Genomic DNA, 72,089 nt, shown 5'->3' on the forward strand with positions numbered 1-72,089 from the left:
CCTTCCCCAAAACAAACCAACCTATACTGTGATCATCAGGCACTTTCATTCTTACTGACATCTAAACTATCGCACAAAAGATTAGTCAGATGATGTCTTCGTCTGCAAGAGGTAGATTTTGAGGTAATTTATATCTAAAGGTGGACAGAATAGTTTGCAGATTCCCTGTGTAGACTTCCATAAGGATTAAATGAATATGCAGCATTAACTGAACAATTCCAATTTAGGGTACGTGAGTCAGCTTCAAGAGGAAGATACTTGATGTAACATGGCAATGCAACAGTGAATAAGTACTGATGGAGCAGAGTAGAGAAAACATTACAAGTTACATGATGGAGTTTTGTTTTATCGTCAAATGCCTCAATCTGGTAAATGGTATGTTTGTTTACCTGAAGTACATGTAAACAGTCTTATCAGGTAAGCACGTAGCTCAAGGGGTCTGTATAGTGTAGCCAAGTGTGCTCAGAAAATGTGTCATACTGCTATTTTCCTAACATTAGCTGTCGAATACAAAAGGCCATCAAGAAATGTGCAATCTATCATGTGCATGAATTGGTTTAATTTTTACCATATAATACATAGTTTGATTATACTGTCCAGTTAGTTGTGGAAGAATACCTAATCACTTGCTAGATCCTCGAAGATTAAAACACATCACTTCCATATTTGGTTTTTTTATCATTGTTTTCAGACATTTCACAATACTCGTTTACATGTGGAAGATGTCAAGTATTGGTGTATTTCATGCTACTCCATTACCGCCTTGAAATATCTGCTATGAAACTTGCCTCCATGATCAGTCTGAAGATTGTCTGGGCAACAGTTCGTACCTGTCTTCAACAATTGTGCCTACACTTATGTAACTTTCTTCCCTGTTTTTGTTTTTAGCAGTAATGACGAGGTGAATTTGGAATACATATCAATAATCATCAGAATACTTTTCAAACCTTTATTCCTTCTTGAATATTGCTTCAAATCTACAATATTCTCTTGGCGTAAGTCATCCAAGCCTCATATTATAACATGTCTATGCAGAAATGGCGAGCACCCCGGTTTGTAGAATTCCCAAATTACCAAACCTATGTTAACGCGATGGCAGGAGACACAGGCATAGAAGACATATTTTTGGTATAGATTTCTTAAGGGGGAAGTGTGTCTGAACTGACGTAGAGTTGGGTAAATATGTCTTTGTTTTGATGAGAAGGAAGTTGCTGTGAATTTAACCAAAATTCCTAAGCGACATGATAAGTATTATTAACAAATTCGATTACAACTTGTAGAATGAGACCGTTATTGGTTGATGATTCATTTCATCATAATATTTTGAGTTACGAAAGTGAAAAAATTACTTCAGGAAAATTTTATGAATACTGCATGGATGTGACACCACATGAAAGTTTTTGTAAAAACATCTGTTCAATTCCGTGGTCTAAGAGAGAGGTAGTGATTCATGCAATACAACACATTTTTGAGTAGGGGGTCATTGAGCCCCTCTTTCTCCCCTTACTGCAGTCCGCTTCTTGCAGTGGCTAAGACTGGTGTGAAAATACACCTAGCACTCGAGACAATGGAAATAAATTGCATAATTGTCCAAGTACAAATGCATCCCGAAAACTTGGAGGAGCAACTACCGAAGTTTTTCTGTGTTAGGAATTTATCTAGCATCAGCATCCGATCTTCATACTGGCAGATATTTCTCTGAGACAACTCCAGGAAGTATACTGCATTTACCTGTGCTAGAAGATCTTACCAACACCAGGTGTTGCCTCTTGGATTGAAAATTAGTTCATGGGTCTTTATAGCTGTACTTAGCACAGTGCTTGGGCGAGAATTATTAGATCAAATAGCTATGTATGTGTATGACATCCTAACTGCCATTCCTACCTGGAACAACACAATGAATTGTTAGAAGGAACATTGTAGAAATTTTTATCAACTGGAGTTACTGCAGATTTATCAAAATCCAAGTTTGTAAAATGTAAAGTCAAATTCCCGGGTCATGTAATTTCATCTGTGGGCAAAACAACCAATCTTGTGAAACTGAGTGCTCTTAAGAACTTTCCATTTCCAAGGGAGAAAAAAACCTAAAAGCTTTTATAGGCTTTGTTCATTTCTTAGGCTATTTGGGCCACATCAGTCGTTGAATAGCAATTATTAGGGCTTTCAAAGAAGAATAATCAGTTGAGTCCCATAGTGCTCAGAGCCATTTGAACCATTTTTGAAGAAGAATAATCTGTGGCAATGGAGAGAGTTTTTCAAGGAGGGCTTTGAGGCAATACATTACTCCACCCCAGTGTATTATAAGGAGGTTGTTTGTGTTGTTACCCCCGGATGATAATTACATGAAATACTTGTTGGATTCGTAAGCAGTGGGTCCTTGAGGTACAGAATATGTGAACACCAAGAAGTAAGATTAAAGAGTTTATTAATAAAAGACTGATTATAAAACACATGCACTACGTGTACCCATCGTCACTGTGTCTGACATCCTAACACTGACTAATTACAGTAGTATTGAAAGGCTCCATGGTGAGCTAAGAAAAGAGACATATTCGCACCGGAGGCCACGCTAGTTATGCCGGCGCACTGCCGACGGCGGCCAGTCGCTTACTCTTGTGGCGCACTGCGGATGGATGCACGTCTACTGACCAAGCAAATTATCAGCATTCCAAGATAGGTCGGCTGGAGAGCACTGTTACGTACTGTACAACTATGTGCAAACCTGTAGACCTTTACATCACTCTCCCCAGAGAAAAAGAGCAACCATAGGTGGCTCAAAACGACCTCCTGGGCGTTATGAATCTACTTCGTCATTTGTGGCATCAGAAGGCATTGCAACATGTATTTCATTTGCAGACACATTAACGTTTGGTACAGAGAACCGAGCTTTCAAGGTGACAATTTCAGACATCACAAATGCTTTTGGCAAAAGACAAATTAATAAAAGCAATAAAACACAATATCGACAATCAAGTATGCATTAACAAAACTGGATGAATCGAAGGACTTAATTCTATTTGCTGCTTCAATGAAGTTTAACTCATTATTGGAAGAAATTACATTTTCATAGATATCTTTAATTAAATCATTGTCTTCAGAAAAACTTGATAAGGAATCCTTTCCATATGTTAATATGTGTGAACCATTGTAATAAACAGATAACATTCTCATTAATGGCAAATGACCAGTTGCATGAAATTTAGTTGGAAATGCATTAGACATATCAAATAGTTCACATGATAAATCACAATGTGTGGCACTCAAGATTAATCCACTATTATTCAATTTGAGTGTAAAGGGTAGCTCAGGTCTAGCATAATTTTTACATGTAAATGTGACATCAAGGGTGTAGTTAAATGAGAAAATTATACCTTCAGAACATCGTTTAAGAAATGGATGATAAAGATGCATTAAAATTGTAGGGCAATCACCTCTTGGGGGATGATTCATAACAATTCTTTCTCACAGCTGTACACTCTACTATCTAAGAATACTTCCTATTCAGGGCAAATTAACTTATGACTTCAATTTACAATTACACATATGCAAATCCTTTTCATTTAGGGACCCAAAATATCTTCGATCCTTGCTGATCAGTAGATAATCATTTAGTACGTACTTTACACGAATATCTGCCTGCCTCTGTTTCACAGGGTAAGTACAAAACTTATACATTTCAAAATTATGCTTTGAGCTAGCAATGGGTATAGAAACAGGGGGGGGGGGGCTTTTTTTTGGGCGCACGACAGCAGGGTCTTCAGTGCTGTATAGAAACAATAACAGTTAATTCATCTTCAATCATTGAAGAGAGTGTGGTGGTTAACTTGTAGTAAGCATATAAATTGTAAGCGTTAACAGGGTAAATCATAGCATATATTGCATCTAGTTTTGGTTCATTTGATAGTAGGATCTGTAAAAATTGTTCTTTATTTAGTAGTACATTGTTCAAACAATCATTTGAACTACTTTCTAAGGCTATTCTTTAAGTTAAGGGCATCAATTCTAGCATTTGATAAACTATCAGTAATCCTTAACAAAAAAGTGTTTAAATCTAAGTGTGCATTCACAGCATTTAATCCTTGGAATAGTTTTTGGATATTTGTGTTCGTTTCATTGCGAAGTAGGTGGAAATGTGAGATAAATTGCTTTACAATCTGTTCAATGAAAACTGCGTGGTTATTAATGGTTCTTTGCATATTCTTTAATACGATAATTTCATTAGAGAGGTTAGTTGAATCTGTATGGGACTGTTGTTCAAGAGCTAATATTTTCACTTTAACTTCAAGAAGATCTCGACTAGTTAAAGTACCAAATACAGTACAAAGGATACTCCCTCCAAAATCAAACCAGGCATGCTGACGCCTAATTAAAGTTTTGTGTGGCAAACGCCTTAAAAACAGTAACTGTTATTCATAATTAGCAAACGTAGATTCTACATGCATTTTGGCTGTGATATAGTTATTATACCAAGATGCATGCATTTCCAAAATTGTATCATTACCCTTAACAGAACGAATTAGATCAATTTGCTTCTTTACAGAACTGAACTGTTGCTGGATTTCACTCAGATTCTACTTGAGTACAAGTTTTGCATTACTTGTTGAAACTACCATGTCTCATAGTGGTTCAAACAAAACACCTGTACTCTGTGGTACTATTACTACGGCATTGGTAGAATACGATATCATAGCAAACAGTAGAATAAAAATGAACATGGTTAATCAGTTCTAAATACTAGAGTTAACAGTCAACAGAAATAAATGAGTTACTTGTGGTAACCTGGGGAATAAAAGCTTTAGTTTCACTTGTGCACTTGTGTAATAGCTTCAATACTAAATTTTCAAAACACATGCACATAAGGACATGGCTAAAATAAACGCATGCATTGCACTCTCATACACTACACACGTTTACCCCTATTGTAGGGTGTCTGGAACAGGGTCACTTGGAACATGTTGATGCCTCAGCCTCAAAGTCTGGACTGCGACCTCGTGATTCTTGCTTCCTGGGTTTGAGGACAGCAGGTCTGCCTCTCGGTCGGTCCTCGTCGTCTTGTGATGCTACAGGAATTCTACCGAGAAATGGCTTTACACGACTGACATGAACGACAATCGAACGGAAGGCCAGTTGGAGCTTAAGAGTGACTGGCAACAACACCTCCAAGATTGGATATGGTCCCTTCCAATACTTCTTAAACTTTTTGACTACACTCTTCTTCAACACCACGTTACTCACATACACAAGATCTTCAACTCGATACTGTGGCACTGCTGTTTGGCGGTTGTGTTGTCTTGCTTGCCGAAGGAAGGACTGATTATTTCGCTGTTTCACTCCCCTCATGCTTCCTTTAGTTTGTGTGCTAGATCCCTTGCGTGTTCATTGCTGATTCTGGCAGTCGATTGTGCAAAGTCCGAGAGTGAATGCATTCTTCTTCCATAGACGATCTCATGTGTACTTAGGCCAGTTGAGCTGTGCATTTTGGCATTGTAACAATTTACCAAGTACAGTAAACAGACATCCCAATTGTAGTGTTTGCTGCTCACGTAATGGCTCACCATTTTAATAATTGTTCTGTGGACTCGCTTGACTCTTCCATTTCCTTCAGGGTGTGCTACTGTAGGCCTTAACTGAGTTATTTGTATGAGCTTACAAGACTGTTTAAGTAATTCATTCATAAAATTCGTTCCTTGATCACTAATTATACTTAATGGTGATCCAAATTTAAGAATACATTAATTTACAAAAACTTTAGCTGTAGTCTCAGCACCCTGATCAGGTATGGGTATCATGATGAGAAGGTATCTAGAGAAATGATCTAACATAGTCAGTATGTATTTGTGTCCATCTTTAGTCTTAGGCAATGGTTCTACGACATGTAGTCCTACTCTTTCAAATAGTTCACTAGTCTCCGGCAGTTCTTGCAATGGTGCTTTACTTTTTCCTACATTATTCCATCAGTTACAGGAATCACATTGTGAAACAAACACGAAAATGTCAGCTTTGTGGGTCGGCCACGAAAACATTTGAGCTATTTTAATGTTTGTTGCTTTTTTTATTGCAATATACTGATAATAAGGAATCGTGTTGTTCTCTCATTATTTGCTCTTTCATGCTTTCTGGAATAAATAGGCGGTTTCCTTTACTAGTGATTTTGCACAATAATCCATCTATTTCATGTTGATCATTTTTCCATATTTTGCATTGTGGATCTTCTTCTTGAGCTGCCTTTAATTCTTCTTCATGACTTATCGTAACACAAACATTGACTTTTCGACTCATCGCATCAGCATTCACATGTTACCTGGTCGGTGAATATCTTTAAATTGGTACTCATTCAGACTTAATGCTTATCTTGTTCACCTGGAACTTGGATCCTTTAAGCTCAATAACCATTTAAGTGCGGCATGATCTGTAATAACTGTAAATTCTATTCTTGTTAAGAAACATCTGTTATGTATTATACCAAAAACCAAAGCACAAGGCTCCTTCTCAGTAGTAGAATAATTAAATTCTGCTTTGTTTAATTGTCTGGAAGCAAATGAGATTGGGTGTTCATGACCATCAACTTCCTGAGACAAAATTGCACGTATAGCAAAATTGGATGCATCTGTTGAAAGAATAAAAAGCTTACTGAAATCTGGATAGGCTAACACTGGGGCTGTGGTTAGAGCAGTTTTAAGTTCTTCCATTGCCTTTTTGCATTCTGTTGACCAATTACATGTAGCTCCTTTCTTCAGTAGCTTTGTTATTGGATGTGCTATATTCGCATAACCAGCTATAAATTGTCTGTATAAATTTGACAATCCAAAGCATGATTGTAGTTTCTTAAAATTCTGTGGTTCAGGAAAATTCTTTACATCTTCAATTAATTTTGGATCAGGTCGAACACCTTCACCAGTTATAACATGACCAAGGTACTTAACTTTACTTTGTGCAAAATGACATTTGTCTATTGACAAAGACAGGTTTGCACTTCTTATACGCTCAAATACAGCTTGTAGTCCCTCAGTATGCTGCTTCACATTTTCACCAAAAATTATTACATCAAGATAAACAAGTGCTTGTGTTAGGGTGAGCCCTCATAAAACTGAATCCATCAGGCATTGAAATATAGCTGGAGCATTACGAAGTCCAAATGGGATACGATGATACTTGTATACTTCTGTTGGTGTTACAAATGAAGTTTTTGCTTGATCATCTGGATGCTTGGCGATAACCTCTTGTTAAATTACATACTGAAAAAATTCGACATCTGCCCAAGTAATCCAAGGTTTCCACTAAATGTAAGTAGTAAATGTCGGCTGTGGTCACAGCATTCAAAGATTGGTAATCAACACAAAAGCGGAATCGTGGTTTTCCAGAAATTGATTTACAGTTACAACAGATGAACACCGTGGTGGGTCTGAAGCATCTCTTGCTTTTGTAATTCTGGCTTCTGATTGTTCTTTAACCATGTCTTCTACCAACTCTCTTTGACTGAATGGTATTCGGTAATGTTTCTATGTAATTGGGGCTGCATTCCCTGTGTGAATAGAATGCTGAACTAAATGAGTGACAGGTAAATTTGTACGTTCTCCCGATAAATCTGCATAATCCAACAAAACAGGCGCCAAAATCTTCTGTTCGATGACAAATATTTTATCTTCTTGCAAATCTTGTGCTTCAGTTCATTATTAACTTCATCTCCTCATTGCAGTTTTGTGGTACTGTTACCAAAATCTGTGTTTATAGCTGTAGCGTTTGTTACCTCATCTGGAATCTGTATTACGTCACTTTTCCTTACACTCTACACTTCAGCAACTTTCGTTCCTTGTGGCGAAACAACATCCTCATTGCTCATATTCATTATTGTAACTGGGACTTTTGCGATATTCTGTCTCACAATTGTAGCAACACCTACACTTCCAACAACATAATAATGCATTGTATCCAGTAACTCACTTTTCTCGGATTGCTCAATTAGTAATAAAGTTCCTTCCTCGTATCGAGGTGACTTAACTTCAATGTACATTGTCTTTCCTGCTCCCTTGGGAATTTGCTGAGGCTGATCAATCTGAACATCGACTCAGACGGTTTGAACTGATACATCGTTTGGGTGGTCCATTCCCACGGCGTCAGTATTGGTACTCCTTTGCTACTCTTTGCTTACTTCCTCTCCTTACGACCCATGAATAAATGTGTCCAAGGCTCTCTGGTCTGCATTGAACAACTGAATGCGATTTTCATTTTCTACTATTTCGTACATTTGCGCGTTGATGTTTCAAATTCTATCGGCAAACTGCTCAATATATTCGTCTCGTCGCATTCGCAAGTGTAAAGCTGCTCTCTGTAAAATCTGATCGTGTTTTTACGTTTAAATCTTCATTATAAACTCATTGTAATGTTGTGTTTTCACGCAAGTAGGTTCCGCACTAATGAAATCTTGTATTGCTCCTTGAATTCTTAATTTGGTAACCACTAGCTTATCGGAATCTGTCCATGATCCTACCAGGGCGGCACCTTCAAGTTTACGAAAAAACATTTTCACCTCATCTTCGAGTTTCCTGCAAAACACTCGTACTGATGGCAATTCTTTATTGTAGTTGTACTTGTACTGCATGAACTATCATTTGGCAAGTCTTTCAGAATGTTATGCTCGCTTCTTTCTGCTTTTAAGTTCTGAATCTCTTCTTGCAGTTCATTAATAACAGTTTGTAGATCGACGACGTTACTCTGACTGGATTGCGGCATTTCATCTAATGTAACACCAATGAGTCACTTAAGTGTAAAGTAAAAATCCATCACTGCCTTATGTATTCCATCCAAATTGGAGTGTACAACCTGAATTCCACCGTTGAATGTCCCCACGTATTCGGAAGATGTTCCTGTCGCTGCTGCTGCTCGAAGTTCACGTTGTGCTGCACCTCTTCAGGACTGTAGGTTTGCCATGATTATCCACTTGCTGACACCACTTCTATAAGGAATTTGTTTGTGTTGTTGCCCCAGGATGATAATTTACACAAAATATTTATCAGAATTTGTAAGCAGTAGGTCCTAGAGGTACAGAATGCACGAGCACCTAGAAGTAAGTTTAAACAGTTCATTAACAAAAGATTGATTATGAAACATGCACTCTACGTGCACCCATCACCACTGTGTCAGAGACCCTAGCGCCAGCTAATTAGGGTCGTATTGAAAGGCTCCATGGTGAGCTAAGAAAAGAGACATATTCGTGCCCAAGGCCACACTAGTTATGCACGGGCGCTGCCGACAGTGGCTAGTCGCTTACTCTTGTGGTGCACTGCAGCCAGACGCACATCTACTGACCAAGCAAATTGTCAGCATTCCAAGATAGGTCGGCTGGCGAGCGCATGTTATGTACTGTATGGCTACATGCAAACCTGTAGACCCTTACATAGTGGATTGGTTACAGATGTTAGATCTTGGCGAACTCAGTTGGTGTCTTGACATGAGAATAAAACAACACAGAAAACAAAGGACGATTAGCACTGGTCAAAGCAAATATGCAGCAAATATACTCAAGAAATTTGTTATTGGAGGACTGCAATCCGATCGCACATCCACGCAAACATGGTTTGATGCTTCAAAAATGTGAATAAAAGTTGACATATAAGGAGGAACTTGTGTTTCATCACATTCCTTATCAGCAAGCAGTTGTGTCACTCCTATATTTTGCTCAAGCCACAAGACCTGACACTGCATATGCTGGTGGGGTTGTAAATAGATTCACTCTCATTTTCGAAAAATTCTCTGGGTAGCAGACAAATGAATTATGAAATACGTCAAGGGAACAGTTATTGTAGGACTAACTTTCAGAAGCAGTGGAACTACCGAAATTGTAGGCTTCTGTGATACTGATTATTCGTCATATCTCAATCAAAGGCAATCAGTGACTGGCTTTCTTTTTAATGTAGTTGTTGCAACAGTTTCATGGAATTCAAAAAGACAATGAACAATTGCTCTATCAACTGTAGAAGGTATATACATGGCCCTATCAGCAGCAGGACAAGAAGCAATATACTTTCAAGGATTGCTCGGTGAATTGTGCATTAAATACAAGATGCTGTTGCACTGAGTTGCAATGGTGTGCATCAGACTTGAACAAAACACACTGATGTGTGGTATCTCTATATTTGTGAGCTAGTTATTCCAGGAAAGTTCAGTGTCAAGTCATTCGGTATTGACAAGCAACTAGCTGATTGTCTGATGAAGGCACTTCCAAAGGATAATTATCAGTGTCACTGCCAAACAGTGGGACTTCCAAAGTTCATGAATTAACGTCTTGAGAACACATTTGGGTGTTGGAAACAATTATGTTTTTCCTTTGCTGAGACCTTGTGCAGTAGTAATTTCTTGTTTTTCATCTTAATGTCTTGTGATAACCACAGAATAATTTTGATGATCTGTGTTCATGGCAATATGATGTACATTAAACTCATTCATTACTATATCAGCTTTATAATACCTTAAAAATTGATTGAGTACTGTGAACCAGTTCGATAGCTTGTTGTCATTTGCCTTCTTAAGAACCAAAAACCACTGTGTTGAGAATGAGATCCATAAGGTATAATAAAGGGAGACGGCGCTACAGATTTAACGCCTGTATGTTGTTGGTTTGAGGTCAGTGCCCATAATAGACGCCCCAAAACATTAGCAGACTTCTTCTTAATTTCTGCCATGTGCTCGCAACAGTTGTTTTAAATAGTAACTCCTATTGTCGTTTTGTGAACAACACATTGTTTTTAGGATTTTTTCAGACTATTTCTGGCCTTAAACGCATTTATGATACAGTAAAACGACTTATTTTGCCTCGTTAATGTAACTTCTTTTTGTTCTACGTTTCAAACAAACAAGAGGAGAAGTATGTAGTGGGAAAAGGGTGCTTTCGTAATCCAGTATTTTCATTAATATGGACTTATGAAACTGATATTTAGTCTGCACCCTCTTACCAAAAATGATAACTTATTTTCGTATGTTTGGTCAGTTTCCAATCTTCCCTTCTCACACTGTTCAGCCAAAGAGCTTTTCAAGTTGGGTCAACAAGAAATCTAAAGTCAAATGAGAGAAATAAAATCTCTACAGTAAAAGTAAACAGTGCAACCAAAAATCATTTATATAAAGGAAAATATCACCACTATGAATGAAATGTAATTGCTTTACACGTTAGACTTCAATAAAAACTATTTGTACGCCTGTAAATGGCACAAGCTGGCATTTTTGATCAAAGTACTTCCACCAGAAGCTAATTTTTGAGACAACTAATATGGCGGATGTAGGATTCAGGATAGTGATGTCGTGCTGATTTCCCCATTATTAAGTCAGCTCTATAATCTTTTAAAGGTCTGATTGGAGACAATACCTAATATTATTGTGAACCAGTTCGACAGTTATTGCCATTTGTCTTCCTGATAATGAAGAATGTCCACACTAAAGGGCCCCACACATGAGCAATGGCTTGCAGTGATTTATTGCTTGGGCATGCGATTTCTTCATAGACTGCACATGTGTGGCAAATTGCAATGATTGGTTGCTGATCGCATGAAATTCCTGGTAAGTCTGATGACTAACATTCGATGTGTAGCAATACAGCAGTCTCATTGCAACTCATTTTATTATTTATTAAACATGGTTGTGTTGTATTTTTGTTTCACTCTGCCCAAATTGAGTAAGAACTTCATGTTTAAATTTACAATTAGTCAAGGACCACAAACCACAATGAGAAGTGAAGTTGAGCGCAGAGATGCCATTTATATTAAGAAATAACATGATATATACACTCTGACTTTTCAGAGTATACTGTAAAAATAGAACAGATGGGAAATATTAATCAAGATAAACTATTATTAATATTTATTAAGCATTCATTTTGTCATATATGACTACATGGAATTTGTCTTGTGTTAATAAAGAAAAGATGAATAAAAGTATATTATGTAATAGTATCAATGAATAAATGTTAAAAGCCAAATATATAAACCAAAAAATTAAAGTCTGCATGATATAAATTTTCAATGATACGGTAACATAATTAAATAGAGTACTACATGTCTGTGTGTGTGTGTTTGTGTGTGTGTGAGTGTGCGCATGTGTGTGTGTGTGTGTCTTTGTGGAGCAAAACTAGAAACAATTAATTATGTAATATTTTGTAATGACAGTTTAATTAATTTGTATGTGTACCACAACAATAACATATTGATGAGTACTTTATGCTGAAAATTACATATCATTAGCAGAGCCTTACACAAAACTTGATGATAACAACGCTACTTGTAACAACCAACTTCAGTAGCAACTCAGAGCATCACACAGTAAGTATACCCAGTGACACATGGTGTACTGAAATTCTGAAAATTCATTTCTTCTTTAACACTGTGAAATTTTCACTTATTAACATTTTATGCCTATTTTTAGAACAACACAGCTTAGGTATCCTTTTAATCCTTAAGGGAAGAGCACTAAAAAGAATTTTGGGTTATACATTGCACTCCTGTGATACTGTGGCTTCTTATGTACAGGGTTCCCATTTGATGGATTTGGGTTGTTTATGAATCAGTTACACAGATTATTAAAGTTTTTATCTTTTAAGCAAATGATGGATAATAATATTAAGTGAATATTTTAATTTAAATGTTCAGCACAAATCTGTTATATTGCTATGTAGAAGTCCATTGTCACTCTTCCTCACACAGTTTATAACAAGAACTGTGATAATAAGCACTACTACTGTTCGCAACGTTTCTACTCAGGTTGAAACTGTAAAACAAATTATGGAAATACTGCAGTTAACCTATATGCCTCATGAATGACAGATGAATTGAGGACGAAAAACGATTTGTATTAGCACACTGCAAAGATCTACACAACCCACTTACAGTCACTGAAAAATGTAATATGTAAGCTACGGTTCCCAAGAAAAAATTTTCAAAAGAAGTTTAATAAATAAAACTTCCCTTTATTTTATTTATTTCTGGCCAGTATCCTCTAGGACTCAACGACTGCCTGCAACTGCTGCTAAAAACAGCAGTTTATTTTCAATTACGCAACTTACTGGAGAGTGACGTTCGTAGTACTGGTTGTGATTGCTTGGCAAATTGCTCGCATGTGACGGGGACGAAGAGGAAACGTTAGCGACAGCCCGGATATCGCACAAGCACCGTCGCTGACGTTACGAGGGACGAAGCAACTGATGCGTATCCGGTGTGTAGAGTCCTTGAGTACCAAGAACTGAGAGATAAAATCTATGGCCGCCATGGAGGTAAGAATATTCTTACCTCCATGACGGCTGCACTCAACCAAGTAGGTCATAACCTCCCACAGACATGTACGTGGAACTATTTGTACCATGGAGGTAAGAATTACCTCCATGATTTGTACCATAGACCATAGATAATATAGACCGCGCACGCACCATTCTCTCCTGTGTCGACGTTTGAAAGCAAAATCTAAGTTACGTGACTCGGACCAGCAAGCTAAACTCGTTGTAGCAAGCCGAATCTCTATCATTGCGAAGTAGAGCTGACAGTTTTTCTCATTCAAATCTAAACTCATGCATTCATTTTAACAATAAAATGATTTGTATTGCTACTATATGCAATGTACTAGTATAGTTAATTCAGTGTTTCCGAAATTCCTAATGTTAATGGGATGGTTATCGTTGTTACACGTGACCATTTGAAAAGTATTGACAGTTCTTTTCATAAAACACAGAACTATAGTTATATGGTGACTGCCTGTTTATGTTACACTGTCAGTCTTAATTCACTGCGTCCACAGGATTAGAAGACGAACTATCGGCTTGACAGGCAGCATTAATTTTCTGATGATTCTTCAACAATATGTATGAAATGTTTCATTGCGGTTTTATAAGAAATGAAAATCTTTTATATCCATAATGTCCGTCTTTCCACATAACAAGCGATTATACGTTATGACTCCCGCTTAATCCAGTGCAGATACCGAAACAATGGACATAATATGTTAGAAAATATTGTTGAGAATTCCTGTAGTGAGTTTGATATTAACGTTCTGCCATTTTAAAACGTTACTCTTTCATTGAGTTTTATAGCCAACGATCAACATACATTCTAACTTTCAGCTCATGGAAATATCTCTGCAAGTGTTGTAGTTCACTTTCACAACTGAGATTTCCGTCAGTTTACGACTTACGTAATCACCAGGATACAAAACAAGACTTAGCCAAGCATATGTGGAGGTCAATACTTCTGGTTCTACTAAACAGCACAACATATGATTTGGAACAAAAACGTCATATATTTTGCACTATAAATGCATAATGACATAGTCGCCTTCGTGCCTCGAGTCACGTGATTTAGATTTTGGTTTCAGTTTTCAGTCGAGGTCCACGAGATACGTCGGCCACGGTTTCAGTAAAGTCACAGTCTAATATATTAGACTGTGGTAAAGTGTCGTCATGCGCAGTCTATTTTATCTGTGGTCTGTGCGTTGATTTCATCTTTGTTTCGAAGATATTCTTGATCAAGCAGTAACATCTCTGATGAAGCTTACGAAGCAAGTTGTGATTGTTTGCATAGAAGTGTAAAATTTGCGTCTCGTACGACAGCTGTGTGAGGGATATCCCGCAGGTTCCCTGCCTCGCGGGAGGATAGGTTTTACGCTTCAAACTACATCGTGTGAGTGCTTTTTCCAATATGTGTGAAATGTATGAAATGCAACCGAGAGCAGCCTGTTAAATTTCTAAATCATTTAATTTTAGGAATGCCTTGTGTACATTGCAACAGTGATTTTATGAAGAAGGAGATGTAAATAATGATCTGCTTATATTTGTTTGTGTGTCTAAAGCTCTTGCAAGGAATGTTTACGTTTCAAAGCCTCTCATCATGTTTGAGTTTAGACTTCGTTACAGTTGATGTGTTGATAAGAAATATTTGGAAGCTTAATTTTGAATCGCGGAGGTTTCGTGTAGTAACAAAACGTTTTAAAGTTTTAATCTTGTTCGAGAAGGAAACGTTAGTTAAATTATTTTTGAAAACATATACCCGCGATCCAATAATAATTATATTCTTCATTACAGTGTTCTGCTTTGAAGATAGCCGTTGAATCGTTTTATAGGCGTTGAATCGTTTTATACGCCAACCTAGCCCAACAAACCATACATGAAATGTCACATTTCGGACAGATATTTAATGCGGTGTATCACGGAAACTATTTTTTTTTTTTTATTTCATAATGCGTCATTATAACTATTTATGCGAAAAACCAACAAAAAATACCGTAGTGTAACGATTTGTTGTGATACGAAGTTGAGTGGTTAGTTGTAGGTAAAGAAGGTGAGAGACTTCAGTTCGCTGGCAGGATACGTGAAAATTGTGTCGATGTACAAAGCATATTACGCGGAAAATAGACCGTACTTTCGCAACTCATTCTAGAATATACCAAGTGTGGGAGAACCATACAAAACAGGACTAACTGCAGAGTGCTGAACATCCATAAATAGGGGCAACACAAGTAGTGAGTGATTTGTCTAACTCACAGGCAAGCACCAGTGGACGGTCGAGAAACTCGAACGTACAGGCGCTTGAAGACCTACATACAAATTTTCCAGAACCAGTAATGAGTGAGGAATCTTTCATCACAGTTCGTACATTTCATTCCCATAGGGGACTTGAAGACAATATTAGACTTAATAGTAGCATAGTCACACTGATGCAATTGTTCTTTCCGCAATTCATACTTAAGTGTAATGGAAAGAAACACTAATAACCAGAACAATGATAAGCACACTGTGCCACAAAGTTCGCAGTGATTTACCCAGTATAGTAAGAGATGTAGAAATGATGGCCAAGTCTAAAAATGCTACTGACTTTTTTTTTGGCAGAATTGATCAAAGTATGTGTTAGTAATAATATTACGAAATGTGGATATTATGTAATTTCTGTTTATAGGTTGACTAGGCCTAATATTAGTAAATAGTGTAGACACTTTGTGTTTTGATGAAGCAACCTGCAGTAGAATAGTAACTATTGTAAATAAGTAAAAATCTTGTGCAAAATACATGAGTATTCCCTGATTTGTTTTTCTGACATGATTCTTGTAGTTGGCATTGATTTGGGCAGCAAACAAAGATTGTGGCGTACCGACTAAACAATGACATTTCAGCAAAGCAAACCACAACCAGCCAACAACAAATGTGACAGCTCAAAGTTACACAGTGAACAAAAATTAGAATAATACATTTTAGTGTAGCCTAACAGAAAATGATGAACAGTGTGTCACAAGTTGAAAGTGGGTGCTGAGCTGGGAATCATAGTCAAACGGATTTTGCAGCTTTAAATCAATGAATGAACTACCTGGGCATAACTGATGATACAGTTTGAGAGATTCAATTTGGCGTACACTCACCTCCTTTACTTTGGAACTGAGATTGTGCTTAAATGCAGCAAACAGTCGCTGTAACACTTGCAAACGACAAGTGAGGTTCAAGCCTGACATACATGCAGTTTGTGATACACCAAATTAAAGATCTCCCCCAAATGCATTATTTTTAGTGCACTTTGTTGTGTTAAAAAGCACTGGGAAATGCTACATCTGTGTGCAAAACCTTTACTTAATTTTGTTTCATTTAAATTATAGTCATAAGACACTATTTTTGAATTTTATGAACTGTGCAATTTTAAATTTATGAACATTTAAACAAGTTATCTGTATTTGTGAGCATTTGGCCTCTGACAGCATTTACATATATGTCAACCATTTCTCCATGTTTTGTGAGAGAGCTTTTGATAAGATTCTGCGCTGGTAGTTATTCAGGACTTCACCATGTTCTTCTCACACTCAAGTTTATTCCATTCAACATCTCTCTAATGATAGTTGCATACTTTTACATTTATTGTGCAATAGCCACTGTTCAGAAGCTTATTCAGAGAGACTGTAGACTTAGAGGGACCCCCAATTATGAAATGTCCTGCTAGATACATATCTATCAACTAGAGCCAGATTTCCTCTAAAATTTCCTGCCCATAAATAAAAGTTCTGTTTCCTCTTTTTCACTCTGTATTAATGTCATCAGAGGTCAGGTCGGCTAAAATGCACTTAGAATTAACAGGCTCTTCTGCTGCATATTGTTGTTGGCAGTTTGTTTCCTTTGGTCATAGCCAATCAGATGACAGAATTTGGTACCCAACGAGGATCACTGAATCTGATTTTTTTTGGCAGAAAATATGAGCCAGAAGAAAACTAGACTTGCCAATTAGACTGATCTGTAGTGTAGCCAGAGACCAAGGTTGAAATATGGTCATCTGATTGTGAGTTGATGAAGTCAGCATGAAAATAGACTGTCATCATAAAGTAATGTATAGGTTAACCCGAGATATACGTTCATCATTACAGTAATCACTTGTTCTTATTTCCGATATTGCCAAAAATTCTGATCATGTGGTTAAATTCCAACCTAATGGAACAAACTACTAGCTAAATTTATTTACGAACCATATGAAGTTACAGATAAACATTCCAATTGGCTGTTCGCAACCAACACACAATTTGTCGTTTTTACTTCCCATCATTCCCAATTAACAGCAACAGCATCACCATTGAAAGAGATGTGGTACATTGTAAGTGTGCTTCACTGCAATTCACAAAAAACATTTACTATTATTTTGTATGTCTTGTCATGCCCAACACTTAAAATCACAAGTGATTGCTGGATGATTAAAGTCTCCTCCAGTCATGATAATATGATTGGGGAGCATATGTATAGGCATAATCCATATCACTTCTGGCAGGGCATTTACCTTCATAGTCTTGGATGTTATTGAATTTAACATATGTTAAAATTCAGGAGTAAGTAAGAAAAACATACATTCCCCCTCCCCCTTCCCCCTCAAAAAAAATTCTTGCCCCAGGATAAAGGCCTCCAAAGGTGACACTGTGAATACCGCTTTGAAGATGCAGATTTTGGAAAAAAAATTTAAAATGCTGTATCTCTGTAACAGTTCTAGATATTTTTTTTTATTATTATTATTTGAAAGATAATTGCTTTATGATTGCAATAATATCTTCCATATGGACATATTGTCAAAGTTCTTTTACTGTCACCTTTTGAATTTTTTTATAATTTACAGAGAGAATTTTTTTCAAAAGTGCCAATGCAGAAAAGTTAAATTTTTTTCTGTTGATTAGTAGCACATAGTACTATATTCTCTGTAAAGGAGAGCTTCCACTTTGAAGTTGGACAGGTTTTATTTTTAAAAAAATCTAAACGTATGTCTTCACTGAAGTTTTTGAAACTAATTCTTTTGTTACAATGTTTATTTCTATTGTCATTGTTGCAGTTGTTTTTTTTATCACTTTTTTGTTGCAGTTATTTCTTTTCAGTTTCTTTGTCGTGGTTGTTAATTGCAGGTTTCTGTCTTGTAGTTGTTCAGCATTAATGTGTATACTTGAAGAGGCTTCTAAGAAATCTGAGACCACCCAGTGAGTTCTGTGTGTTTGCGAGGTGACACAGTTGCAGTGTGTTTTCTGAAAAGGACTGTTTGAAATGTTTTTTTAACTGGGACCACAGGAAAGTGAAGTATGCTCACTTTTTGCATATCCAAAAAAGAGTGATATATAAGACAAACAAAAAAACACTTTGTTCAGGTTGGGAATAAGTGTTCTCATTCGAAGACCCTGTTTCAAAGTGAATGTGTTTCCAGTGACGACTTCTTGTGTTCTAAATGTTTTGGCAGAATAACTAAAATGATAGTATCTGAAGAAGGTGAAGCCTCACAATGCGCAGATTTTGCATCAATAGGGGAAGAATTAAATACCCTGAATCAGTCAACTACAGAGGTAGGTGTTAGTCCTGTTAAGAAACTGTGATCAGTGAAGTTGAGTCATAAGCTCTGTGCATCAAGAAAGCGCAGAGAAATTACTAGAGCTATGGATAAATACACTACAGCAAAACTAACCACCATATTCCAAGTAGAAATTCCATCTTCAGAAGAAAATGAACCAAAGCAATCCTGCACCTCTTGCCAGGAATTTTTCACAAATACCAATTCAGCTGTCGAATATTGTGCATCCTACAGTGAAAAGGTGCAAGTTTTAACTATTATTCCAGAGATGTTTGCAAAGAAAACAATTTTGAACCATGTTCCATCAGTATCAAAGTACATGGTAGACAAACCAAGAAATGTGAGGTCTGTAAAAGGAGGCTTTGGAAGACCAGATCCCTACTATGGCCATCCTGTAGGAGCAGCTCAAGTTGAAATAGTGCAGTCATTTTATCTGGCGGATAAATGGGACTGTTCTCGCCAGAGTGCCAACAAAAGACACTATAACTGTAATAGTTGAAGGTCAAAAAGTTGTGAAAGTGAAGAGGTACTTGACTCGCAGTATTAAAGAAACTTTTGCCATTTGTAAGAGCAACTATACAACTCCACATATTGGAAGATCAAAATTTTATGCATTACAACGAAAGTGGGTAGTTCCACACCCACCTAGAGATGTCTGTTTATGTGTATACTGCCGGGTCATTCCATGTCAAGTCACCCAGGCCTTGACACCAACCATGTCAGATTTTGATGAAACTTGGTGCAATTAGTTCTTTTATCATCCTGGAAGCACTTGTAAATTTTTTTGCTCTATCTCTTGTAGTTTTTTTTTATAAATTTTTAAAGTTTTTAGATTTGGCGTTGTTTCAGCAGTCGGAAATCGTAACTTAAACGTGTCCTCACAATTAAAAAAATTTGTATATTAAAGAATACTCAAGATATCAGTATGAAATTTTGGAATAAGTTTGTGTATTATATCTAAATGTTAAAAAAAAATTACCATAAAGATATACTAAAATCTTCCAAATGAAAAAAAAATTACAAGTTTTTTTTTGGCTAACGGATGTTTAGTTTTACAAAAACTGCAATATCTAGAGTCTCAGACCTGCTAGAAAGCTCAAATTTGTTTTAAAATACTCTTGATTGTATAGGCTATTAGATAAAAGAAAAATTATGTTGGATTTTTAACCTTTTTAATAGTTATCTAATTTTTAAAATAATAACAATTATATTTAAAAAATAAAAAGTACGAAGTAACTTAGACACCGAAAATAAGTTTTTGTCTTCTTGGAGTAACAATGTACGCTTGGATTTTGTTTTGTTACTCATGTGTTTTGAAGTAAAACATTATTACAGTGTTAAATAGTGCTTGGATAGTATCTTATTAAGTTTATTCGAACTTTCAGTAAGTACTGTTACTTAGTTTACAGAGATTCTTTTCCGATATCCTATAAAAGTAACCAGAACAGTAATCAGACCAAAAGTGAAATCAGTATGTCAGATATTCAAACCTGTAGCGTAGGGTTATTTAAAAGATCTGACTGTTTCCAAACAACCTACACACCTTCAAAAAAGTCACAACCGGTATCTGAATTGAGTGAGGAAGAAAAAGATTTGATCCACTTACGATCTGGAATTAATCTGTGTGAATTTAAGAATATATGTTCACACCACAGCTACTACTTTTTAAATGTTTTTGAAAAGTATCAAACAACATGTGTAGACCCACTAAAAAAACACAAAAAGCCCATCAAAAAATCGTTGAGAAGTGTAGGCTTGAATCTTTCTAAACAATTACAAAAAATATTAGCATAAAACCTGGACAAAAGCTTTGCTCAAAATGCTGTAACTTTAGTGAGGAAAAATTAAGAGTTGAAGTCAATGAAAGTGAAACAGATGATGAAGTCATGGTTTAATTAGAATCATTGGAATCCAGAAATGAATCCCTCGTACAAACAAACATTGCTCTTGATAAATTAGGTTTAACACCGATAAAGCTTCATGGCTTGTCAGGACAAAGTAAAGGGTCTTATTTTAAAAGGAAGGTTAGCAGTATTGAAAAGACTGCAAAAAAGATGGTTTCAAAAGCATTAAAATATGATGCACCAAGTTCTGACGATGACGAAGAAGATACAAGTGTGGTTGAGAAAGCAAAGGATTTTGATGTAATGATTTCTCTTATGAAAGAGAAGATTTCATCTGTTGGGAGGTCTAGAAAAATCCAGATTCTGACCTTGGCTCCAGATTCTTGGAGTCAAAATAAAGTGATGAAAGAATGTAATGTAAGTGAGTACGTGGTGCGACAAGCTAGAAAGCTAAAATCTGAAAAGGGTATTTTGGAAACTCCTGGTCCAAAAAAAGGTAAAATTCTTTCTGAAAATACAGTAAGACTTGTAACAGATTTTTATGAAAGTTCCAGAGTGCTACCTGGAACAAAAGACTAAGTAAGTGTGCAAAATAATGTGTACATGCAAAAAAGACTCATTTTGTGTAACTTGAGAGAACTATTGTTCTTTCAAATGGGAGAATCCCGAGGTAGAAGTAGGATTTTCAAAATTTTGTTTCTTGAGACCTAAATGGTGTATCCTTGCTGGTGCTGCAGGCACACACACACTGTATGTGTATGCAGTATCCACCAGAATGCTAAACTATTACTGGATGCTGTGAAAATTGAAGAATCTTATCAAGATCTAATTAAGATGCTTGTGTGCAACACGGAAAACCAAAGCTGCGTGCTACATCATTGCAACAGCTGTCATGCAAATACTGCATAACTAAAAAACTAAGTGAAGATTATGGTTTAGAAGAAGAAATTGTAGTCAGTCAGTGGGTTAACACAGACGGGGCAGAAATGATCAAACAGTCTATCAGTGTTGAAGACTACATTTCTTTATTGGTTAGGTCATTGGAAAAGCTCACCCTGCACTCGTTTAAAGCAAAATCCCAATCAGCAGCCTTTAAAAGATTGAAAGAAGACCAACCACCCAAAACAGCAATTATTGTGATGGATTTCAGTGAAAATTATTCCTTTGTTATACAAAATGAGATCCAAAGTTACCACTGGAATAGAGGTGGTTGTATTCTACACCCAATTGGAGTTTTCCTAAGAAATGAGGAAAACAATGTTTTTGTTTCCAACTGTTTTATTAGTGATGGCCAAGAACATGACACTGGTTTTGTTAACTTTGTACAAAAAGAGATTACAAAGTGGCTGTCATTACATCATACTGACATTGACTCAGTTCACTACTTTACAGATGGTTGTGCTGGGCAGTACAAAAATAGAAACAGTTTTAAAAATTTAACTGAACACTTGAGAGGCTTTAATTTGAAGGCCCAACACTCTTTTTTTGCAACAAGTCATGGGAAGTCAATTTGTGATGGCCTAGGAGGAACTATTAAAAGAATTTTAAGGAAAGCCAGTCTACAGCTTTCAGACGAAGAACAAATAACGACAGCGATCGATGTGTACAAGTTTTGTGAAAAAAATATTGAAAACATTCATTTTCACTTTATTGACAAAAAAGAAGCTGATTTGCTACGGTTAAAACTAGAAAAACGTTTTTCAGCAACCCGAACCATTCCTGGAACAAGAAGTTTTCATAACTTCAAACCACTTCCGACAAACAGCCTTGAAATTGGAAGGACTACAGATAGTGTAAAACCCTCCTTAGTCTTTTCTTTCCATTCTTCGTCTGATTGGGTTCGTGTTGAACCATCCATAAATAGCTATGTGGCTGCAAATTATGATGGTAACTGGTACTTTGGACTGGTAAAAACAATATTCAATGATGAAGAAGATGCAGAAATTCTGTTTCTACATCCTTCAGGACCAGCTGCATCATTTTATTGGCCTGAAAGAGAAGATTCTTTGGAGCACATAGTCTGTGTAGTAGACGCACCTCAATCAAGCGGCACTGGAAGAATGTATTACTTCAAAAAAGACTGTATCAAAAGAACTGAAAGCTCTTGGATGAAGTGGAAAAACAGTTTGAATCAGCATTAATGTTTATTAAAAAGACAAAATTACTCAAAAAATTCAATGTTTCAAGCAATCAGTTGGGTTATACATAAGTGTCGTAAGTACACTATCTTTGTACATAATTCTAATGTAATCTACTATAATTAATAAACATGTTAAAAAGCCATCATTATTTTTGTTTTATCAAGTAGCCTATATGTTTAAGAGTAAATTAAAACAAATTTGAGCATGCTATCAGGTCTGAGACTCTAGATATTGCTATTCTTATAAAACAAAATGTCCGTTTAAAAAAAAAGAAAAAAATACGTATATTTTTTTTCATAGAAAATATTAATATATTTTAATAGTATAATTTGTATCTTCAAATATGTATAATAAATAAACTTGCTGCAAAAATTCATGATGTTATCGAAAAGAGTTTTTAAGATAAGCAATTTTAACATTTTTTGACTCAAAATATGGGCAAACTCATATTACACGCACTTCAAAGAGCGAGAAAGAAGAAATTCCATTGGTTTGACCAGAAACAGCAGGATAATATTCAGATTCACAACATGACAAGGGGGATGTTTGTGGCATGACTGCGACTGGTGGATTGCAGAGATTATAGACACCAGTTATGAGTTAAACGAAATTGTATTGAACTTTATGCTACCACATGGACCAGCTGCTGGATATAGGTTTCCAGCTGAAAGACTGGAACACCACCACCAGTGCTCACTTCCTGTTCACAATGTTTTGAAGATTGTAAGTGATCCAGTTCCTATTGGTTCAACAGGAAGGCATGTAACTATATCAAAGGAAAATACTGAAGCAATGGAACACATTTTTAGTTCATTGACTGGGTAATTTCAGTACAAAACAGAGGGCACAGACGCTGTATAAATTGAAACCTTTAAGTCTTTGGGCCTTTCACATACATTTTCAGACCATTTAAAATGCTTGAAATATGAGTCTCTTACTCATTTTTCAAAAATAAAATTATGTTAAAAAAGGCTGGGTTTTGATTTTTATGAGCCTGTTATGTGACAATGTGGTAATAAAACAGGTTTGGTGGGGGATGTATGGCAAAAACTTCAGTTGTTTATAAAACCTGTTCAACCTACAAGTGGAAGCTCTCCTTTTCAGGGAATGTAGAACTATATGGTATTAATCAACAGAAAAAAAATAAAAATTTTATGGATAGGCATTTTTGAAAAAAAAAATTCCATAGATTATAAAAAATCTGAACACTATAGTAAAAGAACTTTGACAGATAAGTCCAAATGGAGGATTTCTTTGTAATCATAAATCAGTTATCTTTCATGTTAAAAAAACAACAAAATATCTAGAACTGTTCCAGAGATACAGCATTTTAAAATTTTTTCCAAAATTCGCATCTTCAAAATAGTATGCACATTGTCATATTTGGAGGGCTGTATCTTGGTCCAGAAATTTTTTTACCTATATAAAACAAGAAAATGTGTGTTCCTTACTTAGTCCTTCATTTTAACATAGGCCACATTCAATAACATCAAAGACTATGAAAGTAAGATTTTTTCCTAGCCTGCCTAAATTGAAATGGACTATGCCATTAGTGAAGTAAGGCTGTTTCAAAAGCTTTTGGTTGTATCTTGGTGTGAAACTGGTGGTCAATAGGATGACTCCACTCATAGGTGTATCCTCACCCCTTATACAGAGCTTAGTCCTAAGGATGTAGTGTGTAACTTCAATTTTTATCTCTAGATTTGGGTGTCAGGTCTGCTATGACTATTACACGTACTCTGTTATTCAGTAGCTTTTCCTTTCGATATGGACTCATATTTAACACCAAAAACTGTACTGCTATCAATTTCAGTTAATAACTAGTTTCTAAACCTCATATTATACAAATTTCAATGCTTTTTAGAAGAACTGCAGACTCTGATACTTTGTTATGGACGTTTCTGTAGTTGATTGCTGGAATTTTGTTTCCACTGGGGCCTGGGAGCAATTATTTGTGTCTTACACTAATGTATAGTTTCCTGTGACTGTGATTATGTAAACTAGATTGAGAGTCCTCTCATCATAACAGGCTTTGTTTACACTACACACCAGCCAATTGTGTGTAGGGCATCCCTGCTTCATTTGTGGGGTCCCTATAGTCCTCAACCTTGGGGCGTATCTGTTACAAAGTGTTACACATGGTAGAACCATGGGCCCACAATCGTTTCTGGAGACAAGGCAGCAGATAATGAGCTTTGTTAAAATTCTGAGAGCATATATGGTCTTCTCAGTGTTTCCTGCCTGTCACTGGACTGAACCATCCAAAGGGCCTTTGCTTGGACACTTTCCCATTAATTCCAATTGTCTCTTGCGATATGCAAGTTGTGCAATTCCCATAGTACCTCAGTTCACCCTGACAGAGAATTCTACTTGAGTAGCCAGCACTCAAACATTGTTGCACATCCCAATTTTTAGAACTCCTCTATGATAAAAAGATGACATAGCTGCCACTGAACACCAGCCGCATGTGACAGCATAATGCTCTCTGCTTCCACCCCAACCCGCCTTGCCACGTGTATCACATTACTCTCCTCTGCATCTACCAGTCCTTGGTCATGTTTCAACTAGTCTATGGTGAAGCGGCACCCTTGGCTTTGAAATCATTGTATCCGGTGCATCATCAGCATCATTGTGGAATATGACTGGCCACAGTGCCATCCGGACTTGTCCTGTAGAGGGTCTCCATATCGAAGCAGGGATCTTACTTCTTCAGTTCTGGTGATATCAACTCTTGCTGGCTTATACAATCATTGTACAATTTACTAATGATCCAACTTAGTGAATTATTTTTTCATACAGGAATTGTCTGCCCTCTAACACTTTCTGTTGGGTGGGTATCCCAGTTGAAATTTCTCTTAAAGACCCTATGCTGGAGCCTCTGCCAATCTCCCCCCTTCCCCCTCCCCCTCCCCGCTTCCCATAGATTGTGTTCCGCATGTAGTCTTGTTGTGCATGCCTCCTTGACCTATAAGCAGACCATGAATTAGAATCTATCTATTTCCGCGACATGAAGTTTGTCAACCACATGACCAACCTTTCAGCATCTGCCTTCTTAGTTCTTCAGGAGTATAAAGATGCTGCTGTCAATTACAGTCACGGCATGGATAGGATGGGGTATGCTTTTACATCTCCCACCAGTTGGAACAACCATCATTGACAGGAATAGGTACTGTTTTGTTATGGCAAAACCAGTAGTCATTAAGAACCCTTAGAGAGACATCCCTCAGCTTGTTTTATTTTGTAGTGACCCAGTGAGCAACCTCCAGTCTATCGATTGATGGTAATCTTGTCAGTCTGTAATATTCCTTATTAATGTTGTTCTCTCTACCCTGTCAAAGTACCTGCTGGATTGTCTTTCTCTGGGTCCCAAGTCGTATAGGTATCACAGGGGATGAACTGACAGACTGTTTGGCTGGATGAGTGATTATTCACCCAGCATTTGCTTTGATGATCCTGGGTGCAGATTTTTATTTGTAAATAATACCTCTACTAACTCAGAATGGAACGTCTGGTGGGCTGCTGCCCACTACTGGTGAACTAAGCATGGTCAAGACCGCTGTATTGCACTACTACTTCCATTTCCTTACAGAGCGAGGTGGCGCAATGGTTAGCACACTGGATTCACATTCAGGACGAAGACGGTTCAATCCCACGGCCATCCTGATTTAATTTTTCCGTGATTTCCCTAAATCGCTTCAGGCAAATGCTGGGATGGCTCCTTTGAAAGGGCACGACAGAATTCCTTCCCTGTCCTTCCCTAATCTGATGATACGGATGACTTCACTGTTTAGTATATTCCCCCACACAATCTAACCCAACCCAATCCTTCCATTTCCCTCAGAAGGAACCCACCAACCTATGTCACATCGATGTTGGCCATAATAGATTAACCTGTAGTTTTGGATCTTACTGAACAACCCCCATGTTATGGTTGTGGAATCTTAGAGACAGTAGGTCCTAGCCTGGTGGAATACTCCCTCCATCTGGCTCTCCATGCCGAGGACGGCTTTAAGGATTCGGTGTCTCTGATGTTGGCAGATGACTTACGGACTGTTGAACTAGTTATTCATTTCCTCGGAGGAAGTTGTTTTTCTTCTCAGACCTAATATTTTGAACTGCTTTTGGGGTTGAATAGTTTGTGGTTCAACTGCTCCTGCTGCATTCTGGGCCCAGAGACCCTGTGTCATATCTCCTCTGCTAGTCTGCGTGGTCATGCCCCGTGTAATTTATCTTTAGTTACTGTTGGATGTGTGGTTGTCCCTTTTTTTTCTGCACTGTGTCGTGTTTTACTGTTTGAGGAGTGTCCCTTCATATAGCACTCCAGTGGAAACAAAGCCTTAAGCACTTCTTAATCTTGGTAAGAGCCGATGATGAAAAATCAGTTTCTCAGGGTTTTATGCTTCCTCAAAGATGGTAGATTCTATTCCCATCTCGACCATAAAAGATGATTTTTAAGTGATGCCTGACATGTGTACTCCATAAACCTGTAACACTAAAGGTACACGCAAATAAGATTAATCTTAGTCAAAGATGATCATATAGTACAATGACACTAGCATAAACTGTTTGTTCACTCCAAGCCGACTTATGGTGAAGTGATTAATATGTCAGACTGAATCAGTAGAAGTCAGCATATGTTGACTGGTAGCTATCAACTTTATTAGCAGACAGCATTGCTTAATTCGTCTAAAATGGCAATAAATAAGAGGATTTCAAACTCGGTCATACACAAAATTTAATTTCGCAATTGTTAATTCTGCATATCACTTCAGGTTTCCAATTACTCACTGTAAACACGTTGTTGCCTACTTTCATATTGGTAACAGTCAGAAAGCTATCAATACTGGAACTTTTAGGTTTCCTCGTCATGATTGATTAATAGTGAGCTTGTGATTTTTCTGCCAAGTTGTTGTTATGTCCATTTTCTTCACAATATTTTGACGACCAACCCAGCCATTTATTTCAGGTTCTGCGAGTTTTGCTGTTATGTGTACTCACTGTCTGGCCTCAAATCAGACTCTGAACTGTTGTTGGTCTCATGTCCCTCTCAACATCTTTGTTAGATAGCTCATTGTTTGAGAAGTTGACATTTCATCCATCCTGAGAGATAACGTCATTTCATTCTTGAGGTGAGATGATGTTCCGTAATACATAAGTAGGATAAGTGCCGCCAAAAGAAAGGTAGACCCCTCAGTACGTTGAACTTCCAACAAGGTGCTAATAGTGATATGAGATGAACAATAGTTCAGTCTGGTTGGAGTCCAGGCAGCGAGTACACATAACAGCAAAACTCTTAGCGCCTGTGCAGAAAATGGAAACAGCAACGTGGCAGAACACCCAGAAATTCATTACTATCAGTAGCTGTGAAGTCATTTGATTTCTATAGATTCAGCAACTCCAGTCAGTCACTGTCCCAGAGGTCTTATTGGAGGGCCCAAGTAGTAATATAGCACCAAGTAGTAATATAGCACATATAAAAACAGATGTTCAGGATGTATCACATATTTTAATAATCTGCTTTATCCTTTTCCTAAGATGGTTTATGCCCCAATACCATCTGAAAATTTTGTGTAGAACATTGTCAAGTCACATGTTTTGGCAAAGGTTATTCACACACACAAGAAAAAAATTAACTTCATTCACCAAATAAAAATGACAAACAATGGTAATTTATTGTAACGGAATTTTGAGCTATTTCCATGCTTGCAGAAATAATGTCTCAAAGAGGATTTGCCTTCTTGCAAGAAGACATTAAACTAAAGGGAAATTGTGTTCTTGCGAGAAGGTGAACCCTTTTAACTCATTTTTAACACAATTTCTGTGAATGTCCAAGACGAGAAAATTCATAATTTCAAGAATGAAAATTTTCATTCCATTATTTCGAAGTACTCCAATCATTGAGAATCATTGTGTGCAAGTAAATGTTTTGCATTCAGCAATGTTTGTGTAAAACTTAATTTCTGTGTTGATAATTTGCTCAAAAGGCAGTTGGGCCATATTATTAAATCTTGATTTGTGCTATTTGAATGTAAAAGAAAAGTTTCAATTTAAAGTTTTAGTCAAATAGGCCCTATTTATGATCTATCATTGTACAATTAGGATGAACATACTAAGACAGTAGAAATATTGATTTTGAGCAATTCCAATCTTTGTTACAGATTTTTGAACATACTATAAAAGAAAAACATGGTGGCTCTGGCAGAACAGTCAGCTGATGTTGAAATGAAGAATGCAGACAGCCCTTCTGGTGAGGGAGATGCTGGAGATGCGAAGAAAGATGGTGATGTTGTGAGCATTCAGGATATCAGAGAACATGCCAGGCAGATTGAAAAGGCGGTACAAAATAAGGAACCTCGATTTATATTGAGAGTACTGCGATCTCTCCCAAATACACGAAGAAAACTGAATTCTGTTGTCCTTAGAGGAATTATTACTGGTTTCTACACACACTCTGCAACTGAGAAAGATGCATTGTTAAACTTTGTGGAGGAGCCAATGGAAACAGAAGGTTCGACATCCCAGCGAATGCGTAGCGGAAAAAGTTCAACTGCTCCTTTACTGCCTGAGGTTGATGCATACATACATCTACTGGTCCTTCTGAAGTTGATTGATGGACGTAAGTATGAAGATGCAGTTACATGTTCTGACCTCCTTATGCAAAAAGTGACAGCACAGAATAGAAGAACTCTTGATCTTGTAACTGCCAAGTGCTATTTTTATCATTCACGAAGCTATGAACTTACCAATCAGTTAGAAAAAATTAGAGGATTTCTTCATTCTAGACTACGCACTGCAACTTTGCGGAATGACTATGAAGGACAAGGTGTCCTTATAAACTGTCTGCTTAGAAACTATTTACATTATAACTTATATGACCAAGCTGACAAACTGGTGTCAAAATCAGTTTTCCCGGAGTCTGCTAGCAACAATGAATGGGCTCGTTTCTTTTATTATCTTGGCAGGATTAAAGCAGCCCGTTTAGAATATTCAGCAGCGCACAAAAATCTTGTTCAGGCATTAAGGAAGGCCCCACAGAACGCAGCAGTTGGGTTCCGGCAGACTGTCCAAAAGTTAGCTGTCACAGTTGAATTACTTTTGGGAGATATACCAGAACGACAGATCTTCAGACATGCTGCATTAAGGAGGTCATTAGCACCTTATTTCCAGCTTACTCAGGCAGTTCGCATGGGAAATCTTCAACGTTTTGGAGAAGTACTTGAAAACTTTGGTCCACAATTTAGAGCAGATCATACATTTACACTAATTTTGCGTTTGAGGCACAATGTTATCAAGACAGCAATCAGGTCTGTGGGCTTGTCGTACTCACGAATTGCTCCAGCAGACATAGCAAAGAAGTTGGGGCTTGATTCACCAGAGGACGCGGAGTTCATTGTCGCAAAGGCTATTAGAGATGGAGTTATTGAGGCCACATTAGATCGTGAAAGAGGTTATATGCGTAGTAAAGAAACTACTGATATTTATTGTACAAGAGAACCTCAATTAGCTTTCCATCAGCGTATATCATTTTGTCTAGAACTTCATAATCAAAGTGTAAAAGCTATGCGTTATCCTCCAAAATCATATGGCAAAGACCTGGAGTCTGCAGAAGAACGGAGGGAACGAGAACAACAAGATATGGAGCTGGCGAAGGAAATGGCTGAAGAAGATGATGATGGTTTCCCATAATTTATGTAATTATCTTTTTTTAATGAACAGATGTTTGTTTTGTTTCATTTAACAAAATTTTCTGCTCTGTTTAATCTACAGAGTTGCATTATATAGTTATTTTACATTGATTAAAATAAACTTTTCCTTACAAACAATGAATATATTTAAGAAATTATTTTTGTACTTCATTTTTAGTCACTTCACATCATTTACAATCTTCTAATGCTGCTTCTTGTGGTAGGTATTGTTTAGTTTGGAAAATATTGGTTGGCGAGTTAATTTGTTTCACAGTTTTCTGTGTTAAATTTTCAGTACACACAAATGAGGCAATTAGAACACAAAATCACATGCTTGCTGTAAAAATATAATAAACGAAGAATCGTTGGTTACTTTTGGACAAAACACCCATTTATGTTACCTGGTTAGAAATTGTTTTTATCCCTTCAACATTGACTAAAATTGAGCTGCACTCTAAATAGTTACACAACTTAAGGGATGAAACACTTATAGCAACAATTGTTTCTTCCTTTTCTCTACAGTGAAATGAGCAGCAGCTTTAAGACAATGAATACGCAACAGCTTTAAGATGATGAATATGTTAATATTTTTATTTGTACAATTTTTTTGCTATCAGCAGATAGAACAAATGAACAGCCTTAAAAGCATGCATGACTATGGGGAAGAGAAGCAGCTATATAATTATAAGATCTGAGTATTAAGACAGTACCAGCCAACAAGGGGAAAGCAGAAACAAATATATAGAGGGTCTACACAAAATCAAATAGGGGTAATGCAGGAGTAGGTTTAATAATGAATAGGAAAATAGGAATGCGGGTAAGCTACTACAAACAGCATAGTGAACGCATTATTGTGGCCAAGATAGATACGAAGCCCACGCCTACTACAGTAGTACAAGTTTATATGCCAACTAGCTCTGCAGATGACGAAGAAATTGAAGAAATGTATGATGAAATAAAAGAAATTATTCAGATTGTGAAGGGAGACGAAAATTTAATAGTCATGGGTGACTGGAATTCGAGTGTAGGAAAAGGGAGAGAAGGAAACATAGTAGGTGAATATGGATTGGGGGACAGAAATGAAAGAGGAAGCCGCCTGGTCGAATTTTGCACAGAGCACAACATAATCATAACTAACACTTGGTTTAAGAATCATGAAAGAAGGTTGTATACATGGAAGAACCCTGGAGATACTAAAAGGTATCAGATAGATTATATAATGGTAAGACAGAGATTTAGGAACCAGGTTTTAAATTGTAAGACATTTCCAGGGGCAGATGTGGACTCTGACCACAATCTATTGGTTATGACCTGTAGATTAAAACTGAAGAAATTGCAAAAAGGTGGGAATTTAAGGAGATGGGACCTGGATAAACTAAAAGAACCAGAGGTTGTACAGAGATTCAGGGAGAGCATAAGGGAGCAATTGACAGGAATGGGGGAAATAAATACAGTAGAAGAAGAATGGGTAGCTTTGAGGGATGAAGTAGTGAAGGCAGCAGAGGATCAAGTAGGTAAAAAGACAAGGGCTAGTAGAAATCCTTGGGTAACAGAAGAAATATTGAATTTAATTGATGAAAGGAGAAAATATAAAAATGCAGTCAGTGAAACAGGCAAAAAGGAATACAAACGTCTCAAAAATGAGATCGACAGGAAGTCCAAAATGGCTAAGCAGGGATGGCTAGAGGACAAATGTAAGGATGTAGAGGCCTATCTCACTAGGGGTAAGATAGATACCGTCTACAGGAAAATTAAAGAGACCTTTGGAGATAAGAGAACGGCTTGTATGAATATCAAGAGCTCAGATGGAAACCCAGTTCTAAGCAAAGAAGGGAAAGCAGAAAGGTGGAAGGAGTATATAGAGGGTCTATACAAGGGCGATGTACTTGAGGACAATATTATGGAAATGGAAGATGATGTAGATGAAGATGAAATGGGAGATATGATACTGCGTGAAGAGTTTGACAGAGCACTGAAAGACCTGAGTCGAAACAAGGCCCCCGGAGTAGACAATATTCCATTGGAACTACTGGCGGCTGTGGGAGAGCCAGTCCTGACAAAACTCTACCATCTGGTGAGCAAGATGTATGAAACAGGCGAAATACCCTCAGACTTCAAGAAGAATATAATAATTCCAATCCCAAAGAAAGCAGGTGTTGACAGATGTGAAAATTACCGAACTATCAGCTTAATAAGTCACAGCTGCAAAATACTAACACGAATTCTTTACAGACGAATGGAAAAACTAGTAGAAGCCAACCTCGGGGAAGATCAGTTTGGATTCCGTAGAAACACTGGAACACGTGAGGCAATACTGACCTTACGACTTATCTTAGAAGAAAGATTAAGGAAAGGCAAACCTACGTTTCTAGCATTTGTAGACTTAGAGAAAGCTTTTGACAATGTTGACTGGAATACTCTCTTTCAAATTCTAAAGGTGGCAGGGGTAAAATACAGGGAGCGAAAGGCTATTTACAATTTGTACAGAAACCAGATGGCAGTTATAAGAGTCGAGGGACATGAAAGGGAAGCAGTGGTTGGGAAGGGAGTAAGACAGGGTTGTAGCCTCTCCCCGATGTTGTTCAATCTGTATATTGAGCAAGCAGTAAAGGAAACAAAAGAAAAATTCAGAGTAGGTATTAAAATTCATGGAGAAGAAATAAAAACTTTGAGGTTCGCCGATGACATTGTAATTCTGTCAGAGACAGCAAAGGACTTGGAAGAGCAGTTGAATGGAATGGACAGTGTCTTGAAAGGAGGATATAAGATGAACATCAACAAAAACAAAACAAGGATAATGGAATGTAGTCTAATTAAGTCGGGTGATGCTGAGGGAATTAGATTAGGAAATGAGACGCTTGAAGTAGTAAAGGAGTTTTGCTATTTGGGGAGCAAAATAACTGATGATGGTCGAAGTAGAGAGGATATAAAATGTAGGCTGGCAATGGCAAGGAAAGCGTTTCTGAAGAAGAGAAATTTGTTAACATCCAGTATTGATTTTTGTGTCAGGAAGTCATTTCTGAAAGTGTTCGTATGGAGTGTAGCCATGTATGGAAGTGAAACATGGACGATAAATAGTTTGGACAAGAAGAGAATAGAAGCTTTCGAAATGTGGTGCTACAGAAGAATGCTGAAGATTAGATGGGTAGATCACATAACTAATGAGGAAGTATTGAATAGGATTGGGGAGAAGAGAAGTTTGTGGCACAACTTGACCAGAAGAAGGGATCGGTTGGTAGGACATGTTCTGAGGCATCAAGGGATCACCAATTTAGTATTGGAGGGCAGCGTGGAGGGTAAAAATCGTAGAGGGAGACCAAGAGATGAATACACTAAGCAGATTCAGAAGGATGTAGGTTGCAGTAGGTACTGGGAGATGAAAAAGCTTGCACAGGATAGAGTAGCATGGAGAGCTGCATCCAACCAGTCTCAGGACTGAAGACCACAACAACAAACAACAATACAGGGGAAGCAGATCTGAAGACAATATTATAAAACAAAAAGAGGAAGTAAATGAAGATAAACTGGAGGATACCATAGTCTAAACAAAGCCACTGGAGTAGATGACACACCCTCAGAATTACCAAAATATTGGGAGCACCACTCGTGACAAAATTATTCCACCTGATGTACATGATAGACACACTGGTGAAAAGAAAAGCCATCAGACTTACAGAAAAATGATAATAGCTGAAGTAGAGAGGATATAGAATTCAGACTGGCTAAAGCAGGAGGAATTTGTTAACTGATCACCAGTAGCCCTGGCAGACTGCTTCGTTTATTGAGTTTTTGTTTTCTACTTTCGTTAATTGAATACAGTATTTAGTATATTATCTACAGGTTTCTACCAGGTCCTATCCCTTTGCCTAGTATCCTCTACTGTCTCAATTTCATCTCACAAAACTATGCATGTCTTCTGTTGTATTTCATTCCCATTTCAGTCCAGCATTGCTTAATTCCCACTCTGAAACTGTCAACAATCTGTTTCTTTTGGTTTATCCAGGCCCAGCACCTTAATTTCTTACATGTTTGCAATTTATTTTTAAGCTGCATTTAACAATCAATAAATTATCATCAACATTCACATCTGACCTGGGAAATGTGTGGCAGTTGAATGTAAATTTAATTTCTTGGTAGTTACGTGTGAAGGAGGAGGCAAACACATGCATGTGTAATTACATCTGGAAACCACAGACACAGACCTAAGAACACACATGTGACATCGTATTAAGAAGGCATGAGAAAAACATTTGCAAACTACCAACTACTCGACAAACTGCAAGCAATTGAAGAGACTACTAAGGAGTGGTGAACTACTCCCCAAGCCTCTCAAAAAGAAAAAAAATTACCTTATATTGCTTACACATTTGGCACCCTAGACTCACCTATGAATTCATATTAGAACAAATAGTCTCTCCAGGAAGAGATTAAAATCTTTCATTGCAACGAACAACATGTTTTTCTGGTCCTAGGATACCACAGGTTGGAAAACAGTTTCACGGCAACAAGGTACAGTTTTCAAACATAATTTGATGTTCCAAAAAAACTCGATGGGAAAACTATTTGTAAGCTCTTCACCAAATTTGAACAGACAGGCAGCATTGTTGATCTAGCAGGGAATGGTGCCTCCAGGCAAGCTGTTGTTACTCCTGAAAGTGTTGCCATGGTTTCTGGATATCAAAGGAAATCCTACTGAAGAACTACAGTGGTGATTGATAGGAAGCATTCCAGCTTGTAGAAAATACTGAGACATACCCTAAATGTTTCCAATCAAAATCCAAAGTCACTAGGCAAATATTTGTCCAAACTGTGCAACAGAGGGCTGACTTATGTGAACCAGATTCTCACAATGATTGATAACAAAGTATTTGACGTTGGCTGCATTTGGTTCACAGATGAAACACACTTCCTTTTGAATGGAGCCCTGAATAAATAAAATGGGCAATTTCAGGGTTCTGAAAATTCCCATTTGTGTGAAATGAAACTGTTGTATTCTCTTTAAAGTTGCTGTTTGGACTGTGATATGAGCAGAGGCATTATGGGCCTGTTTTTAAGCGAGAAGCGATCACTAGTGAATGTTATTACATTGCAATTGTGGAACAATTTGTCACAACACATCTAGTGTTGGAGGACTGACCAGGTGACAAGTGATGCATGCAAGATGGAACATCACTATAGCGGTACCTTGTGCCAGCCTGTCACTACAGTTGGGTGACCTTATGCCTATCTTCTGTGCCCACAAATATTCCCCATGAATCGCTCAGTCTATTAGTGAAAACCACATTAAAATCCCTACAGTAGTTCCTGAGATTAGCCCGAACATACAGACAGAAACCATGGTGGGGGCCTTAATGTATGTATAGATTTTAATGTTTCTCCTTGAACCTAATCAAATGATTAGTAAGTGAATATTAGAGGAAGAATAAATCCTTATTCACACACAAAGATGGAACTATGTGAACTGCCTGGATAAGAATACAGTGTGGCATTGTGACTGTGCAACTTTCTTAAAGAGAGAGGGAAAAAAAATGCAGTAGATCAGATTACGAGATTAATCCATTACTGCAAGCTGTGGTGCATGCAGCGTGGTGTAGTAGTTAGCATCACTGGATGATGTGCCGTGGGGTGCCAGCTTGAACTCGACCATCAGCAGTTATTTGTTTTTGAGAATTTATCATTTCTGGAAGGTTCTTGAAATACCTTGTTTGTATAAATAGCTGCACTTTCCATCCAGGAGGTCAGTTCAGTTCTGGCTTTAAGTTGGTGTCTGTGATAAACTTGGTTTCAGTATTAAGTGTTGAACTTCAGTGATGCTGCTACCTTTGGATTTGGACTTGATTGTGGCATAGACGTGACAGTATTTTGAAGCAAGTAAGTTATATATGGCTCATAAATTATCCATATTCATCTCATTTACATAATTAGCCACTCTGTGTGTCAGAGAAATGATACCTCTATAGGGACATTAGAAGGTAAACCCTGCATGAACATTTTTAGAGATTGTGCGAAGTATTCGTCCCATCTCCAGAAAAACAATCATCCTAAGTGCTGGGAGATACTGTCACTTCGTTCTGAAGAGGTGTCTGTCTCATTTGGCTGTTGACTTGCACACTTCTGGTATTCTTGTTCCTCTCACTTCACGACATACTATTGCATGGCAGTCTTCACACACTGTATGTGTAGGGAAAGTGATTAACAATAAGCATTTGTGGTTACATGGAGTGACATTAAATTTGTTAGAGGTGGCTAATGATGAAGCAAAATTCTTATTAAAAAGCATACTTTACTGGATTGTTAGGTATCAAAATAGGGGATAAAGGGAGAAAAAGAAAACACAGTTACAAACACATCCCAAGGGTTTACTACTCCAGGAAAGATATGGTGAAGAAGGGGAAAAAATTAATCCTAGGGTAATATTGACAACTGACACAATTTCCTTGGACACATGTTCTTAATTTTACATTGTCAGTATCAAAGTAAGCAATGTTCACTGTGCTACATTTTTTACCCCTTTTTTGTTTTATGAGATTTCCTTCTGGCAGAGTACTGTCAAACTGGTTTTGCTTCAGTTGATCTTTGTTTATGCAACTGTTTCTTTTTTGGTACTGTCATGAGAAACTATTGATTTTTGAATGTCTATATTTGTAGAATCATTGACCATACTGAAATAACCTCTTAATATGTCATACGGAAAGCAAAAGGAGCCCCCTTGTTGAAAATGTTGGCGTTTGAGTTATTGTAATTTTTATATTCATCATTAAATCCGGAACAACTTGTGTAAAAAAATAAATAAATAAATAAAAATTGTATCTCTATACTTGAGTAAGTTATGAAAGGTTGAATATTTGTGATGAAAAAGAGAGATTTTGAAATAATGCATCACCATTATTTAACTGGACATATTTAATGAACAAATTCTGTATGCATAGTACCTGTAAAAAGTCCTTGTAAAATGGTACAGAGTATAAATTAGCATTATATATTATGTGGTTAATCCCTTCAGACTTATGACATGTAGTCTACATAAATCTAAAACCAAATGAATTGGCTCCAAATTGAGTGAAGTTAGTGAACACTGTGCTGGTGTCTTTTGGCAAAGTATTGGTATTTTTGTCCCATTTTATAGCTGACTGCAGATTTGAAAAATCTGTTGGCATTTGTAACTCTAATATAGAAAGTGACCACATCTCTCTTTTGACATCATCGTAATCACAAAATGTTCTTCTTTTATACAAAACTACCCCAAGCTCCTTCAATGCCTCTAAAAATTAGGATATGCTATTTTGTGAAGCTTTCCATACGCAGCTGCAAGATTTTGAAAAGGAGCCTCTTCTCAGGCCAATGTTGGTTTCGCCATAACAACAAGAGGTTCATTGCTGAAGACAGACATAATTGTTTTTAATGGTTTAATTGCCTCCTACAAGATTAAAACAACTTTCAAATCAGTACAACCATGTACAGAATAAAGTAAATTGTTACAGTATACAAAAAAAAAAAAAATAATAATAAAATAAACTGGACATTGCAGTCACTGTCGAACGATTTTGCTTGTGCTGAAAATTTTAGTCTTCCCCTTTCATTTTGTCGTACATATAATCATATGCAGACTCACTAGCTGTAGCTTACATGTTATGCAATGTTATCCCTTCCAGTACTATGACATCTGTGCAGGTATAGGCCAAGTTATTTTGTGTGCACTCTACCTGCAAATGCACGTGCAATGGTGGGAGATGTATCAATATTTTCCTTTATTACTCCAAAAGTTGCACGCAATTGCAATGTTAAAAAGCAAAACTGCTTGAGCGAAGAGTTCATGAACTGCACTTTAGAGATCCTGAGTTGTGAATCAGACAATGATCCAAGCACAGATATCAAATTCTGCATGAAGGGTCCACCTAGCCACTCCACCTCTTCATGTATCACAGTATTCCAGTCTTGATGCAAATGTAAGGGTGGAAAAAAAGGCTAAGTAGTAAGATGGCCTCCATATGAAGTCCAGTGACCATTTCAAGGTTTAGATAAGCATGGGCAGAGCAATGCCTGAAAGAAAGTCAGCTAGATTGGGGCACAGCAAGTCAAACTGTACACTGCACAGCCGATTTTCTTTATTTGTACATGGGAAACAGCAACCACAATTGGATGGATCTCATGACGTCCAATCCATCACACTAATTAATGCACCCACCACAGTTCATAAAATAAGAAGGGGACTTGTGAATGCAATAAATTTTGTGAGCACAGATCTGCAGAGGTTTTAAGGAAAGCCCATCTTCTGAGAACTAAACAATGTCTTGGGTGATGGGGCTTATCATCATGTTATTATTAAAGGTAATAAAAACAGATTGTGGTGGCAGCTGTTTAACCCAGAGGGAGGCCATCATAAGCATTTCAGGGAATGACAAAAAGTGCACATAAAATCTGTGGTGAGGAATGAGATCCTCAAGATCAGCAAAAAATGCATTTTTAACTGACTTCATCTTGCTTTCCACTGTTAGAATTTTATGCTACAGTTAGAATTTCGGCATTAAGCCATTTTCAAGCATAAGATTGTCAAGCAGTCTCCAGCATTTTGAAAATCCCACTTTAATTATGGCCACCCGTACATCAGTGGCCTGCCGGATAGGGTGAGCAGCAACCTGTGACTGTGCTTATGATGCTGTAATATATAGGAAAGTGTTGTCATTGACTGACTAGGAAGATACAATGCTACTCGGACAGAATACTACGTGGTATGATGAATCACAGCTTGCAATGAATGTAGAAAAATGGAAATTAATGCAGATAACTAGGAAGAACAATCTTATAAAATTCAAATCCAGTATTAGTGGTGTGGCACTTGACAGTCACTTTGATTAAATATCCAGGCATAACACTGCAAAGTGATATGAAATGGGACCAACATGTAAGATCAGTTGATCAACTTTGGTTTATTGACAGAATTCTAGTAAAGTGTAGATCATCTATAAAAACTACGTATAAAACACTAGTGCAGCCAGTTCTTGAGTATTGCTTGAATGTTTGGGATTCCCACCCAACTGTTGATTAGGTGCCTTACTTTATTCCAAAAATTGCTAATATACTTTTATAAACATGTTGCAACCATCTGTCTGCAATCTCCAGCTGTTGTGATAGTTGAGTAAATATGGATGTGATAATCTTAATAGTCTGCCACTATAGCGAAAATCACCTTCACACCTGGACCAAGGTAAGATTTCTTCCCATAGTCCAACTTTAATATGGCATAACAGAGTAAAGAACAAAAGTTTAATGGATAACATTTGGCATTGTTTATTCTGAATCAAGTATTGGTGACAATACAGCACGAACTCTGCACACAACTAATTTAAAAGAAAAAAAAAATTCTGAGAAGTAAAAGGTCAACATAAATGATAAGATCAATGGCAAAGTAATTAAAATTAGAGGAATGTGCTTACAGTAATTAATGAAAATAATACACTGCTCAAGAAAACGTTTTCCAATATTAAACTGTTCTTTTATCTTAAGTTCTGCAACACGATTGTTTGGATTCCCTTCAGAAATGTTTAACCACATTCTCATTCGGAGTTGACCAGGAGCATACTTGTTTGAACCATCTCACACCTGGAAAGTGCAATAAATATACAATTTTTGCTAGAACACAACATTTTGTTTATCATCATAAAAAAAAACAATGACATTTGCATAGTGGACAGTGCTTACGCAAGTGTTCCTACAGAACAACAATCTTGCTAAACCGTTACACATAAAACTCTTTTGCAATGCTAATGTCACTATTAAGGCACATCACAGCACAATACAATTTTTATGCACTTTTATCATAGTGAGTGTATCTGAAAGCAAGGTAGAGACATTTCTACAAAATCTATACAGAACCACTGGGCATTATATAGGTCAGCACTCCCCAAATACGAGGTAGAATATACTGTTGCCATTTAAAAATAGGATCCTATCAGCAGCAGGATGTTCGTGTATTCAAGTGCTAAACACCGCTTCATTCTAACATCACACAGGTCCTTTGCCAAGTACTAATTTACTCTGCTAAATATTAAACAAGCAGCACTAGTTTAACAATAGCTTCATAATACACAGGAATAGCAGCAGCTTTTCTTATTAACTATTGAATTTATTTGTATTCTTTAATGCTTTATAGTACGATATATCTGCTGTCTGCACTCCATTTCAGAGTTGCATCTATCACTTCATACCTAGCCTGTTCAGTGTTGTATGTTTCACTAGGGCTGCTCCCAGAACTGTGCCATCATGGTCATACCAACTGCTGCAAGCTCTGCATTCCAACTGAACTTCATCTTAAAACCTTGTCCTTCTAATCTTATATTCCTGCTCACCAATTCTAAAATATTTATAGTAAAAAGAAAAATTTTATTTGCATATCATTCCTCTACATTTGCATTGAAATCTCCCAAGTATATGATAAGCCTGATTATACATTCTGAAATAAGGCCCTTTCATCAGAAAATGTTGGGATGGACAAGAAAGGCAGTTAACCTCTAGGAAAGGATCAAGCCTCTTGTGTACACTGTTCATGTAAATGTGAAATCATTGTTGTGGCATAGACATCTGACTGATAATCTTGGAGGGTAACTAGATTAAACTATTAAGGAACTCGATCTAAAGGAAAGGAATATAACTTTTAATCCATCAACTTTCGAAGGGAGTGTTTGAGAAACTTCAAACACACTAGTAAATATGACAGTAGCTGGCTGTGTGAAAGGTTGGAAGTGGAATGACTGAGTAAACATAATATTATACACTACATCTTCATTTGAAGGGAGACATGAAACATCACAGGAAATGTGCATAAGGACAAAATAGTCTCATAAGGAAGGCAAAATGAGATGAGTTTTACTGTCTGGAAGCACATCACTGGGTGGCAAAGTAGACTTGAAAGAAGCAGGAACTGACAGAGACCATAAACAGATACGTCATGAGGTGCCCTTGTAGAGGAGTATCTCGTGTGGATTGAGACACTGCTAGCCAGTGTCTCCTACCATAGCAGCATGACCCACGAAGAAGGAAACCAAATGCTTCATAGATAAAGACACATTATACATTGTTTTAAAGAATAGTTATAGACAACAGAAATGGAATGATGGAAATAATATGTGGAAATTAACTTAGAAATGGATCCCAATGCTTCATAGATAAAGACACATTATACATTGTTTTAAAGAATAGTTATAGACAACAGAAATGGAATGATGGAAATAATATGTGGAAATTAACTTAGAAATGGATCCCATGGGAGAACCTTATAAAATAATCAGTGATGAGATATTATCATTAGCAGTCCTGTCTATATTCAAATGAAATGATAAAGACAGTAACAGAAAGCTCTTGGAAGAGTCAGCTGTCCTGCTAATGGAAATATTACTTCGTGATGATGTAGAAGAAAGTGAGACAGAAGATCAATGGACACTGTGAACAATGTTGCGATGATTGTAGGAAGACATAGAAATAATCAATACCTTCAGGAGACAAAATGTGTATTACTATCAACAGACACATTTAAAAGTAGGTGACACACTATCAAGCTTCCAGAAATAATAGTTCCTTCCTTGGGAAGGAGAGACGGATATATTGGGATAGTTTAGAAAGGAAAGATAGGCCACTCAGATCCCATGATGAGAGGTACCCACATATATAGTTATAGGGTGTCCATGGCAGTCTGATACATTACTTCACTGATCATGGGCCATATTCTACTCTTCAGTGCCAGTGACAGTGTGGGCTATACAGTGTACAAAGATACAGTGGGTGGGTAGGTGCTAAAGATGCTGAGGTCCAAAGCAGCAAAGTGCTCAAGCACATGTTGGAAGATACTACAGCCATAATATCCTGGAAGGCCATGAACAACTTCATGAGACATTCAGTCACACGAGAAAATGCTGCCATCCCTGTTGGTCGATATCCTGTAAAGATGAAGAAAAGTCTGTTGGACTTCGAAACTGTCCATCATGGTAGTAGTAGCAGCAGCAATTTCAGTAGCATGGGTTCTTAGGTGGCACAGTGGAAACACTACTGCCGAGCCAACCTGATTTTAGGGAATCCAGCAGGCTATGCCCGATAACCAGCATAGTTTCATCATCGTACATCCACAGTTGAAATGGAGGACAGTGGGACGTCAGCTGGTATAAGTTTATATTAAAAATGAAGAAATTCCTCCAGCTGTATTTAAGGTGTCAATTTTATTTTGACAACTAGTTTCGACGTTGTAACAATGTCATCTTCAGGCCCATACAGTTGTTGATGTCAACTGCATGCAGCTGATTCTAGAAGTCTTGGACTTCTAGTATCGGCCACACGCAGTTGATGTCAAAAGTGTATGGGCCTGAAGATGACATTGTTACAATGTTGAAACTACACTACTGACCATTAAAATTGCTACACCAAGAAGAAATGCAGATGATAAACGGGTATTCACTGGACAAATATATTATACTAGAACTGACATGTGATTACATTTTCACGCAATTTGGGTGCATAGACCCTGAGAACTCGGTACCCTGAGCAACCACCTCTGGCCATAATAACAGCCTTGATATGCCTGGGCATTAAGTCAAACAGAGCTTGGATGTCGTGTACAGATACAGCTACCCATGCAGCTTCAACACGATACCACAGTTCATCAAGAGTAGTGACTGGTGTATTGTGACGAGCCAGTTGTTCGGCCACCATTAACCAGACTTTTCAATTGGTGAGATATCTGGAGAATGTGCTGGCCAGGGCAGCAGTCGAACATTTTCTGTAACCAGAAAGGCCCGTACAGGACCTGCAACATGTGGTCGTGCATTATCCTGCTGAAACGTAGGGTTTCACAGCCGTAAAACATCTGAAATGTAACGTCCACTGTTCAAAGTGCCATCAATGCGAACAAGAGATGGCCGAGACGTGTAACCAATCGCACCTCATACCATCACACCAGGTGATACGCTAGTATGGCGATGACAAATACATGCTTCCAATGAGCATTCACCGCGATGTCGCCAAACACGGATGTCACCATCATGATTCTGTAAACAGAACCTGGATTCATCCGAAAAAATGACGTTTTGCCATTCGTGCACCCAGGTACGTCGTTGAGTACACCATCACATGCGCTCCTGTCTGTGATGCAGCATCCAGGGTAACCGCAGCCATGGTCTCCGATCTGATAGTTCATGCTGCTGCAAACATCGTCGAACTGTTCGTGCAGATGGATGTTGTCTTGCAAACGTCCCCATCTGTTGACTCGGGGATCAAGACGTGGCTGCACGATCTGTTACAGTCGTGCAGATAAGATGCCTGTCATCTCAACTGCTAGTGATACAGGGCCGTTGCTAGTGTTACAGGGTCGTTGGGATCCAGCACAGCATTCCGTATTACCCTCCTGAAACCACCGATTCCATATTCTGCTAAAAGTCATTGGATCTTGACCAACGCAAGCAGCAATGTCGCGATATGATAAACCACAATCACGATAGGCTACAATCTGACCCCTATCAAAGTTGCAAATGTGATGGTACGCATTTCTCCTCCTTACATGAGGCATCACAACAACGTTTCACCAGGCAACACTGGCCAACTGCTGTTTCTGTATGAGAAATCGGTTGGAAACTTTCCTCATGTCAGCATGTTGTAGGTGTCGCCACCAGTGCCAGCCTTATGTGAATGCTCTGAAAAGCTAATCATTTGCATATCACAGCATCTTCTTCCTGTCAGTTAAATTTCGCGTCTGTAGCACGTCAGGCTTCCAATTGTTTGGCAGTAAAATGTTCACGATGGTGAACAAATAATAAGAAAAGTATGTGACATTCGTCATGAAAACAGTGATGCTAACAGTAATACCGGTCAGTAGTTGTACAATTTGTTAAGAGGAAGTTTGCTCGCTTTAATTATGAAGAACAGAACCAGATTCAGAAAGATTTTTGCCATACTTTAAATCTGAGTTACAGACAAACAATATGAAATATTTCTGTGTATTAATTCTGTGGAAATTCGAGCTGTATGCTACTGTAGGTAAAAATATATTACTTGGAGCATTTTACAAAAATATGATGTAATTACAGACTAGTTGCAACATTCCCTCCCAGCTGTCCCCTCCAAAAAATCTACATATTTCAGGAGTCCAGGCTCAAAATAATTTTTTATGGATGTTTTCAAGACAACAACACACTGTTTGGCAAAATAATTTAACTGAAGATAAAATAGGTTAACAAAAGGTAAGGGCAAAGATTTTTCCCATGACAAAAAATTATGACCCTTGTTTGCTGTGTTGGTGAAACAGTAAATGAAAGCAAATTGCACAATGTTCATATGGTATTGTCATTATTACTATTATTAAAACCACTCAGATTAGTTTGGTCCCTTGCCCCCCTTTTAAACCAACCAACTACTCAGATTGTGTTTTAGGAAGATACGGTTTAAAAGATATTAAAGTACTTAGTAACCTAATCTGATATAATAATGAGTAAAGATTTATGGTATGTGCAGCATGAGAACGAAGTTTTTCGCGGCGGCACTTATGTATAAAATATTCTCGGTATTCTTGCCGCGTCAGTTCTAGATAAAATCTCGAGCTTTCGACGATTACCTCCATCGTCATCGTCAGGAGCTGACTGTCTCTACTGCTGCTATGGTAGCCTCTATATAGCCCGAAGACGGCTTCTGATTGGTCGGATTCTGATTGGTCGGCGATTACGTGCTGCTGTCTCAGACGGTGTCACTGTGTGCGCCGGTGGCGCCACCGCTTCCGTTTAAACGTAAACCTTGGAAGGAACGTCTCTGCTGCTTCTCTGCATGAAGCGCTCGTTTCCACGCACAGCTCAGATGGTATCCGCTATCGCGGTTAAAGTTCTTTTGGCTCATTCTGATTTCAACAGCCTCCTTAATAACAGAATCCCAGTACGTGGAGGCATGGGACAGAATTTTAGTTTCATCGAACAATATTTTGTGTTTGTTCGTGAGGCTGTGCTCCGCAATTGCCGATTTCTCAAGCTCTCTATTTTTAATGTGGCGTTGGTGTTCTGCACAGCGGTCGGAAACGGTACGAATAGTCTGACCTATATAATTGCTTCCACACTCACAGGGTATATTATAAACACCGGGGACCCTGAGGTCGAGATTGTCCTTAACAGGGCGCATCATCTCCTTAATTTTCTTAGGAGGACGAAAAATCGGTCTAATACCACGTCTACGCAGGACTCTTCCTATTTTGCTGGAAATTGCGCCACAAAAAGGAAGAACCGCAATCGGTGTTTCATCCTGTGAGGTTGCAGCATTATCACGTTTCCTTCTTTTGGAGAACGCTGCCTTTATATCGCGTGCACTATAGCCGTTCTTTCGGAACACGTTCTTTAGGTGATTAATCTCGAACCTTAAGTGGTCCTCGTCAGAAACAGTTTTGGCTCTATATACCAACGTGTTCAAAACGGCTCTCTTCTGAGCAGGGTGATGGAAACTCTGTGCGTTAAGGTATAAATCTGTATGCGTCGGCTTACGGTATACAGAGTGGCCAAGACGCCCGTCCGTCTGTCGTTGTACTAAAACGTCTAAGAAAGGCAGTCTCCCTTCCTTCTCCATCTCGACAGCGAACTGGATGTTCGAGACTGCCTTTCTTAGACGTTTTAGTACAACGACAGACGGACGGGCGTCTTGGCCACTCTGTATACCGTAAGCCGACGCATACAGATTTATACCTTAACGCACAGAGTTTCCATCACCCTGCTCAGAAGAGAGCCGTTTTGAACACGTTGGTATATAGAGCCAAAACTGTTTCTGACGAGGACCACTTAAGGTTCGAGATTAATCACCTAAAGAACGTGTTCCGAAAGAACGGCTATAGTGCACGCGATATAAAGGCAGCGTTCTCCAAAAGAAGGAAACGTGATAATGCTGCAACCTCACAGGATGAAACACCAATTGCGGTTCTTCCTTTTTGTGGCGCAATTTCCAGCAAAATAGGAAGAGTCCTGCGTAGACGTGGTATTAGACCGATTTTTCGTCCTCCTAAGAAAATTAAGGAGATGATGCGCCCTGTTAAGGACAATCTCGACCTCAGGGTCCCCGGTGTTTATAATATACCCTGTGAGTGTGGAAGCAATTATATAGGTCAGACTATTCGTACCGTTTCCGACCGCTGTGCAGAACACCAACGCCACATTAAAAATAGAGAGCTTGAGAAATCGGCAATTGCGGAGCACAGCCTCACGAACAAACACAAAATATTGTTCGATGAAACTAAAATTCTGTCCCATGCCTCCACGTACTGGGATTCTGTTATTAAGGAGGCTGTTGAAATCAGAATGAGCCAAAAGAACTTTAACCGCGATAGCGGATACCATCTGAGCTGTGCGTGGAAACGAGCGCTTCATGCAGAGAAGCAGCAGAGACGTTCCTTCCAAGGTTTACGTTTAAACGGAAGCGGTGGCGCCACCGGCGCACACAGTGACACCGTCTGAGACAGCAGCACGTAATCGCCGACCAATCAGAATCCGACCAATCAGAAGCCGTCTTCGGGCTATATAGAGGCTACCATAGCAGCAGTAGAGACAGTCAGCTCCTGACGATGACGATGGAGGTAATCGTCGAAAGCTCGAGATTTTATCTAGAACTGACGCGGCAAGAATACCGAGAATATTTTATACGTATGTGCAGCAGACCAACTTCTGATTTTACATGCCACAGAGTGGTTTAATATATGAAGGTGATGCAACAATGCTAGTAAGTTGTCAGTGTTTAGACACTGTCAGCACCTACTCAGAAGTTTATCTGTAAGAGCTGATAGAAGTCAGCTGACTGTTTCAAAATAAATGCATTGTCAAACATGTAAAATTACAAGGGGGGAGAACAGCTGGTCAGTACTCACTTTCAGGAGGTGAAGTTCTAAGCACAGCCAACAGACACATTTAAAGGTAAAAGAAGAAAAAAAAGTAGTTTTTTGTAACTGGTACCTCATTCTTCATGGAGAAAAAAGGGATAGATTGGAAGAGAAGCAGGTGACTCTAGCTGTTACTGGTTGTCCCCAAAGCAGACAATTCCCTGTCCAATCACTTACTGAGTTTTTTTATTTATTATTTATTTACAATATGTTCCATTAGAGTATCTGCAATACTACATGTATGTATTTTATTGTGTGTGTGTATGGGGGGGGGGGGGGGGGCGGAGGGCAGATCACCTTCAGAGGATAGTTGACATTGGCACAAAGTCTGGTGATCAATAAATTTACAGCACCACCTCTTCTCTCCTTTCTGGCCAAACATTGACAATGAAAATTCTTTCCACACCAGGATTCAAAAATCACTTACTGAATGCCCTTGCCGAACGTGTTCTGCAGCATGACTCAATAGACATGGATGTCTGCTACACCAAATGGAGCATTTGGACCGATCCACCAAGAGTATTTCTTTCCCTAAACTCTGGTGATGGGAACGTGGTCTCCAATATATCCTCATTTTCTGCCACACTCCTAGGTCTAATCTCCATTAACCACTATCACCTTTTTTCTTCTTTTTTTGATAACATTTCATTATTTACTCTATTACTGTTTTACTTTTTATATTCATGTTTCATTCTCCCCCAACCCTCCCCCTTTTCATTCCACTTCTCATTTGCATTGCTCTAATCCATCTTTACTTCTCATTTTGTCCTTCTTTCATCACTGAACTTAAGCTGGCATAAAGGTTACCAATGTAACATTTTCAACCTCCTCCTATGTCCAATAGCTCCCACTTCATCTTTCTCTCCCCCATAGTCATTACAGATGGCTTACTCCCAAACTACAATCTCCAATTTTCAGCTTCCCCACCCTATCTGTCTTTTGCCTCTGTGGAAGAAACAGTTCCAATAGTCAGGTTTTGTTTCCCTGCCTTTGAATGTGTGTATTGGAAAGACTTGGAAGTTCACTTCCTGAAGGTAAGCACTAATCAGATATTTTGCCTGCTCGAAATTTTACTGTTTTCTCAAATAAATTTTCATTTGTGTGCATGTAAACACATTATTCACTGTCCATAAATTTTAATCAATAGCTGTTTCATTTGGCATCCCAGATATTTTTTCCCGTGTGCAGCCACTGTTCACATGGCAATCAGAGAGCTGCACTTCAGATTTGGTGCCAACAACAACACTTGGAACTTCAGAAACCAATGAGCCAGGTGATACTCCCGATTTAAGCTACATGCTGACCAATAAATGACTCCTCAGTGGCTAATATGTTCATTTCAGCTGAACTGACCAGTATAAATATTACATAAAGTAGATAACTACACATCTTGCAGAAGCCTTTTAAAATATCTTAGAATATTTACACTCAATTCTCAGGTGATTTACTCCTTAGCAGTCTCGATGACACTAAATAATCTGTTTTAGCTGAAATATGATGCACACAATCACAATAAAAGATTTTTTTAAATAAATACCAGTGTAATCAAGTGTGTGTGTGTGTGTGTGTGTGTGTGTGTGTGTGTGTGTGTGTGTGTGTGTGTGTGTGTGTGTGTGACAAATATTTGTTATTTGGTATGTATCATTTCTAGAAGGTTCTCAAAATATCTTATGTTTGTAATGTTAGCACTCTCTTTCTGTCTCTACATTGATATTTGTACTGAAGGTGCTAAGTGCTGTACTTTATTGACAACCGTGCATTTGGATTTGGACATGATTTTACGTAAGGCGTGACCGTTTTTAGTGGAGACACCAAGTACTCCAAAATATTAACATCACCAATCAGGCAATGCAAAAATTGTTGCTCACGTGGACAGGAACTGAAATATAAGCAGTACATTGCTCCCATGGTCTGTATATTCAGAAGACCAATGGATTCCAAAACAGCAACAAGTTAGCTGCACATCAGGAGTCAGTCAGTGTTTTCTGGAGATGCTGGTCCTGACAAAATTTCTTAAAGGATTTGACTGAGTTGGCAAATCCAATACGAAGGATGACTTGAAGTGTTTAGCAAACTGCAGTTTTACTTTGCTACCATAGCCCAGCAGTGGTTCAAGAACAATGTTGAGAAGCTTGCTAGATGCAACGAATTCCAGTCCAAACTGGAGAAAACATTTGATGGCAATCGGCAGCAAGTCGAAACATTAGAACAGTTGAAGAATAGGGCACAGCATCATGAAGAAGCAACAAAGTCTTATATAAATGTTGCTTTGACACTATGGTCACATTGTAAATTTAAATGGCAGAAACAGACAAACTCTCACATTTGATTAATGTAGTCATAGTTGAGATGTTAAAAGGATCTCACAACAGAAGAATTCATCAAGTGGGCCAACAAATTGAGGAAATGCAACAGAAAAGAGTTGGAAAAAAGTGGTATGACCAGTTCCTGAATGTGGTCCCAGTGGCAGTTGCGGAAGATTGCCAAGAGCTCACCTCTCTTGTAAGTCAGGTAGTAAGGGAAGACAGACAGCAGTTCATGGCAGCCAGAAATGTCGGACCCAGAATCTAAGAGAGACCAGCCATGAAAGTCAACCCCATGCATCAGGATGTAATAGAGAACGTTGAAAAAGAAGAAGTGTATCAATCTTCAGCACCAGGGAAAATGGACTCAGCCAAATTGGACTTACACTGCAGAACAGCAACCCAGCACCTAACCAATCCAGATACAACCAACTCCTCCACCAAATATAATGCCTGCAGAAGAACAGAATTTGGATGAAAGAGGAGAACTGACCAATATATTTCCACTGTGGCCTCTGTAGACACATGTTATGGTACTGCAGAGAAAGAAGACAAGTTTTCGATGATTACTGTGCTGCCAGATATCAACCACACTGCAGTTCTAATCATGCCACTCAACGTAAAACTAATACAGATGACCTGAGGGATGAAGCCTTTGGTGTACCCTGGATGAAGTCGCACCCCAGTATGCCACAGGCATTCCACATCGTCACATAGAGGTACTAGCTGTTCCCCTAGCCAACAAATTTAGGAAAACTAAATGAGGTAACCATCTTTGGAGGTGTGGCCATGACAGAAGAAAATCCTCCATTGATGACAGTCACCAAGATGCCAAGAAATCTCAGGACCATCATTGATGGCCAATCTGTTTGATCACTAGTCAACTCACGGGCTTCCTTTTCTGTAATGCTCAATGCTTATTGTTGCCAGCTAAAGAGCACTATGTTTCATGGTATTAAAGTAATTGTGCTGAAACTCACAAATACGAAATACATCCAACAGACAGAAACATGTATTGCAAGAATAACTACTAATGACAGAATACAATCCTTTGAATTTGTCATTTTAACAGAATACAGTTGTAATGTTATTGTGTGATGTGCCTTCTTGCAGGCATCACAAGCATTCAGACTGTGGAAGATCAAAGGTCCAGATTGATGAAACTATTAAAAAAGCACACATAACAAAAATTGCTCAGAGTGATTATTTGCTGTTGAAGATGCCCATTTGGACTATATAACATACTGCCCATTGTTGAGCCTAAGGTAGACAACCTGTTTTGTCACCTTAAACGGACAATGTGTCTTTGTTATCTGGAAGACACTGTCATTTCTTGAAGGATATTTTTAACCACCTAACAACCATGTTGAAGTATGTTCAGATTGCAGACCACCACCTGAATCCAAAAAAGTGCCTCTTTGTCATCCAAGAAATAAAAATTTGGGGAGCATCTAGTCAATGGCAATGGTGTCCATCCCAGTCCAGTGAAAATAAAAGCAGAGTTTCCCACTACTTAGTACATCCACAATGTGAGAAGTTTCGTAGGAATATCTTTTTGAGGTACGTTCCTTGCAGGAAGTACTACACACCAAATTTTCCTGAAATGAGTTCGAAGAAAGATCTTTTCTTATCCTCAAGGAAATGTTAACATCTTCTCCAACCCTAGCCCTGTATGACAAGAATACTGGGACAGAACTTCACACTGATGCTAGCAGTTATGGCATAGGTGCTGTTCTAGTGCAAATCCAGAAAAGTACTGTAAAGGTGACAGCTTATGCTTCCACAGTACTCTCCAAGTCAGAGATGAACTACTCTGCAACTGAAAAAGAGTGGCTAGCAGTTGTTTGGGGCATCAACTACTTCTTGCAAAATCATTCTCCACAGTGATGGATCACCATTCTCTATGGTGGCTGTCTAGCTTGAAGGATCCCTCAGGTCAACTGGAGAGACTGAGGCTTCAGGAGTACAATGTCACAGTGGTATACAAAAGGACACTGACTGAAGAAATCCTTTCTTGGAATACAGCATCAGGAGTGAAAACTCAGTAATTGTCGCTGAACTGGGGGAAGATACAGAACTGCTAAAATTGTATACACCTGGAAGGATGAGGAACTGATCAAAGTAGAATTCCAGTTAATAAACGGAACATTGTATAAGAAGAACTATGTTCTTATGGGGGCCAAATGAATGCTCGTCATCCCAGCTCATCTACGACCAGCTATCCTGAAGTATTTTTGTGTCACTCCAACATCTTTTCACCAATTATTCATAAATACCAAGAACAGAATCAGATGCAGGTATCACTGGCCTGGCCTCTACTGATCCAGTAGAGCGCTGTGTGAGCCACTGTAAGGAATATCAGTGATGGAAGCACAACCTTCAGGACATCTGAGACCAATTCTACTCACAGCAACACCATCTCGCTGGACTGGAATTGATCTCATGGGGAAGTTCCCAAAGTCAGCAAATGGAAATTCATGGATAATAGTCTACGCTGACTACATCACATGCTACACTGCCACCAAATCTGTCCTGATGGCTGAAGCACTGGAAATTCCAAGGTTCTTTGTAGAATACATCATTTTGAAGTGTGGAGCACTCCATTTGATGGTCTATGATCATGAAAATTTTTTTCACTTGACACCAGTATCAGAGGTAATTTTACATTGCACTGCCACCTATGGCATCACTGCCTACCACTCACAGACAAAAGGCCTCACAGAAGGCTTTAATAAGACATTAGCAGATATGCTTTTGATGTATGTTGTTATCAAAAAGAGAGACTGCAATACAGCGACGCTCATCGGTGATGCATATAACATAGCGAAGCAAGACACTACAAACTTCATACTGTTCTTTCCCACAGTACCGAGGCCAGAATGGCAATGGATACACTGTTACTATTTCAACTAGATAATTCTCAGGATGACTGTGAAACACCTCATTACAAGGATCTGGTTCGCATACCGTATCTGGACACTCAGGAGGGGGATCAAGAGCACTAAAATGCCAAGCTTCAGTGAGTGAGAGATGCTTCCCAGATGACTTCATATGGATTTTTACAGATGTTTAGGTAGTGAGAATATTTGAAAAATTATTAAAAGTTACTTTGTGCTCTAATGGGCTGCATCATATCCTTCCTCGCTTGTCGTATGTTGCACATGAAGTTGACACAAGGAGATGCAAGTGCAGAAGTACTGACAATGTCCTTCATATTAGGCCCTAACAGTCCTGATCTGCAGATCGACGATTGGGGCTTCTCGTTCAAGTAAACTGAAGGCCTGCTCGATGACCGCAAAGCTTTGATGGAAGGGGCTACCTTCAAGGCTCATCATAGCGCAGTGGACTGAATGTGAGTGTTCTCCAGCACTGCCACACAGAGGACCACTAAAAGTTCTAGATCCAGGCTGTTGTAGTTGGCTCCATTGAGAACTCTTGAAAGAGTGGGTTGCTGTTTGTCACAGAGAGGGAGTAACACTCCAAGCTGTGCAGGAGACGGGGTGGAGTAGTGGTTAGCATTGCTGGCTGGCATGCTGCAAGTCACCAGTTCAAATTCTATCACTAGCAAATATTTGTTATTTAGTTTTTATTATTTTTAGAAGGTTCTCAAAAATTCTTATGTTTCTAGTTCTGAAATATTCATTGTTTTTATAAATAACAGTATCCTTTGTCCAGGAGGTAGTGCTGTTCTGCATGTACATTGGTGTCAAAAATAAATGCACCTTCAGTGCTAAATGTTGTGCTTCACTGACTATCCTGCTTTCTAATTTCAACTTGATTGTGGTTACGATACGACAATGTTAAGCTACCAATAGGAGATTTATTTCTTTTAATATGAAGAATAAATCATTTGACACAATTTCATTACACTGAATGAAATAGACAATGTCCGTTGCTGCTGCTATATGACATTTTGTCTTAGGGTGTTGCCACTGTCCTACTTCAATAAGTTTATTAACTTAGTGATGGGTGTGTGTAAGTCAGTAAATTGTATGTCTAAATCAGTGAATTTTATATTAAAATCTTTTTTTAAATATAGTTTCTTTTCATTTAAGGACAATGCCAGAGATATAGGAACAAAAACAAATTGTTGCAGTGCTTGATTGGTTAACACAAGCTAGATCCCAGACTGCTCCCGTATCAGGACTGTTATTGCCGGAAAACCCTGATGCACTTGCAATACAAATGAGTACCGAATTTTCTGCAAATCCAGGCTTTTTAGAATGTATAAAGACAAGGAATGGCATTGTGTTAAAAAATACTTGTGGTGAAACTAACAAAGATTTACAGACTTTGACTACAGACTGGTAGCAGTTTATGTTACCTTTAGTACTTTAACAATATGTTGAAAAAGATGTCTTCAACTCCAACAAAGTGGTTTATTTTACCACTGCTTGCCCAATTAAAGTTTATTGTTTAAGGGTCAACAGTGATCAGATGGGAAAAATCTCGTAAGTATAGAATTACAGTACTGGTAGGATGTACTTCACATGGACTGGTAAACTACTGTTACTGTTACTTGTTTAAAATGACAGTGTTTCAAAAATGTAAGAACATTACTAGTCAAAAAGAAGACACGCAGGAAGGAGTGGAAGATAGCTGCTATGTTCACCAACTGCCTCCTCAGTTTGGAAAACAATAACAGATTTTTTTTCTTTTCACAAAAAACTACTGAAAAAGTTAAAAGACCCAGAAGTTAGAACAGACAGTAGGAACAACCTGCTGTCACTAACACACTTCCTGCATTAAAACAGACAGTAGGAACAACCTGCTGTCACTAACACACTTCCTGCATTAAAACCCTTAAGACAAGATAAGAGAAATCAAGACTCATATTGAAGCATATAGATAGTCATTTTTCCCTTCCTCGGAAACGAGGAGTAGTAGCAGTGGTACAGGGTACCTACTATCATATACTGTTTGTTGGCGTACAAAGTACGTATGTAACAATGAAAATAATCAATTTTTTATGATGTAATGTAATCGAACAGGTAAAAAACCTACTCACTAAGTAGTGGTGGGAGGATACACACATAAAAAAATGTTTTACATATGCAAGCTTTCGGAGCCAGGGGCCCCTTCATCTGGCAGAAGATTTGAAGGGGAAGGAGGAAGGGTGAAGGAAATGGACTGGAGAGGTTTAGGAAAAAGGAGCAGCGTTTGGAAAAGTCACCCAGACCCCAGGCCAAGGGAGACTTACCACACGGGATGAGAAGGAAAGACCAATTGTTGGGGACTGCACCGGACAAGATTTGAAAACCTGACAGTTTAAAAATAGAAGACATGGTAATAAGCTAAACAGAGATTACTGCTGAAACATTGTGCATGAGTTAATAAGAGTGAAAAGCTATGTACATTCTATTTAACAAACATGGGAGGGGGAAGGCGAAAAATAGACAGGTCAGATAATAAAAGATGTAGAAAACTAAATCAGGGTGAATAAAGGAGTAGTTACTGTGAAGAAATGCTGAGACAGAGGAAATTAACATAAATTAAGGCCAGGTGGGTGGTGAGAATCAAAGACATGCAGTGCTAATTCCCACCAGTGGAGTTCTGAGAAACTGGTGTCTGGTTGAAGAGTACAGATGGTGTGTGTAGTGAAACAGGCACTGAGGTCATGACCGTCGTGTCATAAAGTGTGCTGTGCAACAGGATATTGTGTATTGCTGGTATATATCATCTGCCTATGCCCTTTCATCCTAACTGGTAACTTGGTGGTAGTAATGCCAACATACGAGGCTGAACAGTGTTTACGTAACAGCTGGCATATGATGTGTCGTTTCACAGGTGGCTCTCCTTTTGATAGTATATGTTTTGCCAATTATAGAGCTGGTATAGGTGGTGGTAGGTGGGTGCATAAGGCAAGTCTTGTAGCAGGGCAGTCACAGGGGTAGGAGCCATAGGGTAGGGAGATGGGCGCAGGAGCATAGAGTCTCATAAGGATATTCCAGAGATTGGGAGGGTGACGAAAAATCTCAAAGAGAATGGATCTCATTTCAGGGAATGATTTTAGGAAGTCATGGTCTTGTTGATGTAGCTGATCAATATATTCAAGATATAATACAGATATATAATACTGAGTGACAAGTGTTGCGTTTCGAAGTTGTTTTTTGGAGGGATCAACAGTACCAGGATTGGATGGGATGGTCCAGGAAATCTGCTTTTGAGCTACACTGGTGGGGAAATTATCTCCAGTGAAGGCTGAGGTGAGAATGGTAGTGTATTGCTGTAAAGAGTCTACATCCGAACAAATATGTTTGCCTCAAATGCCAAGGCTGTATGGGAGGGAACATGTGACATGGAAATAATGGCAACAGTCAAAATGTGAGTACTGTTGTTTGTTAGTAGGTTTAATGCGGACACAAGTGCATAGCTGGCCTTCGGTGAGGATGAGATCAACATCCAGAGAAGTGACATGGGTTTTGGAATTGGACCATGTGAAATTTAATTGGGAGAAGGTATTTAAGATTCCAGGAACTTAAACGGGTCAGCCTGACCATGAGTCAATATGGCAAAGATGTCATCAATGTATCTAAAACAAACCAGGGGCTGGAGCCGTATAGATCCCTGGAAAACCCCCTCCAAGTGACCCATGGAAATATTGGTGCAGGAAGAAGCCATCCTGATTTCCATAGCTGTACTCCGTATCTATTTGTACAAGGGTTGGAAGTTTAATAGTGGCAACTATTTATTTAAAGTTCACACAAAATAGTTAAGTGTTTCAAAGTTTTACTGACCTTCAAAGTAGTCACCAGCATTGTGTATAACCCGTTGCCAGTGATGTGAAAGTCGTAGGCTACTCTTAGCAGTGCCAGTTGTGTTGACAGTTTGAGCGGTGCAGTCTGTTGCCCAACAAATATATAGCAGTTCTGAAGTGAATGCCATGAAGTGTTTCCTTCAGTTTAGAAATCGAGTTGAACTCATGAGGGCTTAAGTCAGGGGAGTGCAGTAGGTGGTATAGCACTTAGCAGCCCCATCAGTCAAACAAATCAGCAACAGGTTGCTTTGTATGTGCTTGAGCATTGTTCTTCAAAATGATGGTCAGGTCCTGCAGAAAGTGTCATCACGTCTGTCTCTAAGCTGGTCATAGGTTGTGTTCCAAAAATGAACAGCAGAGAGACAGAAGTGATGACACTTTCTGCAGGACCTGACCATCATTTTGCAGGACAATGCTCAAGCATGTACTGTGCAAGCTGTTACTGATTTGTTTGACTGATGGGTGTGCTAAGTGCTGTACCACATACTGAACTCCCCTGACTTAAGCCCTCATGAGTTCAACTCTATTTATAAACTGAAGGAAACACTTCAAGGCGTTTGCTTCAGAAATGCTACAAATTCGTCAGGTCATAGACAATGCCGCTTGAAATGTCATCACAACTGGCACTGCTAAGAGTATCCTACGACTTCTACATCGCTGGCAACAGGTTATACACAATGCTGGTGACTACTTTGAAGGTCAGTAAAACTTTGAAACATGTATCTATTTTGTATGAGCTGTAAATAAATAATTGTCAATATTAAAGTTCCATCCCTCATATGTGTGCCCCTCAAAGATGAAGTAGTCGTTGGTATGTCTGAAGTTGATTAAGGTAGACAGGAAGGATGTCATAGATTTGGAATCAGGTGTATGCTGACTGAAGAAATGTTTAGCAGCAGATAGACCATGTATGTGGGAGATGTTGGTAAAGAGGGAGGTGGCATCAATTATGCAAGCAAGGTGTGTGTTGGGAATGGGAAGGGCAAGCATTTCAGACGCTCTAGGAAATGGTTGGTATCTTTAATATAGGAGGGCAGTCTTTGTACTATGAGTTGCAGGTATTGATCACCTAAGGCAGATATACATTTGGTGGGTGCTTTGCAGCCAGCAACTATAGGATGGCCAGAATGATGAGGTTTGTGGATCTTAGGAAGAAGGTAAAAGGTTGGGGTGCATGGTCTGGGTGGGGTCAGAAGTTCTATAGACTGAGGTGCTAGTCCTTGTAAGAGGCCTAAGGTTTTAAGGAGGGACTGCAGATCAGTTTGAATCACAGGGATGGGATTTTGATGGTAGATGCTGTCTTTAGAGGTGTCAAACAGCTAGCATAGACCTTCACTAACATACTCCTGTCCAGTCAAGTACCACAGTGTTAGACCCTTTGTCTGCTGGGATGATAATGTGGGGTCATTGGCTTTTAGGCAATGCAGAGCCTGGAATTCTGCAGAGGATGGTTACAGTCATGTTGTAGGTACCTGAGGAAGGATCGTGAAGCAATGATGGATGTGATGAATTCCTGGATGCCTTGCAAGGGATGATTTTGAGGTAGTGGTGATGGATGAAGTAGGGATCATGATCGGAACTCTTTAAGGCAGGGTTCAATGTCAGGTTTGCTGTTGGAAAGGTCTCGGGATTGGGTTGCAAAATGATATTTCCAGTTGGGATTACATGTGAAGGAAAGTAAGTCCTTCACCAAAGCAGCACGATTAACTGCAGTGTTATGGATGAAAATGAGACCTTTGGATAATACAGATAGATTCAGGAGGGTAGAGTGCTTTAGATCAGAGGTTGAGAACACTGTACTGTTGTGACTGGTTCTTGTGATTATGAGCTGTTATTGGTCTGGGAGGCAGTGACAAAGGCTGTGAGATGTTAAGGTGATTGACCAAGATCCGTTTGGAGGAGAGGAGTGGAAGTTGATGGTGTGGTTGTTTAGGGAGCTGCAGAGGACAGGAAGGGACTGTTGGGGCAGTTTAGAAGGTGGGATAGCTTTTTGAGGTGAAGTCTGGCATGTTGTTTCAGTCCAAATTTATGAAACAATACTTGTCATATACCATCTGTTATGTAAACACTGTTCGGCCTTTTACATTGGCATGATTACTACAAAGTTATCAGTTGGGATGATTGGGCATAGGCAGAGGGTATATAACAGCAACACACAATATCCTGTTGCAGAGCATGCTCTAGAACATGACAGTTGTGACCTTGGTGCCTGTTTCACTATGTCCACCATCTGGATTCTTCCTCCAGACAGCAGATTCTCAGAACTCCGCAGGTGGGAACTAGCGCTACAACACATCCTTGGTTCTCACCACCCACCTGGTCTTAATGGATGTTAATTTTTGTATCTCAGCATTTCTTCGCAGTAACTACGTCTTTCTTCACTCCATTTTGGTTTCTCACATTTTTCATTTTCTGACTGTCTATTTTTCACCATCCCCCTCCCAACTCTGTTACATAGAATGCACTTAGCATTTCATTCTTATTAACTCTTACAAGATGTTTGAGCAGTAATCTCTGTCTTGAATATTACCCTGTCTTCCAACTTTAAGCTCTCATGTTTTCAAATCTTGTTCAGTGCAGTTCCCAACAATCAGTCTTTCTTTCCCATCCCATCTGATAAGTCTCCCCTGACCCAGGGTTATGGGAAACTTTTCCAAAGCCTACCACCTTTCCTAAACCTCTCCACTCCATTTCCTTCACCCCACTTCATTCCACTTGAACCCTTCTACCAGAAGAAGAAGCCACTGGCTCCAAAAGTTTGCATGCTTAAAACTTTTTTTCTGTGTGTGTTCTCCTGCCACCATTTGGTGAGTAGATTTTTTATCTGTCCTATTACATTATTGAGTATGTATGTAGATGTAGAATATATTGCATATAGAGTTTCAATATCCAGTATGTCCCTATAAGAGTAATTTAAAACAAGAAACTGAACTCTGAACTCTGTAGAACTTTCAGCAGTTTGTAAAAATCATATCCTAGAACAACTGTTCAATTTATTCTTTACTGTGCAAATGGTTTCTGTCAAACACCACTATCTAGTTCCTGTTTTATGCACATTATATCATTAAAAACAGGAAAATGTCTGGTAAAAAGGATGTTTCAAAATTGTAGTAAAAATACAAACAATACTCACAGATTTCTGCTAACAGCAAGAATTACATACATAATAAACACATTGTCAAAAATGTGATGTTTATAAATAATGTTTAGTTATACAGAGGTCGATGATGGAGTGTCAGTTACAGACAACTATCCAAAGGACACACAAAATTTATAGCTCATTTGCAAAACCTGCTACATGACAGAAAATTTAATTTCAAGATTTTCCCACAGCCTTCTTTACTTTATGACTAACAGATTTCACTATAATCGGAGTTTCAAAGAGTGCTACAAGGCTTCTAAAATGAAAAAAAAGAAAAATGCACTGAGTTGCAAAGTGCACTACAGACATCAGCCATTCACTTGCAAAGCCAACTATATTCCTTTGCAGCTGAAAAAGCTATTATATTCACTGCAGCTTTTATGACCACTGCCTTGTCACTGAGTTTACAGATGAAAAATCAGCTAAATTTCCCTATCACTGTAGAGATCTCTCTGGAAATAAAAATTAATGTTTATGCTGCAGTCAGCAAGGGAACAAGTCAGTGAGTCGAGACAATATTTTTCTTTACACGATGAAGGGAACAGTTTCTCAGGTTCTCATTTGTTTTCTGTGGAGCCCACCAATTCGCTTACTTGACACTGTAGGCATTCTGCTCTTCCATTAATAGCACTTTTTATCTGATTTTATTTGCATGACGTATGTTGTGTGATAGATTGGAAAGTGACTTGATGGAGGGAGAAGAACAAGAAAAAAACTTAATATTCCAAGGATGCAATCAAACTACTTCAGGACTACATCACGGGATATACACCTCTGCTTCAGAGACTCTTTCAACAATATGTTATTTTTTGATGACTGTTATAGTCATAATGAGGATAAAGGAGTGTTGTGAATGTTGCCTTACTAGCTGTTTTTCAAAGCTCATGAAAATGTTGAGCTGCATTCCCCATTGTCAGACACTCATACATTCCAACAGATACAATTTTTGGTAAACTGGAAAGAAAGTATAGGCTGAGGGATGTAACTGAGAGCCCAGAAGTGTATACAAATCTAATAGAAAGGCATGCTTGGGACTAAGCTGTGCAGTCAAGAACCGGAACCCTACTCTGCTAGTATCCTCAAACAGCCAGGCCAATTGGATTTCAAATTCCATAAGCCAGAAAAAGTTACAATCAGGTGTAATAAGAAGAAGAAGGTGACTTCAGTTCAAGGTGATCCATTTTACAATACTGACATAAGTGAACCATCCAAAAGCCTGTGCAAAAAAGGAAAAAGCTTCAAACAAAACAGTTGCATTGAAGACACTGAAAAAGGGGCCTTTGTTACTGCCTCCCAGACCAATAACAGCTCATAATCACAAGAACCAGTCACAACAGTACAGTGTTCTCAACCTCTGATCTAAAGCACTCTACCCTCCTGAATCTATCTGTATTATCCAAAGGTCTCATTTTCATCCATAACACTGCAGTTAATCATGCTGCTTTGGTGAAGGACTTACTTTCCTTCACATGTAATCCCAACTGGAAATATCATTTTGCATCAAAACTGAAGGACATCAGGCAGCTTTTATATTTCCTCTTTGGTAAAAACAGGGATGCAAACGAAGAGTTGCAGTTCTACGAAATGCCCCTTGCTGCTGTTGTTGCTATGGTGCTATGAAAGAATCCTATATAGATGACTATGGAGAAAATGACAGTCTGAGCAATTCTGATATAATGGAAGAGGATGAACTGGATTTCATGTAAGCCAGGATGCTCAATTGACTTTATCACACTGGTGAATGTTATCAGCCACCATGATAAATTTAAATTTTTCCTATTTTTTGTAGAGTGTAAAAGAATATTTTGCTTTATTTATAAGTTTCTACAACGTGAATGTTGAATAAACTCCTTTTCAAGTTATTAGGTTTAACTTCATAATATTTTGATATTACAGTACAACTATGCTTGTGAACGGCTAGTAGTTAGCCTATAGATGGATGTTAATCTAGCAGGAACATTTCATTAAAACAACAACAACAACAATAATAATAATAATAATAGTAGTAGTAATAACTAAACTCTGTCCAAACAGATCTCGGAAGACCCTAACATTACTGACCAACTGGCGTATCATCCTCAACCTATAGGTGTCACTGGATGAGGATATGGAGGGATGTGTGGACGGCACACTGCTCTCCCAGCCATTGTCAGTTTTCATGACAATAATAATTATAAGTTTTAGGAAGTTTGGAATCTTTAGAAGCCAACCTCTGTCCTTTCCAAAGCCTTGTCATAAAAACAGCAGGTTTTGCAAACTGACAGAAAAACAAAAAGATTACCCATTGTCTTGCAAAACCTGCTAAATGCATTATGCAGTTGCAAAACCCATGATGTGTTCAAGAAATATTTAAATTACTAATTACTAATGCTCACATAATTATGGGCTACTACACAGATTAGATCTATCAGGTTTCTGGCAGTTGTGCAGGTTTTTATCAATACCCAAAATTTTATTGTAGTGCATATAGATGGTTTTGCTTATGGGCTACTCAAATCATGTGGCAAAAAATCACAAGCAGCTGTTAGTATAAAACATCACGTATTTGTAAGTGCCATAGATGTTCTAATCAATTAGCATTCATTACTAGTATTACCTATGTAACAAGATGTTACAAAAATTTTCAGTATTTACTTGTTTTTCAGTTAAAGCTGTTGATTCAAACTGGAATGTGGTTCTTTAGCACAATGTGAAAAAATTTATCTCTTATCCATGAAATCCATATACAGTAGACCCTAGTTGTTTCGAGATCAGATAACCTGAAAACTCTGCTTACCCATACTAGCTGTTCAGTCCGTGCCAATTTACATCAAAACATCTACTACTTAAAAATGATTTCCAATAACTCTTACTATGAACTAAAATGTGGTACCCACAGTATTTTGTATCTTATTCTTTGGTTAAACTGAATAAGTATGTACATATGTGGTACCGTGCATTTTGGTAATTTCCATTATTTTCAACAATAGCCTCATCGCTTGCATACTGCTCACTTTTGACTTCTAATTCTTCAGGTGCAAGGGTAGGAAAAGAGGGAGTTTTGGCCAGCAGACCGCACACAACACTTTACACGCAACAATCCAAAGAGCTCCATGTATCTGCTTGTTTGTGAGCAGTGATTTTTCTTCCTCTATCACTCACAATACGCCACTGAAACAGAAACAAGCTAATAATGCTCTGATGCAAACACAAAAGCAGTAAATTCTGCATATGATCAACAGTGGAGAGAAGATTAAAATGCAGGTTGTAGAACACTTTCAGATGCCAAAGTCTACTTTCTCATCAGTAACAAGTGTGAGATAGAAAACAGAGGAAAGTCTGGTTGGCTATTCGTTCAGCGGAAACAACAGGCTCATGAGGTCAGCCAAATGTGAAGAAGCAGAGGATTCACTATTTAAAATGGTTCCAACACATGCACTCATAACAAATTGCATTATCTGGCCCCATGCTTCGAGAAAAGGCTTGTGAAATTGTCCAGAAAAAGGGGATTTTCAAGTTTTTGTGTTTCAAGTGCTGCCTGTGCCATTTTCGGAAGAAGCATAAAATCAATGCTATCAGTGTCTGTGGGGAGGCACAAGGAAGATGCCAGTGATTGAGCATGGGAATTTCAGTCCAAGCTCTATCATTTTTATCACCCATGAGATGTGTTTAATATGGATGAAGCAGCAATTTCTGTAAATTGATGCCTGAAAAACTACTGCATGTCAATAGTGGAAAAATGTCATGGAGGAAAATGTAGCAAGGAGAGACTGAGAGACTGGTGGTGGTCCTGTATTGTAATTCAGATGATTCTGAGGTGCTCAAGCCATTAGCAATTGGAAAATATAAAAATCGCCGTTGTTTCAAAAATGTCAGCCTATTCAGTCAATCATGCCACTGCAAGAATAACAATAAAGCTTGGTTAACCAAATCTCTCTTTGTAGCTGACTCTTGAAGGTTCAACAACAAATGAAGGCAAGAACAAGAAGTATTTTGCTAATTTTGGACTACTGGTCAACACTTCAGTTCGATGACCTGGAACTTCCAAACATAGAAGTAGTGTTCTTATCAGCTAATATTACGAGTCATCTACAGCCACTGAAACATAATTACAAATTCCAATCTGTTAAGGCTGCAATCAGTGCAATTACACTACAAGATACAGATTCACACTGGAATGTACTTCAAGCTATCCACTGCTTGGAATGAAGTTACAAGAGACAGGCCGCTGAAACTGAAGAGGAAACTGATGATCCAACATCTGAACTTACTTATAACACAGATAGATACAACTTTGGATTTTGATGCACCTCCTCCACAGTCTTACATCTCATTGGTGCCCTCTCATACCAACAGTATGAAAGTATGGATGCAGGCAGATGACAACATTTGTGTTGCTCCAGAACCAGCCATCAGTTCTGCTGATGGTGCAGAAGAGAATAATAATGCTTTACTGTCATCTTCTGAGGAGGACCATGAAGACATGACACTGTCACCCTGCACTTAAGTTGCAACTGGAATTGCTGTTCTTGAGGGATTTCCTGCCATTCCTGATGTCTCCATGGCATTTCAGACTACTCTGAATGTGATATCTTCAGGTAGCACCACAATTACGACCAACAGCCTGATAAACATTATCCCCCCCCCCCCCCCCCCCGGATTAATCTGTAGAAGAAAAATGTGTAATATCCAGGATGGAATGTCACAATATTATGAAAAGGATAGTTGCTACTCACCATATAGTGGAGATGCTGAGTCGCAGATTGGCTCAACAAAAAGACTGTCAGAAAAATGAGCTTCCAGCTAACGAGCCTCCATCAGAGATAGAAAAAAAAAGAAAAACACACACACACACACAAATGCAACTCACACACACATGACCGCAGTCTCTGGAAGTAAAATTTGAAATGGATAAGAATTGTTGTAAATTAAAACGAGTTCTGATTAAAACTTGCTAAACAACAGTCCATTGTAGTGTTTCTCAAGATTATTATTTGTTGTATTACAATGCAAACTAATTCAGTGTTAAATGGATGCAATAATGTTCCGTGACCTGTATGTAAGCGTATTGTTTGAAAAAAATGCTGACAAGTGTTTGACAATATGTACATACACTTTCTCAATTAAACAGATGGCAAAGTACTGTTGTACACATACAGTGTAGTTATTTTTCTTAGAGGTCAAGAGAATATATCATCCTTATTCATTGGTACTCATAACAAGAGAAAAAGTGAATTCAACAGTCATATATTTTACTAAAAAGCTCATTAATTCAAATTTTGTTACACCAAATTGGCTGTATTTCAGTCTCTTGAAATTGGATTTAAAAAAAGGGTCTACTGTCTCTACCTTTCTCTGCTTGACATTTTTAAACTATTTTGAATTTTATCTACTGCATGCTTTTCCTCTCTTAAATGCATAGCAGATGTTGATGGATTGTTGTTGTCAGTGTCACAAAATTGCTAAAATTACTACTTTGTAGAATCTGTCATATGTAGTACCTGATTACCTGCCGTTGCCCAATTATCTCAGACTGTTAGAACATTAGCATAGGCTTTTATGTTCTAGGAAATCATCCTCCTGTACATATATACTAACTTAATGATATGAATATAACAGAGGGAAACATTCCACGTGGGAAAAATATATCTAAAAACAAAGATGCTGTAACTTACCAAACGAAAGCATTGGTATGTTATAGAGACAATAACAAACACAAACACACACACAAAATTTCAAGCTTTCACAACTCACGGTTGCTTCATCAGGAAAGAGGGAAGGAGAGGAAAAGACAAAAGGATGTGGGTTTTAAGGGAGAGGGTAAGGAGTAATTCCAATCCCGGGAGCGGAAAGACTTACCTTTTCCCCCCTTCCCTCTTTCCTGATGAAGCAACCGTGGGTTACGAAAGCTTGAAATTTGTGTGTGTGTTTGTGTTTGTTATTGTCTCTATCAACATACCAACGCTTTTGTTTGGTAAGTTACAGCATCTTTGTTTTTAGATATATATACTAACTTACATACACATTTATGTAGCTAGGAGTAGTAATAATCCAGAAACGATGAAACATCATAAAAACTACTGCACTGTATTAAGAAAAGTTATGAAAAACCCAGAAGTAGGTGCATTATGTCTGATATTAGCACACATCTGATAATAAAATTAAAACAATTTGGAATATTGTTAAAAGGGAAACAGGGCAACCGAGAGTACAGGAAGAATACATTTCTATCAAACTCAATGAAAAGTTTGTTAACAAGAAGTCAGAAGTAGAAAACATTTTAATAATCATTTTGTAAGTGTTGTAGAGAATATAACATCCAGCTATTCATTAGAAAATGTAAGGCAGTATATGGAAGAGACAATACCTATGCAATTTGATAATATTGAAATTTAACCCACCTCTCCTACTGAAATTTGGAAAATAATAAATTCACTCAAAAGAAAAAGCTCAAATGGAATTGATGGCATTTCCAACAAAATACTTAAAGCTTGTTCCAAACAGATACATAGAATTCTCAGCCACATATGCTGTAGCTCACTGAAACATGGCATTTTTCCAGATAGACTGAAATAGGCTATTGTTAAACCATTGCATAAAAAAGGGGCTCGGTCTGATGGTAACAACTACCACCCAATCTCATATCTGCCAGCTTCACCTAAAATTCTTGAAAAAATAATGTATTCAAGAGTAGCATAACATATTTTCAAAAATGAAGTACTAAAGAAGTGTCCATTTGGTTTTCAGAAAGGCTTTTCAACAAAAATTGCTGTATATGCTTTTACTGATCAAATATTAAATGCACTGAATAACTGAACATCACCCATTGGGATATTTTGTCATCTCTCAAAGGCTTTTGATTTGTGTCAATCATGAAATTCTTCTAGATATTTCAAGAATTTCAAGAATTTTATTCACCATGGATCATTTTACAATGATATTGGCTTCGTCATACAAGATGTACTAGTACATACAGAATAACAAAATAAACTTCTGTCAATACATTATAAATACATTTGAAGCATGGCAGTGTACCAAATTACAAAGAATAGCTTTTAAAAGCTAACGCAGCAAGCTATCTTATAATCTAATATAATAAGGTATTTTATTGTTTATAGTATAAACTTTGTATTTACACACGATTAACCACAGCACAAAATAATATGTTTAACTACAGACAACTTTTAAATGCTTATATTCTCCTCAGGCATCTCAAAGAATTCTTTAATGTCATAGAATGGACGATCTGACAGCCAGCTGTACCACTTAATTTTAAAAGAATTTGTATCCATAGATTGAACATGAATTGGCAGTTTATTGAACATTTTGAGTGGGTTAACTTTGTGGGAATTTCCTGTTCTCGCTAATCTGTGGCGCGGTATGTCTAAATTACCATTCGCCCTGGTGTTGTGTTCGTGTATTTCCTTTCTGGCAATAAATTCTGAAATATTATTTTTAATATAGAGTACAGACACATAGATGTATAAATTTATAATTGTAAGTATTCTGAGTCTGGAGAAAAGAGGACAGCAGTGCTCCCTATGACCTCTTTTACATATTATACGTATGACTTTTTTTTGTAATTTCAATACGTTTTTGATGTGAGGGGAGTGCCCCCATATAATAAGACCATATGAAATATGTGACTGGAATAGCCCAAAGTATGCCATCCGAGATAGTTTTTCACATACATGATTGACATGTTCCTCCCAATATAGTTTTGAGTCAATTTGAATACCTAAGAGTTTTACTGACTTATTGCCTACTTCATTTGATGTTCCCATTAAAAGATGTTGTGTTTTGTCAGGGTTGCATAGGAGCTTATTGGCTGCAAACCAGTCCAGGGCCTTATCTAGTGTTTCTTTTGTTAGGTTATTCAGATCTGAAATGTTCTGATGTGTGGTAAGTAGTGTTGTATCGTCAGCATAACACACAACAGGGTGAGCTATATTTTTAGGTAAATCATTAATAGCGACAATGAAGAAGAAGGGTCCAAGGATAGACCCTTGTGGTACACCTGTGCTGATTTCCATGATGGAAGAATTTAAATTTCTGACTGAAACGAATTGTTTTCGGTTACTTAAATAAGAATTTATCACAGATAAAGTGCTCCCTCTCACCCCATAAAACTCTAGTTTCCCCAGTAGTATGTCAACAGGAATGCAATCGAAAGCTTTGCTTAGGTCACATAATACCAGTGATACCATGTTATTATTTTCAAAAGCTGTTAAGGCTTGGTCAATGATTTCCAAGATGGCCCCTGTTGTGTTCTTCCCCTTTCGAAAGCCAAACTGATTGTTACATAGGATATTGTGTTTTTCAAAGAAGTTGCTTATTTGTGTGTGTATCAGCGCCTCAAATACCTTTGAGAATATTGGAACATTGGAGACTGGTCTGTAGCTTTGGGGGAGATGTTTGTCTCCTTTTTTAAAAAGTGGGACAACTTTTGATAACCTTGAGTGCATCCGGAAAAACTCCAAATTCTACACATTTATTAAAAATATAAGCTAATGGTTTGGCGATTGAGTGTATTGTCTTTTTAATTATGTTATTTGATAACCAATAACAGTCCATACTTTTAGAACCTGAAAATTTGGGTACAGCTTTTATAACATCAGCAGGTGTGACAGCCCTCCATTGAAATGCCAGGTTAACAGGCAGTGGTGTTCCAACAAGGTTCATTGCAGATGAATTTGTTGCTTTGATACTGTTACTTATTTCTTTAACTGAGTTTAAAAAGTACTCGTTTAATTCTTCAGGATCAAGCATAGCTGTTTCTGTGCGTTTTGGTGTATTCTCTTGTTTTATTATTTGCCAGGCTGCCTTGCATTTATTGGGAGCTCTTTCTATATAGTTCTCCACTGCTTGCTTTTTTGCCAGAAGTAGTTTAGCTTTATAGTATTTTTTGCATTTCAGATATGACCTATGAATGTTCACACTCTGTTCTGCCCCTTGGTCCGAGGCTTGTTTATGCATCTGGTACAGCATATGCAAGTTTCCTCTAATTTCTACTAGCTCTTGTGTGAACCAGTTCAGACTTTTCTTTTTCATTTCATTTGGATATATAATTTTTTTTACTGGTGAGCAAGAATACCATAAATCTGTGTACTTTTTAAAGAAGTTACCAAAGCTAATTTCAGCTTCCCTTTTCCAGATTGACAATTATATATAAAGTCCCAATCTGCACTTCCTAATCTATCAACAAACATATTTATGTACTCTTCCTTCTGTCTTCGTACCACTACTACTTTAGATTCTTCAGTTTTAACTGGCTGCCTCTTACAGAGGGTAAGGAGTAGTGGCTCATGATCTGCAAGTCCACTTCCTGCAAGTCTAACTGTAAAATCCTCCCTATCGAAATTCACAATAATATTGTTTATACAGGCATTCTTACGTGTGGCACAGTTATTTGTACAATAGAGGTCTAATGATCTTAGCATATTCAAAAATGTCCTAGCAACTGGTCTCTGTGTGTTTACCATTTCTATGTTGAAATCACCACATATAGCAATTCTCATTTTACTCTTCAATATTTTTTTAATTATTAATTCACATTTTTCAATAAACAAATTTACATCACCTATCTGGCGACCTATATAGACTAACTACCACTATATTTTCATTCATTAGTTTTACACAACTAAATTCCTCATCTAGCTCTGAGGAGTATGTAGATACGTCAATTCTGGAAAACATTATTCCTTCTTTGACAAAAATTCCCGCCCCACCATTCTTTCTCTGTTTTCTACATATCATGTCTCCCACAACATACCCTTGGGGAATGAACATATTTTTACTTGTTCTTGTGTTAACCAGTGCTCAGATACACATATAACATCTACATGCTCAGTGTTACATAAATGTTCTAATTCTAAAATTATATTTCTAATACAACATATGTTAACTTGTAGAAAAGTAAGTAGTTTGTCTCTGTCTGTATCCCTCTGAGAGCAATTTGACTTTATATTCGAAGTTGTAGGTTTCGTTAATGTCTTTAATCTTGATGCACTGTGATCATGTGTGTTATGATAGTCACATACCTGTTCATCCACTTGATGACTCACTTTGTTAACTGCTTTCGTCTGTGAAACCACTGCTGATCCCACCAAAAATCCTGGTCCCTCGGTTGTGGTTTCTTTTTTCGGGTTGACTGCCATACTCCACGTGTTGGTATTCTCATCCCTTGAGCTTGATTTGCTGTTCTTCTTTTTGCAAGTAGGTCTCTCTTCTTATATGGTGCCTTCTTTCCTGCCACCTTATTTGCTGCTTCTTCAAACGTTTGCACTGTCCTCTTGGGTAAGTTTATTGATTGAGTAATTGTCCCTCCCCACAAACAGAGTTCACTTTTAAGGATTCTGTTGTTATTTGTGCTGGAGTTGTGTCAATAACAATTCTCACTGATTCTTTATCTGAGACTTCAGTATCCTTCCATTTAAGTTCTATTGCTGTTTTGTACACTTTCCTGTTTGTTTCCACTGATTCATAAATCCTTGTGGCAATTAGTTCTTTACCAGTTGCATTAAGGTGTTGTCCATGTGCTGTATAAAGCTCCTTGTTACTAGGAGTATCAATAAAACAAGTGTTATGGAAGCCTTTCACTGTTTTTTTTAGTTTTCTGTTTGCAGATTGAATTTCTTGGTTTACACAATACCATTCAGGCAGGTCATGTCTATGTGGTACACCAACTACAATCACTTTTGTATTTGTATTTTGTAATGCTGACAAGTCTTTATGTAGTGAACGAATTGCCAACTTGGTTTCATTCTTTGCCACATCATTAGCCCCTGCCCAGGTAACTGCAAAATCTTCACTTGTCAACTTATGGAGGTCATTGCATTTTTTTAGTATTACACTAGTGGGGGCACCTGGTATCACCTTTCCTTCAATTCATATTTATTTGAAGCTAAGATTAAAATGTTTCTTGCACAGCCTCTGCCATGGCTATCTGAGGCAACGAATATTTTGGGTCTCCTATTCACTGACTGACTCTCAGGAGCAAAGGTTTGCATTTTCATTGCTGCACCCATAGATTGGTTTCCTTTTTGAACTGTGTTCTGTGTTGTGGTATGCACACTGTGTTGTGAATCGTGATTTATGTTGGGTGCATCAAATCTGTAGTTTTTGCACATTTCTATCTTGCCTGATTCTCGCTTCTGTAGTTCGTTTGTTAGCAAACATATAATTGTTTTCGAATACTTAAGTTCCTTTCTTACTATTCTGAGTTAATTCTGTAACTTTTTGCACACACACGTTTTAACGGGTCTGTTTCGATTTCGTCCATATCGTCACTGTCAGTACAAAAACAATCACTGCATTTCCAGCTTTTCACTCTATTCGTTGAATTTACACACGAGTAATGGAATTTCCTGTTGCACTTTACACAACACACGCCTTTTCTTGCTGTTTTGTTACAGGAACACAGTTTATTCCACGCTTCCTCACATATTTCGTAAATAGAAGTGTTATGGTATGATTGGGACAGAGCACAAATGGTTTAATTCATATTTAACTGGAAGAATGCAGAAGGTCGAAATTACCAGTACAGGTAGTCCGCAAAAATCAGAAGAGTCCTCTAACTGCACGACGGTTCAATCCCGTCTCCGGCCATTCTGATTTAGGTTTTCTGTGATTTCCCTAAATCGTTTCAGGCAAATGCCGGGATGGTTACTTTGAAAGGGCACGGCCGATTTCCTTCCCAATCCTTCCCTAACCCGAGCTTGCGCTCCGTCTCTAATGACCTCATTGTTGACGGGACGTTAAACACTAACCACCACCACCACCTCCTCTAACTGAGGAGGTATCAAGAATGGTGTCCCACAAGGTTCAGTCTTGGGTCCCTTATTGTTCTTAATATATATTAATGACTTGCCACTCTATATTCATGAAGATGCAAAGCTGGTTCTTTTTGCTGATGATATAAGTATAGTAATGAAACGCAACAAACAAGAATCAGCTGATGAAATTGTGGATAAAGTCTTGCAGAATATTATTAAGTGGTTCTCTGCCAATGGACTCTCACTAAATCTTGAGAAAACACAGTATATACAATTCTGTACAGTAAATGGCATAAAAACATTGATAAATATAGACTATGAACAAAAGTCTGTTGCTAAGACAGAACATTTAAAATTTGTGGGTGATGCATTGATGAGAAATTGCACTGGAAGAAACACATCGATGATCTACTGAAAGGTTCAGCTACTTATGCTATTAGGGTTATTGCGGATTTTGCTGACAAACATATGAATAACTTAGCCTACTATGCCCATTTTCATTCACTGCTTTCATATGGCATCAAATTTCAGGTAAGTATCATTAAGAGCAATAGTATTCATTGCACACAGACATGTAATCAGAATAATAGTTGGAGCCCACCGAAGATCACCTTGCAGGCATTTATTTAAGAAACTCAGGATATTCACAGTACCTTGGGAATACATATATTCACTTACGAAATTTGTTTTTAATAACCCAGCCCTATTCAAAAATAACAGTGAAGTGCATAGCTACAGCACTAGAAGAAAGGATGATCTTCACTATTCTGGGT

General features: G+C 38.1%; 1 protein-coding gene across 1 annotated transcript; it reads left to right on the forward strand.

The window, feature by feature from the left end:
- The first annotated feature begins 14,496 nt into the window (after positions 1 to 14,496).
- Positions 14,497 to 30,627, forward strand: LOC126457101 (probable 26S proteasome non-ATPase regulatory subunit 3). The gene is made up of 2 exons (XM_050093138.1): positions 14,497 to 14,651; positions 28,959 to 30,627. The coding sequence occupies exon 2, from the start codon at positions 28,987 to 28,989 to the stop codon at positions 30,484 to 30,486; it is 1,500 nt and encodes a 499-aa protein (XP_049949095.1). The 5' UTR covers positions 14,497 to 14,651; positions 28,959 to 28,986; the 3' UTR covers positions 30,487 to 30,627.
- The last annotated feature ends 41,462 nt before the right edge of the window (positions 30,628 to 72,089 follow it).

This window comes from Schistocerca serialis, chromosome 2 (assembly GCF_023864345.2).
Source record: "Schistocerca serialis cubense isolate TAMUIC-IGC-003099 chromosome 2, iqSchSeri2.2, whole genome shotgun sequence".
Lineage (NCBI taxonomy): Eukaryota > Metazoa > Arthropoda > Insecta > Orthoptera > Acrididae > Schistocerca > Schistocerca serialis.

Bases quoted from the DNA above. Each gene is read 5' to 3' on its own strand.
- LOC126457101 (XM_050093138.1), top strand. From the start codon at position 28,987: ATGGTGGCTCTGGCAGAACAGTCAGCTGATGTTGAAATGAAGAATGCA.